The sequence below is a fragment of the Melanotaenia boesemani genome, chromosome 13 (assembly GCF_017639745.1).
Source record: "Melanotaenia boesemani isolate fMelBoe1 chromosome 13, fMelBoe1.pri, whole genome shotgun sequence".
Lineage (NCBI taxonomy): Eukaryota > Metazoa > Chordata > Actinopteri > Atheriniformes > Melanotaeniidae > Melanotaenia > Melanotaenia boesemani.
Window position 1 is genome coordinate 11,985,525 of NC_055694.1, and position 64,533 is coordinate 12,050,057.

At 38.8% G+C, this 64,533-nt stretch overlaps 6 protein-coding genes across 10 annotated transcripts in view; 3 read left to right on the forward strand and 3 right to left on the reverse strand.

Moving 5' to 3' along the window:
* Positions 1-201: 201 nt before the first annotated feature.
* slmapb (sarcolemma associated protein b) lies at positions 202-12,185 on the reverse strand. 3 transcript variants are annotated; one of them, XM_042003321.1, is made up of 10 exons: positions 12,050-12,185; positions 7,281-7,340; positions 5,183-5,311; positions 4,999-5,073; positions 4,587-4,889; positions 3,934-4,204; positions 3,459-3,630; positions 1,582-1,716; positions 708-795; positions 202-317 (listed from the first exon to the last, which is right to left on the reverse strand). In XM_042003321.1, exons 2-9 carry the CDS (start codon positions 7,330-7,332, stop codon positions 712-714), a joined length of 1,221 nt encoding a protein of 406 aa, XP_041859255.1. In that variant the 5' UTR covers positions 7,333-7,340; positions 12,050-12,185; the 3' UTR covers positions 202-317; positions 708-711. The 3 variants fall into 3 exon arrangements, with proteins under 3 accessions (XP_041859255.1, XP_041859253.1, XP_041859254.1); XM_042003319.1 differs by lacking the exon at positions 12,050-12,185 and adding an exon at positions 11,927-11,993; XM_042003320.1 differs by lacking the exon at positions 12,050-12,185 and adding an exon at positions 7,604-7,799.
* Positions 12,156-17,315, forward strand: LOC121651274 (ceramide synthase 5-like). Its single transcript, XM_042003323.1, has 10 exons — positions 12,156-12,331; positions 13,280-13,382; positions 13,603-13,733; positions 15,072-15,129; positions 15,287-15,337; positions 15,457-15,549; positions 16,005-16,133; positions 16,402-16,508; positions 16,598-16,754; positions 17,172-17,315. Exons 1-10 carry the CDS (start codon positions 12,156-12,158, stop codon positions 17,313-17,315), a joined length of 1,149 nt encoding a protein of 382 aa, XP_041859257.1.
* A 58-nt stretch (positions 17,316-17,373) lies between these two features.
* On the reverse strand, positions 17,374-24,174 carry si:ch73-233m11.2 (NACHT, LRR and PYD domains-containing protein 12). Of its 2 annotated transcripts, XM_042003317.1 has the most exons (10): positions 23,881-24,174; positions 23,368-23,429; positions 20,201-21,788; positions 19,951-20,106; positions 19,663-19,836; positions 19,384-19,557; positions 19,087-19,260; positions 18,805-18,978; positions 18,538-18,705; positions 17,374-18,442 (listed from the first exon to the last, which is right to left on the reverse strand). In XM_042003317.1, exons 3-10 carry the CDS (start codon positions 21,775-21,777, stop codon positions 18,373-18,375), a joined length of 2,667 nt encoding a protein of 888 aa, XP_041859251.1. In that variant the 5' UTR covers positions 21,778-21,788; positions 23,368-23,429; positions 23,881-24,174; the 3' UTR covers positions 17,374-18,372. The 2 variants fall into 2 exon arrangements, with proteins under 2 accessions (XP_041859251.1, XP_041859252.1); XM_042003318.1 differs by lacking the exon at positions 23,368-23,429.
* Positions 24,175-24,942: 768 nt separating this feature from the next.
* Positions 24,943-28,799, reverse strand: LOC121651273 (keratin, type II cytoskeletal 8-like). Its single transcript, XM_042003322.1, has 9 exons — positions 28,486-28,799; positions 28,099-28,307; positions 27,928-27,988; positions 27,690-27,785; positions 27,435-27,599; positions 26,972-27,097; positions 26,373-26,593; positions 25,289-25,335; positions 24,943-25,188 (listed from the first exon to the last, which is right to left on the reverse strand). The coding sequence occupies exons 1-9, from the start codon at positions 28,738-28,740 to the stop codon at positions 25,103-25,105; spliced, it is 1,266 nt and encodes a 421-aa protein (XP_041859256.1). The 5' UTR covers positions 28,741-28,799; the 3' UTR covers positions 24,943-25,102.
* A 5,299-nt stretch (positions 28,800-34,098) lies between these two features.
* abtb1 (ankyrin repeat and BTB (POZ) domain containing 1) lies at positions 34,099-43,302 on the forward strand. Of its 2 annotated transcripts, XM_042004586.1 has the most exons (13): positions 34,099-34,327; positions 34,563-34,621; positions 34,932-34,994; positions 35,075-35,130; positions 35,246-35,390; positions 35,522-35,681; positions 35,791-35,836; positions 39,196-39,312; positions 39,433-39,545; positions 39,628-39,726; positions 39,827-39,994; positions 40,695-40,895; positions 42,205-43,302. In XM_042004586.1, exons 5-13 carry the CDS (start codon positions 35,356-35,358, stop codon positions 42,409-42,411), a joined length of 1,146 nt encoding a protein of 381 aa, XP_041860520.1. In that variant the 5' UTR covers positions 34,099-34,327; positions 34,563-34,621; positions 34,932-34,994; positions 35,075-35,130; positions 35,246-35,355; the 3' UTR covers positions 42,412-43,302. The 2 variants fall into 2 exon arrangements, with proteins under 2 accessions (XP_041860520.1, XP_041860519.1); XM_042004585.1 differs by lacking the exon at positions 34,563-34,621.
* Positions 43,303-61,024: 17,722 nt separating this feature from the next.
* LOC121651642 (sodium- and chloride-dependent taurine transporter-like) overlaps positions 61,025-64,533 on the forward strand; it is a 15,997-nt gene continuing 12,488 nt past the window's right edge. Inside the window, exons 1-3 of the mRNA XM_042003994.1 lie at positions 61,025-61,217; positions 63,024-63,253; positions 63,349-63,483. Of these exons, the coding sequence (XP_041859928.1) occupies positions 61,207-61,217; positions 63,024-63,253; positions 63,349-63,483 (376 nt within the window). The 5' untranslated portion in view covers positions 61,025-61,206. The remainder of the gene's footprint in view (positions 61,218-63,023; positions 63,254-63,348; positions 63,484-64,533) is intronic.

A 64,533-nucleotide genomic window follows, 5' to 3' on the forward strand; every position in this document is an offset into this window, starting at 1 on the left:
TTCAGATAACAGATTTACAAACCTACGGTTTTGCACACAAACTGACATTCGTTTGTTAACGTCTCTGCCTCTAAAATAGAGCATCTTAAGAATTAAACAGTTAAATATGAGCCCTCCCAATTAATAGTGCAGATATGATAGAGGGGGCCAGTTTCGACATCTGGTGACAAATATGGGATTACTTGTGTGTGAGTGTGTGTATGTGTGTGTGTGTGTGTGTGTGTTTGATCAAGTTGCCCTCAGGTCCTAAAGAACACAGCAGCAGTCACAGCTGTTAGAGCCACAGCAATCGCAGGCCCCCATATCATCCAGGGTTTCTGAAATAAATGGCAACAGAGAAAGAAAATTTGAGTGTCGCCAGAAAAACACACTCATTCAAGGATCGCCGAAGCTTTGACAGAGGGAGCTTGCAACTGAGATCAAGATAAAGTACAGAGAATGAAAGTAACAAGAAGCGCTTTCAGATAAAAAGGCATTATCAAAGCCCACTGAGAGGAACAGTTGTTAAGCATTAGCCATTCAGACAGGACAAACAGATGTCAGATGTTGGAACTGCATGATTAGAGAGGTTAGCTTTCTGAGACAACATATTTTTTGGGAGTGTCCCCTGAGGAAGGCATTCTGGGAAATGAGGAAAACCTGATTAAGTCATGCAGACACTGATGAAAATGAAAGATGTAGGCCGATTTGACAGGAGTAATGTGTACCTTGCTACCACAATGCGCCGAAGCACCAAAACAGCAAAGCCAGGATAAGGCCGATGACTATGGCTTGAACAGGCAGCAATAGGGAAGTCTATGGAAGGGAAGGGATATTATAGTAATCAACTGCAATAGGACATAATTTGGTTGGGCGTAGCTTTATTAATAGGTCACTCAGTAAGTAGCCTGTGCCTGTAATTGGTGTTTATACAAATCTTCAAGTAACAAACTGGTGTCTGTGTCCAACAGTGCCTTCACACATACAGACAGAAAGCAGATGTTAATCTAGGATGGAAAAATTCTCCATTACTTGGCCTCTTCCTAGCTGTTGCTTGCATTGCATCAAGGGTCTTTGGAATAAACATGACCATTTCTGCCAGCTTTCCATAAAGTGTGCCTGGATATTTGTATAGGTACAGAAGGCAAATCCCATTTTAAATCGCAATGAATTGTAGCTGTGTCTGGTCCAGCTTTCTGAATCTGTATGTGTGAACAGCCCATAAATACAACAGTAAAAACTATAGATGAGTAGAGGGGAGTAGGACTGGTGAAAAACTAAATAACTGTAATAATAATGAATGTTGAATCTTAGAAAAGATTCACATGTTATTGTTGGAGATATGTCACAAAATAAACAGAATTTTATACAGTGCTAATGAAAATCTGGAAGCAAAGCTCAAGCTCCCAAAATCAAAAAAGTTTAGTATGTTGTTTTTTTCTGAGAAACTACAAAGTTTTGTCCCTTTTTTTAAAAAAAATGAAGAAAAAAGAAAAGATTATAATTCCTATACCTCTTAAAATATCATATATTAGTGAGATGCAGTTATAAAACATGTGGAAAAAGATGCCTTCCTCTGACATCTGACAGGTCAACACTCACCTTTGATCCTTTCTCTTGTAAGTCCTTCATGTTGGATTTGAACTCCTCAAGTTGATCTGTAAGCGATTGTTTTTCCTGTTCAGCCATCTCGTATTTTTCCTTCAGGTCTGACAGCTCCATCTGAGCCTCCTCATACTGCATGAAGAAAATTATGAGATTTATTTTCAAGAAAACTCTAATATCCTTATCATGTTAGTGTCGCTGCAAATCTTGTCAAACTATCACAAACTCTTTTTCCAATTTATATTATATATATATAAAACTTATATATATATAAATTTATATAATCTGACCTGAACAAAGAGGCACTACTGGATTTTCTTTCCGTTTAGCTATCAGGACAGAGAGATTCAAGTACTTGATGTAAAGAGCATTGTAAGAACTCTGTTTCCTTTTCCATTCAGCAACTGAGGGCGAATGATCACATTGGGATGAATGACATGTGGTTAAGGCTGACTTCATCTCTGTTTTCTTCCATCCAACAATGCCACTGCTGTGTTAGGGTTACAAAAGTAGATGATCCCTATACAGCCAGATAATTCTGACCGGAACCATACAGAAGTGCCAATGCCAGCAGACAACATGTGAGATGTTTGCAGTGTTTTTTTTTGTTTTGTTTTTTTAACGTTTACTGTGTGCTTTGGGAAGAAACTAAGATCACCATTATCTAATTTCCTGATATCCTGTGACTACTCATTTGTGAATTTTAACTTCTTAAGGAAACTTAACTTATTATGACAAGGTGAAACTAATCATATCTTTACAAAAATAAATCACAAACGCATCGTAAACACATGTCAATCTAAAAAGCAGTCAGTAACCCAGAGCATCAGATACAATCTCTTTGTTGTGGCTGCATCAGATACAATCTCTTTGCTGTGGCTCAAATTTGTCAGACTTGCATGTAGATCTCTTGGTTCTGCTTTTAGGAATTTTATCTTTGAAGATTGTCATTTTTAGGGGAAAACCCATCAGTTATCATTTGCTCTGATACTAAGCAGCAGTACTCAACTATGGTGCTGCTGTTCATCATGTTACAAAATATTAAAAGAAACATTTAACTCCAACGCTTTTCAATTAGTCGCTGTCATGGTCACATAAAATCACAACTACAAGCAGAAAAGGGTAAACTTGAGCTGAAAATATGCCATGATTTCAAAACACATCGATTTAGCAGACTTGATCATTGGGTTTGTACCTATATGGTCCACATATGTGGATGCAGCTTGACCATGGAAGTTGATGAAGAGCCATCATAGCCAGTGTGTGCTTGGATTTAAATTTTTTATTGAAATATAAAACAAATAACCATTCTAGCTAAATATTAAATGATCTGGCAGGCATCATTCATCATGTTTAAAATGAGTCAATCTACAACTGAGAAATTGGAAAAGTATATATTTTCATTCTTAAAGGACACGTTTCATAGAAGTCTTCTGTATTCATTTAGCTTTTGCTTCAGATTATATTTTCTTAATACAGAGTAATTTGATTTTATCAATCTCTCTATATAAGTATGAATTTACTTCCTTTCAAAAGAACGTTTCTCCCCTTTGCTGAGAGTGCATGATGAAAATGTCATTAATACTGTAAGACCATGTCAACACTAGCTTGGTAAAAAAGCATGGTCAGCAGCCCTCCAGATGCAGCTGCAGTTCCCCAGCAGTTAAAATCCTGGTTATCTGAGCAGAACAAATCCTGTCTTCAGATTTCATTCACAGATCAAGGTGTATTTGGATGTGTAAGGAGAGAAAAGAACCAGACCTGACATCTAAAACAACACTAACAATTACAGTATCTTTTATGGGTGAGTATTCCCAGGACTGATCAAATTTGAGTAAAAGGCATCCAGTTCAGATTGATCTCTAAGAATGTACCTCTTTCTGAAGGGCCTTGCTGCGGCTGTCTGCCTCATCCAGCTGGGTTTGCAGCTTGGTGTTATCCTGCTCATGCTGGAGCTGCAAGGCCATCAGCTTCTTCTCCAACTCCTGCTGGGACAGCTCAAGAGCTCTGAGGCTGTTGTTCAGCTCAGAGTTCTGGCCTCGAACACTACAAACAAGCAGAATAAAACAAAAAATCTTTGCTCAAAGGAATCAGGATCAGAAATGCTTTATTAATCCCAGAGGGAAGCTGATGCATTATGGTGCTCCTTAGAAAAAGGTTAAATGCAGCTTAACACACAGAAAAGAAAGAAAGAAAGAAATAAAAACAAGAGGGCAAAAGATGAAGAATGAAAGGATGAAAAGTGTGTGGTATACAGTCATGCTAGAGCTGAATCAAGGCAGAGGGACTTAGGAAACACAAATGTGAGGATAAAGCTGCGCCCAGGGTGATGTAAATCAGTGCACTGACCTGACAAGGTCTTTCTCCAGCTGCTGCTGCTTCTGCAGCACTGCCTCTTTCTCACTGCGCAGTGCTGCACATTCACTCTGCAGGTTGGCTTTCTCTTTCTGGTGACTCTTGAGGAGTTCCTCCTTCTCCGCCCTAAGAGAGGCACATTCACTTTGCAGACTGCTCTTTTCCTTCTGGTGCTTATTCATCATGTCCTGTTTCTCAGATCGCAGGACAGAACACTCCTTCTGAAGGCCGTTACACTCCACCTGCATGGACTGCAGCTCACTAGCTGCAAGGTGAAAAAAAAAAAAGTTTTATATAATGATGTTTTCTTTGAGCAGATGCTCTACTCTTAATTAGCTTGTAGATAGAATTTAAAAGCAACAAAAACATTTCTATTTTTGGAAATATTTTTTTAGCCTATGAATATGAAGACATCTCTTTTTGTTAAAAGCAAAACACAAATCTAAAGTTATGCAGCTAATAACCATCAAATTAAGAAATACTATGAAATACTACGCCCCAGCTCGCTAATATGTCAGATGTGTTCATCAAGACAAATACTTCCTTTCATGCCTGTCTGAGCTAAACAATTACTATAATGAAAACACAATGTTAATAACATTCCAAGCTATTATCATAGCTTGGAATTTATTGGTACCGTGTAGTACCTTGTATTTCTGCTGTTTTCTGCCACTGATTGCTCTGCTGCTGTAAGTCACGCTGTAGGTTGTCAATCTCACGCTCATATTTGTTGGCAGTCTGACGCCACTTGTCCAGATCCTTTGAGGCAGTTGCCAGGTTAGACTGGATAGCAGTGACGTCACGCTCCCGCTCAGCAGTGGCTGCTTCCAGGGCACGTTTCAGGGACTTCACTTCATCTCGTGCGCTCTGTAGTTCATCGAGTGAACTGGAGGAGCCATCTAATTGCTCTCTGAGAACACCCATCTCATCTTGGAGCTGATGCAGCTGGCCTGTCCACACCAAGGTCAGTGTTTAGATAAGCAGTGGTGACATTTACTAAATCTGCTACTTTGGCTACAAAGACAGAAAATTTTCCAATTCCCAAACTGAAAAATGTACCTTGAAGATGTTTTATCTGTTTTGCAGATTTCTCAGCTTGCTGTTTATTTTCTTTCCTCTCTTCCTCCAGCACACCTTCAAAATACAAATGCAATTATACCATTAATTTGGAAGAGAATAAACATGGGTATGTATATATGGTGAAATGGAGTGGTCGCTGTGAATCTGAGATGATCTAACTTACCTTGTAGTTCCATGCACTTACGTTTCTCTGTACTAGCTAGCTCCTGGGCCTCTCGAAGTTCATCATTTAGGCGCTGAATAGTTTTTTCAGAGTCACCAGATGATCCCATGTTTGATCTGGTCAGGTTATCTAATAAAAAAGAAGAAAAAAAAACATAGAAAATATAAATGAAAACCCCATTCATACGATTTGCTCTCCAAACATGAATGTGCAGCAGTGAGAGCAGAGCCCCTTATCAAACCACATACTGTGATGCTGGAACGTGAGGTATGATATGACACATCAGGCTAATGATGGAAACTGAGTCAGTTACCATAAAAATACAAGGATAACAGAAAATTCCAACATGTTAAATCTGCCACAGTCCCAAATATTTAACCAGGGCTTCTGAGTGATTTCCCAAGATATTGAAATGGCCTATTACATAAACTAATTGCTCACCCAGAAATAGACACAACTGCAGTTATCTGCATTTTATTTTCAAGCTTTCACACTAAATTGTCGATCACTTCAGCTACACATGAGTCACGGGCACATTGGCCATTAATAGTATGTAGCTGTAAACAGTACACAAAGGGAACAGGCTTGCCAGCGTTGTCAAGGGTTTGTTGTTGTCTCCTGGAGATGGAAACAAACTCCACAAATACCTATGCTTTGCAAATGCTCAGTGAATATCTTGATCCCCTAATCTATCATAGCTAGGAAAAGAGATGATCTCATCTCAGACCAAGCATGTGCTACAGACCAAATGCAAGAGGCAGGACAGGTCAAGCATGAGCACCATAAATGGACACAACCCAGCATTTGGGATTGCAAAGAAATGCTGCAGTTGTTGAAATTTTGAAGTCACTGACTGTAGTTCACATGGTTGAATAATCACACAACCCATACATTTCTAGTGATGTTATCAGATGCTGATGATAGATAAAGATAAAATAAATGAGCTTGAAAGAAGGGCTAGGAGCTGGTGGCACCCTCTGACTCAAGCACATGACCACCCTGCTGTGTGCCAGACAAAGAATGAGAGGGCAGTGCTCTGCCCAGTATGTGCTTGCATGCTCCTTCATGTATGCATATGTATGAGTGAGAGCCAGAATGTGAGTGGGCTCTGTGTACTGAAAGTACATTGTTTGTGTTCACTTTGTCTGAAAAAGGAACGCTCTCTGAAGATGTCAGGGGGCTTAAAGGATATTTCATAAGAGGGTGCAGCACGTTATCTTTAGAGGCATTAGTTATAATAGCCATTGTGTCATTTAGTGTAACAGAATGCCAAAGAAGTAATGGGATTAGTCAATGAGTAAAAACACCACACAGACTAGAGGGGAATATTGAGCGTTACACTGTCTTAAGTGACGGCAGAACAAGAAATGTAGGAGAAAGTCTTTTTTTAGCTCATGTGCTGAAGGCTAAAGGCATCATGGTCCATGCTTCCCCGCTGTCTGTTTCTTTTTCAAATGGACGTGTAAGCAAACCGAATCAGAGGGGTTAGCACCACTCACTAAATGCTGACAATATCCTCTTTGAAACTGATGATCACACTCCCAGGAGTGATATTCAATTTCAACTACAAAATGTTCTGTATTTGACTGATTCTGAGAAATATTCTGTGTGAAATGACACTGAGGACACTGTTTGCCTTGTGCTCTTTGAGGATTGCAAATTCATTCAGCATGCAAAAATTGATTCACTCACCAATGTGGTTGCAGATTTTGACATGAATGCCCCTGTTGATTTTTAGATTCTTTGTACTGAATTATCACAGCCTGATCCACTGCATTCTCCTTTAATTAGTCATCAAAATGTCAGAGCTAATGAACATTAAAGTCTTCGGTGCAGAGAGACTCCATCCTATAATAAGCTGTTGGGAGGAGAGAGCTCAGCCTCTAAAAACAAGGCCATCCACAGCACTGTAAGCTCTAAAAACAACTGTCCTCGTAGGTCCAAGCACTGATCTCAGCAGTGACTCATGCTTTTTCTCCTACCTAAACACTATCATTTAACAAGACATTCTTTTAGGCACAATAAAAATCATTCCCAAGTCATTCATTTAAATGATTTCTATTCATACTTAAAGAAAGATACAACAAAGCTGGGTTACCTTTAATCAATGATACGTTGTTGAGAGGATCACTCAGTTCTCTCTGATCCATTTGTTTATCTGGAAAAAAAAGTACATATAATTTAAATATAAATATATAGATTAAAATCAAACAAATATATAAACAGGTAAAACAGAATCACTATCATTGTTAGAGATTTGAGATAACTTATGATATGGTAAACAAAAAACTGCATGCTCATCCATGAACACACAAGCACCTTTAAAAGGGACAGCTACACACAGAAATTTCATTTGAGGACTAGATTACAGAAAATCTACTCACAATAAGCTTAAGAATAGAACTAGGCAGAAAACATTACCTTAATGTGATCCAGCAGCTACAGTAAGCTATGTGTTGAGGCTACAGCAGTCCCTGACATGAAGAACTCTTCCCCAACTATCACATTTTTTCAGATGTGAAATGGAACAGTCCAAGCTGTGAAGGGGGGCACTAATGGGATGGCATACACTGTGTACCAGACCTTTTGTTATTGATGAACTTAAACCTAAGACAATAAAAAAAAACTGTTTAAGTAAACAGAAAAACACCTAAAATGTGATCCAAATCTTGGAATGGGGCTAAAAGAAAAGACCATTCTTAAACACAGGACCCCCCTCACTTTGTGGCTGAAGTCCTCAGCCCCTCCACACTAGGTCATGTATTTGTGTAGGGCATCTCGGAGGCTGCAGCTGCATACTTACACAGAGATGTTTTGTTCAGGGTGCTGAGCTGCTCTAGATGGTTGGTACTGATGTAAAAATCTACAGGATTACACTGAGTTGGACCACCGCTGTAAAGAGTGGGTGTAATGTATGCATAGCATCCATCTTGTCATGATGCTCTGTTAGCCATGTGTTTATCTATCAGTTAATTTAGATTTAAATATAAACCATTAAAAAATTCTTTAAATACTACATAAAATAAATATATTAAAATTTATTTGTATAATACTAAATATTGACCTTTGGGAACGGCTCTCTACATGATTCTGAGGGTGAAGTAGTGGTGCAGCTATTGTAGGGAAAAATATAATCCAAGCTAAATCAAATCAATTTTATTTATGAAGTGCTTTTAATGCAGAAACTAATGCAAAGTGTTTTACATTATAGAAACATTTTATGCATAATAAAAAGATGTCATTAATGTTTCTTAACTAAAAGTAGGTATAAAATGTTAAAAGATATTTGGTTTGATGCTTGATGCTGCTGTGAGGACACAATACCTTTGGGATCCATTTACACCGAAAGCCTGCCCACCAATGACCACAGAGGGCTCTACCACAGGGACCACCCAGACTAGGGCAGGCCAGGGTCCACATCACAACCATAGGGCTGTAGTGCAGGTCCCCCAGCCACCCAGACAAGGGTGATCACCGTGGCAACAACCCTGAGCAGGCAAAGCTACCAGTGTGGAGGATTCCCATGAAGAAATCACTGGAGTTAAATTAAAAACAAGATCACATAAACCTAAAAATACTAAGAACATATGAGAGTGACAAGAATAAAAATAATGGTCCGAAAAGGAGAAAATATCCAGTGAGTCTGGACCAAAATGCTGATGTCACAGGTCAGATGAGAATAAGTATACTGGTTCGAGATGACAAAAAGGCCACAGTAACTCAAATAATCAATTCAAGGAATGCAGATTAGGACACAGAATGTCACAAAAAGTACAACCTTGAAGCTGATGGGCTACAGCAGTAGAAGACCAGCCACTCCTGCCAGCAAAGAACAGGAATGCGAGGCTACAATTCCCAAAGCCGTGCTAAAATTTGACTTTATGTTTCTCTCCATTGCAGCTGTGATATATGGTAAGGTCAGCCAGAATTTGGTGTAAACAACATGAAACCACTGATCCATCCTGCCTTGTATGGTTCAATGGTTAAGACTACTGGTGGTGTAATGGCATGGAGGATATTTTTGACACACTTTGGGCCCTTTTGGATCTACTGGGCATTATTAACACAGCAGCCTACCTGATTATTGTTGCTGCTCATCTTAATGGCCACAGTTAACCCATTTTCAGGTGGCTACTTTCAGCAGCATAATGCACCATGTCACAAAGCTTAAATCATCTCCAACTGGTTTCTTGAACATGATAATGAGATCATCCACCACAGTCACCAGATCTCAGTCCAACAGAGTGTCTTTGGGATGCAGTGAAACAAGAAAAACAAGAGATTCTTATCGTGGATGCACAGCTGAACAAATTTGCAGCAACTGTGTGATGCTTTCAAGTCAACATGAAAACAAAACCTCTGAGGAATGCTTTCAACACCTTCATGAATCTATGCCATGTGGAAGTACAAGTAAAGTGTCTCTAATAAAGTGGCTGTTGAGTGTACTTTGAGTTTACAGTGAAACATTTATCAGGTTTGCAGTTATGTGAACATTTTCCGTTTCATTTTGTAACATGAATGCTAGTTTCGGGGCTGGACTGATTTCCCTGCAATGCAAAACCTGTTTAATTGATGCATTTCTGTTCTTTTTCTTTATAAAAAAAAGGGTATCAGTTATGGGAGACTGCTTTTCATATTAATGATTATGAGATATACATATACTGTTTTATTAAAAATTACTTCACTAGTTATAAAGAGAAAAACTTGAATGTCTCATCAATCTAAAATCATGTTTGCCTGAGAGAGTTCACATCAGTCTCGCACCTTGTAACTCGCATTTGTGAAACAAATACCTGTACAATTTTAATATGCAAATTTATGTGTAGTTGAAAGAAAATGTTTGCAGAAGTTAAGAAGCTGTTGCAGCCGGCTGACTGACAGAAAACACAGCCCCATCAAGAGGTCTGTGAGGTAAAACCATAAAAGAGATTATAAAATTCCTTTCAGACGGTTGTTCAACAACGTTCAGGATGAGTTTAAAAATCAGATGTGCACCTGCAACTCTGGATAGGCGACTATGGAGTGGAGAACAAAACTACCTTCGCGTTTCTAGGAACCCACATTAGCAGTAAAGTATAATGGAGTACAAACACTGCCGCTGCTGTGACAAAGGCCAAGCAAAGACTGCATTTCCTTTGGTCACTGAGCAAAAACCACATTTCTGCCAGTTTGAGAAGACTTAACCACTGCTCAGTGGAGAGTGTACTGATCTACTCCATCCTGGCATGATTTGGAAACTGCTCTCCACAGCGTGGTCAACACAGCACATAAAAAAACACTAGAGTCTCTCCCCCCGAAAGACATTTACAGGCCACACAGCAAGGCCTGCAGAAGTATCAGTGTCAACACTTGCCCTTTCCATCATTTCTTGACATTGCTACCCTCTGACAGGTATTACAGGTTCCTAAAGTGCTGCACCGGTAAGCAAGGAACAGCTTCAGCTGTCCAAGAACTTAATTCTCAGTACCTTATTCCAGTGCACTCATCTCAATCACCACTGTTTTTATAGCCTTTGGACTTAATTTTATGTTAAATGCTTTTATAATATCGTTATGCATTGTATTTTGTTTTATATATATATATATTTTTTCCAAATACCAAAATCATCCTTCATCTGGATGTGTACGAGTGTGGTGAAAGCATCTCTAGGAAAGCTGTTTTAAATTTTGTTGTACTGTTTCCAGTTCAATAACAATAAAACTTTAATTAATTCATTAAAAAATAAATAATAAATAAATAGGTAGTAATGACTGTCAACATTTGTGACCAAACTACAAGAATCTGGCCTAAGAAAATGGAATTTGCACCCAGAAAAGTCAAATATAAACCATGGATGTGGATGACTGAATGAAATTAAAAATCACAAATCGTTACTGGGTGTGAAAATTATGCTGGAAGTTTCCAAAATTATTGATGATATGGGGTTACATATAAGGTAAATGACCAGGGAAGATGGCAGTCATTACCTCAACACTAATTGTACAAGTGGCAACTGAAATTTGGGAAGCTTTTCTCATTCAATCGAAAGGAAAGGCATATCTCTTTAGGGAGCACAATTCAACTTAATGGCATGGCCAGGAACAGTCTAGATCTCAATCTGAGCTGAAATATATCAATTTATAGTAAAAACTGAAAGGGGGGTAAACCCACAGAAGAACATAGAAATGGAAAAATCTATGACAAAATTCCATCTTGCAAAGGTGATCTTTGTCAGAAAGTTGGACCTGACAGATAAAAGGTGTTTTCATTAGTCAAGTCTTCACACAGAATTCAAGCTTGAGGTATTGTTTTTTTTTTTTTGTTTTTTTTTTGGTATGCTTTATTATTATTATTATTGTTATTATTATTATGCCCTGCCAGGGTACTGCAGATGTAAATTAGATTAGCTATTACATCAAGTGGCAATGTTGGATTTGTACATGGTCATAAATAAATAAATAAAACTAAACTAAACTAAACTAAACTAAACTAAACTAAAATAACGAACGCCAGAGGAACTGAAACAAATAGTCATCAACTGGTTGCGAATAACTGAATAACTTACTTAACTATTTACTTACCACCTCAAAATGAACACTGAAGTTAATAATTGGCTGTTACGGCTAACGAGGCTAAGCTAATCAAATTACGTTAGACGCTAATTACAAGTGTCAGCGTATGTGGTCAGCTAACGTTAGCTGCTGTTGACACATCCGTAAAATCATGATTCAACAATTATAAAGAGGCAGTCTCAGAGAAAAATACATTGTACCCAAGCTTTACATGAAATATGTTGAAACACTGGTGGGTGTTTCCTGTCTGACAGCTGCATCTAAACTAGAAGTCTGTTCAGTTTACCCATAGGAGTTTAGCAGAAGTGATGCGTACTCAGTGCAGCGCTGAAGTGCAGTGAGAGATCCGGATTTCACGGCCAACTGACTTTTCAGGTTTACCTAACTTCCCACTGCTGATCTCGTTAGCTTTCTGCTCCCCGATGACTTCTTCTATCTCGGCTTGGATTTGGAGTGAGAGGTTTTGGCTTCCAGAAAATGTGTCCTGGGCAGACCTGGTGCGTCCACCGCCTGGAGTGGAGTACCCCAGACTGGAGGACATGCTATATGCCCTGCCTCTGTCTGTGGGTGTTTTACTACTGAGACTGCTTTTTGAGAGGTAAGTGAGAGCCCCGTTGTTCTTCAGTGTATTGGTATAACGTCAGTTTAACCTTTATTGGACTGCCTGCCCTGTGGAAGTACACAGGCTGCTGTGGTTCATTAAGACTGAGTGAAGCATAACTATCAAAATGTAAATATTACTCCACAAAAGTTGTTAAATTCAGGAATCTTGATAAACGAGTCCTTGTGAACACAAAGGATTTGAAATCATTCAGATACTACTGTTATATTTTCTACAGCATAATGGCCGATTACAATCCCTCTCTTTTTAATGAACAAATCCTGTATATTTCTATGAGTCGCTGTGGTCTTTTATATTTTAGTGAATGTAGCTACTGGAAACATAGTTTGATACACACTAGTCTGTTGTAGGAGGATTATAAACAGATTTCTGGGTTCTGCTGATGTAGATTTAGCAAGCCCTAACTATCTGATTTACAGGTAAAGTGACTAATGAAGGGGTAAGTCAAAGTTCTATTCATTTTGTGCTGCTTTTCATTTATTGCTGTTGCAGGCTCTGGAAACTTTTCCAGTGTTGCCATGTTGACAAGGTATAAATGAATTCTAGTATAAACACTGGTCAGCTAAACCAGATAATCTTGTGACATTCATTAGTGTTTTGGGTAGAGTCGTCCCTCCCATACAAAATTTTTTCCAAACTCACATGACAGGTCATCACGCTCTGTTTAGACTAGGTGATACATTCTTAAGGACTTCTAACGCTTCCACATCTCTCTCCTGTAGCCTCTATTATGCTCTCTTTCCCTTCCTCCAAGACAAACTCCCTCACTTATGTCAAACAAGTTTGTAGCCAAACTGTGAAAGCCTAGCAGTTCATGTAAGTTACTGTAGTATTAAACCTTTCTCTATGACTGTCATTGACTCTTTTAATACCACACCATGTCTGTGTTCCCACCCTCTCTTGTGCTCCTCTATGTGTACACAGGCTAGTGGCCAAGCCCTGTGCCCACATACTTCAGATTCAGACGGGAGTGACTCGGCAAGCTCAGCCCAATGCTGTCCTGGAGAGGCTGTATCAGTCCAAAGCGGTACATTAGCCTGTGTTTGTTCTGTATTTCATTACATGCTCTGGTGCACGCTGCAGCATGATGTTATTGGATTTGTACACACCATCACAGGCTTAATAATGTGTTTGGTAAATGCCACTTGTCGTGCATCCAAAGTGTCAATTTGTGTGGTGGTTTTTTACAAGCAGAGACTTTGGAAAAAGCAAGTCATTTGATGATTGTCCAATACTGTCTTTCTTAGTGTCCAGACACAAGGCAACTGGAGGGGCTCTCTAAGCAGCTGGACTGGGATGAACGGAAAATACAGAGGTGGTTTCGTGTCCGTAGAAACCAAGACAGACCCAGCGTGCAGACAAAGTTCTGTGAGAGCATGTACGTTAATACAAAAGTTCTACTTCACTGTCATGTAGTGTAGATAGCATAAAGGAGTGCACATTTACCAGCACTGCAATGTATGCAGGTGCTTTTAGTTCAAACAACTTTAGGAGGATTTCTCAAGGAATTGAGAACTGGGGAGTCCTCAGATGGACTAAATACCTTCAAGGGCTTTTACTATGGATGCATTCACACCACATGTAGGAGCATTGAAATGAGGTAGCAGCTAGCTAACTGTTGGTAGATTATTCAAAATCACTTTGACCTTAAAGAATATTTTATATTTTTCATATTATATATTATATGTCTTCATATTCTATATTTTTAAGACTAATGTGACATTTTAAAGGAAATCCAATCGTTTTTTCTGCAATCATAATAGCTGGATTTGAATTAATCCGTTAATAAAGGGGTGTCCAGCTTTGGTCCTCAAGGGCCGCTATCCTGCAGGTTTTAGATGTCTCCCTGCTCTAACACACCTGATTCAAAGGCTTTCCTCAACAGCATGTTGTCAAGTGCTGCCCGAGCATATTGACCCATTTATCTGATTCAGATGTGCTGCACCAGAAAACACCCCAAAATCTGCAGTACAGCGGCCCTTAAGGACCGACTTTGGAGACCCCTACAATGCAACATATGCATTTTTTTTTTACCTTTTTTAAGGTAAAAATATGATGTGACAGGAGCAATGCTTAATTTGGTTTGAATTTTGAAAGAGTTACTATTTAATGCCTCAAGTGTTTGTCATAAGATAAGATCTGCAGATTGCGATCAGTCAAGGAAGCAGGAATAAGCATTTCAAACACACTGCAGTGCTGATGCAAATGAGAAAATGTTCCTCATGCCACTCTTACATCTATACTAGTCTTTCAGTTGTCCACTACTGTCCGATATCTAAACAATTACAATGAATATTTGCCCCCCACCAATTTAACCAAATTCCTTCATTTTGCAGGAAAAAATAAATCTTTTCTTTTGCAATCAAGAAAGAAATCATCTAGCTATTCAAATGACACCCAAATAACTCACTGGCATAGCCAAGTGTTACTTGGCAAGATGGTCTTGAATCAAAATTTCAAATGCTTTGGGGAGGATTGTCAAGAAAGTTAGTACTGATGTCCCCATAGTAAGAAGTGTAATCAATTTAGAGATCACTTTTCCTATGGCTCGATTGTCACATCAGAATAGAAATAAGCCAGCACATACATAGAAATATCATCAGTCTAGATGGTGCTGAATATGAAATGTTTGCATTGTTTTGGCAGGAACATATATGTACAGATTCACATAGACATTTCTCTAAATTTCTGGTTATTACAATTTCTGTCCATTCAGGTGGCGATTCACCTTTTACTTGGTGATTTTTGTCTATGCCATTTCCCATTTGTGGGTGGTAAGTTGAGCTACCATATTACATGCTTTTGTAAAAACAGTAATATTGTAGAACTCCAGTTGTTTTGTAGAACTTTGGCTTTTAATCACAGATTCAAATCTATCAACTCTTTGTATATTTGTTTATAATTAATCTGCACGTGTTTGATCCATCTTAGTCACCTTGGATGTGGGATACAAGACAGTGTTGGTATAACTACCCTTTTCAGGTTAGTATCATATTTTTGGGTGTTACTCTTATCAGTCCAGCACCTACAACATAACACTGTCAGGTCACTGTGATTACTTTTTTTGTCAATGATGTCTGTGCTTCATTCTCTCCACAAAGCCTCTGAGTCCTGGACAGTACACTTACTACATTGCTGAGCTGGCTTTCTATTTGTCTCTGATGCTTTCCCAGTTCACAGACATTAAACGTAAGGTGAGTCAACAACAGCTCTTAATCTACGCTGCTTACTCAATAGTCCCACCTCTAACCTGTCTGAGACTGAGTATCAGTATCAGAGTAATTCCTTTATCTGTTTCGTGTGATTTTGTAGATGAGATTACCTTAGCTGCAAGATGGTTTAAAATATTTTGCAGCATTTCAATGGGATTTAAATCCTGGCTTGACTTACTTGTGCCATAACCTGTTTAGTCTTTTTAAACCATTCCTTGGTGTTTAATTTGTTGGGATAAATACGATTTAACAGCTCATTACCTGCCATCCTAGTCTTTACACAAGGTTTTTTGGGTTGTTGTAGAAAACAGAGGGTTAGTATTGTCTGGTTGTAGTTGGTTTTTGTATACTTTCATTTACATTGCAAATGACTTGAGCATTGTAATTATCCTTGTCTAGTCTTTCTCTGTCATCTCCCTTCATTTCACCCATAACAGGATTTTATCATCATGCTTGTCCACCACCTGGCTACTATTTTGCTCATCACCTTCTCCTATGGCAACAACATGCTAAGAGCTGGTACCTTGGTCATGTGTGTGCATGATGCCTCTGACATCTTCCTTGAGGTGAATAAAAATTTTGACCTTTTTGTTTCTTTAATTCTGGCCTAATATGCTAGAGAAAAAATCTAAAGAGAGTTCAGAGTAAAAGCTAGAAACATATAAATTTAAAAAAAAAGTTCTTTAATAGTATTTTACATTTTGCTTATCACAGAAAAACACATTTATTACAGACATTACTGTGACAAAATTTCGATGCTGTATACTGCAACACTGATATTTTGATTTGTTATATTACTGTTGTGAATCATTGATGTCTTATGTGTTCCCCAAGGCAGCTAAGCTGGCTAATTATGCAAAATACCAGAAGCTATGTGACAGCATGTTTGTGGTGTTCAGCATAAGCTTTTTCCTCACACGACTAGTCATCTTTCCATTCTGGTGAGAGTCTAAAAAACATACTTTCAGACATTCAGACTTTAGCCATTTTTTATTAAACACATTTGTAAAATTGCATGCATTTGTCATAGGATTGTCTACAGTGTTCTGTTTGAGAGCTGGGAGATTATTGGGCCATATCGGGCATGGTGGCTGTTAAATGGGTTGCTTCTGGTCCTGCAGACTCTTCACATCATCTGGTTCTACCTCATCACTCGCATTGCTATTAAAGCCATTTTCAAGGGGAAGGTTAGTCTGGTTTTCTGTGGTATGTAGAACAGATTTTAACCATGCATCTTAAAGGCTGCTGTTTGTTAGCTGGTTCACAGCTTTACTTGAGAATTAAATACTTTTTTTGTACCATAAAAATGGAGATTTATGTCACAGTCTCATTGTGTTTAAGCTAAAAATGTCATATTTTTCATGCTTTCTTTTGACTAAATACCTGCAAAAATAATATAACCATAATTTTCAACTTTGTTCTCATTATCACTAATCAGTGGAAATTAGCACGCTAATCTGAGATGTTATGTATATAATTTAAGATTTTAGTACAGTTACAGTCTCATAGAGCAGCTAGCATGGATGTAGACTTTTTTGTCTTAATGATAAAGGTCATCGTGGGTCTTAATGTTGGTCAGTAAACTGTTTGTTTTTGTGTTACAGGTGACAAAGGACGATCGCAGTGACATAGAGAGCAGTTCAGAGGAGGAGGTTTACTCTGGTAGCGATAAAAATCCCAGCCAGACCCCAAAACTAAAGGACAGCAGCCACACTGGTGTTCGTAATGGAGAAATGCATGACCACTGAGGATCCTTCTTACAGTGACCTCCTGAAAATATGTTTCTTTTTTGGTGTTTTTTTTCCCCCCACACAAATCCACTGAGATGTTTAAATGGAGGCAGAATTTAGAAGGACAATTCCATATGTGGCATACAGATTGAGCTGTGCTTTATTGAATTAGTTTTTCAATTTACAAGTTTACAAGGGTGGACAGAAATGTTTGTGTGTGGGTGTGTGGGTGGGGGGTTTACAGAGACTGTAAAACTGCTTACAATGCTACAACCAATGCATGTAAATAAGATTTTTTTGAGGAAATTTGTAATATTTTTCACTGATTAAAACAAATCACTGCATTATATATTAAATACATGACATCTCTTGTGCTTATGATTTGGGATTTTAAACATCCCAAAAACTTATTGATAAAAGATTTAAATGGAGTGTTTAATATAGCCTTTACAATGTAAATTATGAATTTGCCTGTGGAAAAAGTGGCACAGCAACAGTTTTAGTTAGTTGACCTGAGATTTATATTCGTAAGTAGTAACTTTCAGGGAAGAGTGACTCAGACTACTAAACAATTTTATCCACAAAAAGGGAAAAACTTATTTAAAGGTCATTGGAGCCAATCATTTATTTATTTTCCATACGTGTATTTATCAATATCAGTAACATTTAAGTCACCAGCTTAATTTTCTGTGAATTCCCCTGATGTTTGTAGAAGAGTTTGCACCTATGTGGGTATGGATGGGTGATCTTGGGGATGTCCTGCAGTGTCTGCTTCCAAGAAGCTGGGAATAGATGTGTTGCTGCAAGGTCAGGCATCCAAAGATCAGGCTTGCTGTGCCACATCCTGCAGATGCTCTAAGGAATTGGCTGCTTGAGCTGCTCAGGAGCAGCTCAGGTGCCTGGTCTATTTAGGTCAGTGGTACATATCTAAGTAACATCCACAGGATCCAAAACATGTCAGAATCCAAGGTTGTGCATTTAAACATTGCATTATAATAAGAAAATCAATTTTATGGTTATGTTAAGTTATTTTTAATGTTATAGCTGGATCAGTCCTGCAGTAGTTTGAGACTCCTCAGTATATTATTTTATTACACTCCTCCAGCATGTTAAAAACATCCTCACTGAATTCATTATACCTTAGGCTGAAAAAGATGGAAACACAAACAGTTGTTAGATTCTTGTAAAAACATTAAATCCATGCATTAATGCAGTTTATAATTAGGCAAATAATGCTTACACCAGCTCTTCCATGATGTGGCTTTCCTTTATGACTTGGACAATCACTGGGACGGAGGCATCAGTCAGTGTGTTGTTTCTCATCTCCAGCCTCTTCAGAGTCTTACTGGCCCTCACAGCTGCACACATGTCTTCAACACATGCATCTGTCAAGCCGGTCATTTCAACACTGCAATACAGCGCATGCAAAGAAAAATTCAATTAAATTAAAAGCACTATGATGTGTTGATTAAATGGTACAAGAATTTTTCCCCTTACGTCGACTTACTCTAATTCCTCCAACATGCAGCTTGGTTGTGCAACAGCATCCCAAAGATGTTTAACCCCTTGATTTCCCCCATCATTAAGACCCACACTCAAGGACTTGAGTTGACAAGTCCCATTTCTCAGCAATGAGCCCAGTTCCTTGAAGACTGTTGGAGTTAACTTGCATCTGGTCAAACTGTTAGGTGGAGCAGACAATATACCAGTTGTCTAAATTCCTCTTACTATTTGAGAAGGGTGCTAATTTGCCACCAAAAAGTCAAGACCATTGGTGAAAGTGGCCTACTTGACACTTTGCATGAGACAGCCGGGTCGACTCAGGCCTTGGCAGAGCAGAAGTCCCCCTTCCTGGCCCAACTCGTTACATGACAGATCCAGCTCTAACAGAGAGCAGTGGTCTGACATCAAGACCTCCTTCAGAGATGAGCAGCTTGCAGCTGTCAGGCTACATTCAAACAATCTGAGATAAAAGATAAAAAAACACGGATGTCAGTGATAATCCTATTCACACAATCACTGCAGGTTTTGTATGCATAAAAACTAAAGGGACACAGACTGTAGCTTTATGTTGAAACAGACTTACCTAATGCTCTGAAGTTGACACAGTGGGTGTTGCAAAGCTTTGCACAAAACCTCTAGTCCACTGTCACCAATCTCGTCACTTGCCAGGTTTACTTTTCTCAGCTGTGATTGGCCAGAACACAAAGCTGCTGCAAAAGCATCCATGGATGTCGCGGTCAGGTCGCACGTTTGCAGGCTTTAAATAAACAAGTCCAGTTCAATCACAAACCTTTGCGAAAGTAACTCAACAGCAAGTAGAAAAAATTGTTTTAATATAAAATTTTATTATTCAAGTACATACTAGAGATCTTGAAGTCTGCAGTGAGGACTGTGCATGGCTTTGCACAACTTTGTGAAGCCAAGATCACCGATTCCATCAAACCTGATTTGCAGTGTGTGTAGCTGAGAGTTTTCTGAGGTCAGCACAGAAGCCACACTGTCACAGCTGGCCCTTGTCAGCTTGCACATTTCAAGACTAAAAAAGAAATGCAGATAATATAAACATTTTTTTTCTGTCAGAAATACATTTGAACCAAAAGGCAAAGATAAAAAAAAAAAAATAACCATTATTATTATTAGTTACACTTACATTAATTTGTGCAGCTTGCTTTCTTTGAGTCCCCCACAGAGAATGTTGAAATCTTCATCGCAGACGTTGGAATTGGAGAGACACAGCTCCCTGAGGACTCCCCTGCTGAAAGCTGAAGCCAGATGATGGACAGCTCCTGTACTGATCTGTGATAAGCTAGGGATCACAACAAATCAATCTCTCACATCATACTCAGCATGTAAAGAGAATAACACAAATTTTTATCATGATTTCTCTAAAGCTGACTTACGTTATCTGCTGTGACAAACTCAGAGTTGGAGCCAGGACTTCTGCCTTCTCCTCTGTAAAGTTTCTTGTATGCTTCAGATTTAACCTCTCCACTTCACCAAGGCATGTGAAAATATAATTCACAGCTACACAGTCCTGGAGGCTCAAGTCACTGTGACTGATGCCTGGTATTGATGAAGAAATCACGATCTCCTTTACCAAATTCTCATTCTGAGCTTGATGCAGTAGGTGGAGCCATCTGTGGTGCTCATCTTGGTGGCACCATTTAAGTTTCTCCTTCAAGCTGCTTCTAAACCACCGTTCATAATCCTTCATCTGATCAGGATTAAATTTTCCCAGCAGGGCCTCCAAAGATCTGTACTGGAGTGGCTCTGAGAGCCCAGATAAGAAAAAGTCTAGGAACTTTGCGTTGCCTTCATGTTTTTCCAGCAACGTCTTCACATCCCCAAATGTGGACTGGTCCAAAAAAAACACAAGAGCCAAAATGAACTCTTGCATTAGTTGGGAATGAAAGGAGACGGTACACTGGCCCGACTCAAGTTCACTATTTACTCGCAGGAAAACATTAACTGAGGTAAGAAACTGTTGTAAACCAAAGGAATCAATGTGCTCTTTGGTGCAGCTTGAATGTTGGTTAAGTAAGCAGTGAGAGGCCATCCTACCGAGGGCCAACACTAGTGCCCTGTTGGCAGAGTTACTCAGAGAGAGCATTTGAATCAAGTGGACCAAAATACTAACAAAAAGCTGGGAAACAGTGGTAGGAAGTTTTTCACCAGAATCAATGAGGACCTTGTAAATAGAACAAACTGTCCAACAAAATCTTGGAGAAGTACAGAAATCATAAAAGCCTAAGGTCTTATTCATGTGTTGTAGTGCTTTGCTGGCAGCAGCATGGTCAGTAAAAAAGCTGTTACAGTAAGCTTCACGTTGGGGTTTCAGAAACCCCAAAACTTCCACCTGAGTACCACTAAAAAACTTCAGATTTTCTGTCGGCCTGGACGCCACCACGAAGGCAGCTCCTTTCAGCAGGGATCCCTGAAGCAAACTGGCCACTAAACAGGGTACTGATGTTGTCTGGCTTGGGTCAGAAATGAGGGCATAAATGGAGGGGTCCAGGCTGTGCTTGTACTCATCCAGGCCATCAAAAACAAACAAAACCTCATCAGATTTCTCTATAGCAAGTGGAATGGACTCAGGAGAGATGAGATGATGATTGTGTTGCATAAAAGTCTCCAGAGAGAAAACACCTTTAAGAGAATTTATCTCCCTGAACTGAAAGTTGAAAACATGCAAAAAGTTTTGAAGATGTTCTCCTTTTGTCCAGTCCAGGATAAGCTTCTGCAGAGCAGTGGTTTTACCTGAGCCCTCTGGACCTATGAGAGCAACACTTCTGACCTCACCAGACAGAGCGATGCGAATAACATGATCAATGGAGGCCAAGCTGTTGTCCTGAGCTTCAGCAGTAAGTGCAGGTATATACTTATTGTTGTTAATCACACTGGCAGGCAGTTCTCCACCTAGAAACGTTGGCACACCCTTTGACTTCAGGATGTGAGCCTGCACAGCAGCTTTGTCCATTGTGTTTATCACTGAAGAAAGAAAAATTATAGTACACAGTTAAAAGCATTTACTTCCAGTTGGACAGGACAGGCAACATGTAAAGCTTGTATGCAAATAAACTACTTTTCAACCTTGAGCGTTGTCTCTTCAAATCTTTACAACAGAACAACACACAGTCTTTTCTTAAAACACTAATGTTTAAACTAAAGTTAGTTATTAAGTGTTATTGGAAGTAAAACAAAACTGTTGTAAAAAGTATGCTGGATGCAGATAGATGTCTGTATTACTGCAGGCTTGCACCCACAATGGGAAAGCAAAAGGGACACTCCTACAAGGGTTAATTAGAGATCAAATATTGGTAGCTAAAAACAGAAAGTGTTCTGGATTTTGAACCCTGATCTGTGTCTTGCAGACAACTCCATGCCTCCCCAAAATGTAATTAAGGAATATATATGTATATATAACTGATTCAAAGTGAGACTGTTTTTTTATTGTATTTACTTGAGAAATTAGGTTTTAAGTTGCTTAAAGGTGTGTTACATAGACTTACTTAGGTAGACAACTTTATTAATCCCACCAGGGGCACTTAGTTTTAGCAGCACAACATACAACAAAGAACAATAAAAAAGAGCTCTGTGATCAATAATATTAAATAAAGAAACAAATAAATAAATGTAAAAGACATTTTTAAAAAAAACATTTTTACAGAGAATTTAAAAGACGAATAGCAGTTGGGATTTTGCATAATGGTTTGTTTTACAAAAAGGTAAAACATAACGACGACCTGAGGGCAACAAGGAAAACTCATATTTTAAAACATGACCAGATGAAGACATGATCCCCTTAGCTGTCTGGACAATCTGATTATTGCAGAATGAAGCCAGGTCCCTCTGCTGCACGCCTATAATTTTAGAACAAATGTTCACAATACTATTGAGACTGTTCTTGTCTTTGATAGTGAGGCAGTTACACCAGCAGATAAATGAGAAACACAAAAGGTTCTCAATAAAAGCCTGATAGGACCTACACATGATGATGGGACTGACTGAAAACAAGTTCAGTTTCCTCAAGAGGTAGATTCTTTGTCTGTTTCAGAAAAGCTGCTGCATTATCATCAAATTTAAGCTGGCTGTCAAAGAAAGTACCATGGTACTTATAAGAGGAAACGATTTTAACGTCTTTGTTATGAATATTACTTTGAGTGGAAAGAACTTTTCTATGTCTAAAACCAAAAACGAGTTCCTTTGTTTTTGTGACATTTATCTCCAAGATGGCCTATTTTTCAAGTGCATCCATTTGACAGCTTACAGTATACAGGCAGTATACTTCGACAGTATACAGAAAATTGTTTACTGCTAGAGTATAGTTGGGTCTCACTAAACTTTAAAGGTAATTTCCAGGAATTACTTCTATAACTATTTAATTTCATATAACACTTTGATTCATTTATTGTCACTTGATTTCATTCTTTTATTTTTATTCATTCGTTTTCCCGTATTATTTTCTTTACTCTTTTTTCCAATATATTTACTTATTCTTTTCCAGATTTGTTCTTTTCTTGTCACTTCACCATTCTATACTGAGTGCATGTGGTTTACGAAGAATTACCTGGATAACACCAAACGGTAGATGGCAGCAAAACACTTTAGATGGTTCTAGCATGCCCGAACCTGAAGAAGAAGAAGAAGAAGAAAGAATAAAGCTAACCTACAGTTAGCTTGCTAATAAACGCTGACTAATTGTCTACGATGGAAAGGCTAATGTTAGCCGAGTATTGTTTACAGGCCAGCGTCGCCGAAATGAAGCACTTTTTACTTATGGTTGGTGGTGCAAAATGCCCATTTTCTTATTCGTCAAAGACAGCCAACCGTGGTCATTTGTATGCTGTAACGCTACTTCACAGTGTGACTTTAAATCGCATCATGTAAATGAGCCGCAAATAAATCTAGGTATAATACAAACATTGTGTAATTTCATTTCTGTTTTGGGGAAAACATGAGAGAAGTTGAACATTTTCAGAGTTGATCGGTATGATCTTAGACATGGTGTCATGAACTGAAAGTAGGTCGGTAGGAGATAAAAAGCAAAAATATTAAAAAAAAAAAAATTTGATAAACTAACCAAAGTCGCTGTAGAGCAGGATATCCAAAGAGCACGGAGAAAAAAAATCAAGAATAAACCTGGAACAAGACTTGATAACGACTCGGTAACCAAAGTCAAGTCTGACACGAAATGAAAATGTACAACGCTAAGTGGGAATCCCGAAGAAAGACGAAGAGACTCAAAGTAACACAGGTAGTTAAAAAACAAAGAAAATCCTTAACGAGAAAATCCAGATTTTCAAAGAATCGATGGTAAATATTGGTGGGTATGTTTTGATACTAGCAGAAGAAACTTTCATCAATGGTATGTCCCGATCTGTAGTTTCAGGAAATGAGCACGTGATAACAGCCATGCATTTCTTTTCCCTGGTTAAGTGTAGCCTGCAGAGGTCAACCTTGCCTCAAGGATGGAGACATGCTGTTTTCAGATTATCAGGAAAACATGCTGAATTCTGTATACATGTAGTCTTAGTATATGTATATAGAATCCGTTTTTTTTTTTTACTCCTGGAGTACAATTGGATCCCATTTAAATGTTGGTTTTACTTAATATATTACACCAAAAAGTACAGAAGTGCATCCACTTCTTTTCCATCCATGGATAACTTTGAATGTGCTATTAGGCCGAGGCAGAGTGCGTCCTGGACAGCTCACCAGTCCATAACAGAGCAACAACCGCTCACACTCACTTCAAGGGCGAGTTAGAATAAACAGTAAACTTAACATGACCTGTATGAGGAACCTACCTGGAGTTCCTGGAGAGAACCCATATCTGCACAAGGAGAACATGCAAACTCCACACAGAAATGCCCTGGTTAAGATTTGAACCAGGCCCTTTCTCCCTGTGACTTCACAGTCTTTCAGGGTAATCTTGTCAGATACACTGTAACTTCTAATTTCATTCATTCATTCATTCATTCATTCATTCATTCATTCATTCATTCATTCATTCATTCATTCATTCATGGATTTATTTATAATTGCTGAGTTTTTTAAACATTGTGATGATGGTTATACAAAGCTCTTAGATAAAAGAACTGATGTGTTAAGATATTATTATTAAAAGGAAAAGTAGACAAACATTGGTTACAGATTTATTTCCAACACAGCAAATTGTAATATATAGAGGGAAAACAAACAAACAGCCTTACATGTTTAACATTTGTGCTGTTAGCTAATACAGTAGCAGGTCAAAGGTAAAATGTAAAGGCTGGTCTGAGTACTGCAACATGTTTTCTCCTTTAGCTGTAAGACCTGTTATGGGTCTCCACTGTCTTGATGAGAACAGGGCCCGACCTTTTCAGTTGATGGCTGTTAACCATGGCAGCTGTTGAAAAGAATATGCTACAATAAGTTAAATACACATAGACAAGACAGGGTGTCACTATCTCCCCAGTGGTGGAGTCATTTTCCAGTCAAATACTCACTTTTGGTGGGGGCTGTCTGGATGTTAACAACAGAGACCTGGCCAAGTCTGTCAATGAAAAATCATGAAACACACTGTAAGCACTGATGTCATAGTAAAGTACTGTGACTTGGATGGTTGTTGAAGAAGAACTCAAATGACTTTTAGGGGAGTATTACTGTAGAATGTGAGAAGATATATTAAGTCATTTGCAGCATGTATGCGGTGTGTGAAAAAACAGTCCATTGTGTCGGTGGTGGTAATATCTACTGACGCAAAATGCAATTGGCTAAATTTGCTCCAATTACCCATAAACTACAGTGATCACAAAGAAAGAGATCAATCTGCAACACTGCAGGAATGTCAAGGCATTTCACTAAAGCCCAGAAAAGTACAAGTCAAGTTAGCTATACCAATGTTGATAACATTTAATTTAGTTGTATTTGCACACAACAAATTCATTAACATAGAAATAGATATGAGTTGGATAATACTATGTATGAAGCAATGAGAAATTCTGGAAATGTCAACTTCTATATTAAAGGGAAAAGGGGAAAACAACAAACATAACTATTGTATTTGTTTTGCTTGTCAAAGTTTAATTTTTGAATAACATTATTGTCGCACTTTGTGATTGTTAAAAAGCACTCAATTAGATGAGCCCTAAGACATGGTGGCAGTAATGAGCACTTTGTAATTAAATGCATCACAATGAAGGGAAAAAGGTTTGCAAGGCACATAAAACAGAGTATGTGCTCATTCATGTTTTCTTATGTATGTATGTTTTTTTAAAAATATATATGGTTCTTAAATAATTTCCTTGTCTTTGATGCTCAAGGTCAGCTCTTTAAGGTTGTATGTGCTGGTTCATGAATAATAATGCTTCCACCTTGCTGTTGGGTGGGAGCATAATATCTTTTTTGTTTGTTTGTTTGTTTGTTTTTTAGATTTGTGAGAATGTTAAAAGCTACCACATGAAATAGTTAAATTAAAGCTTCTGAAATTTTGTGCCAATATCACTTCAGGGCTTTTGTTCACGCATATTTATCATGCGGCAAAATGAAGGAATCTTACTGAAAAGCTGGAGATCTGCTAATAAAACTCACCTCTCCTCCTCGCCCTCCAGCAGTTTCCTGTAGGTTGAGATCTCTATGTCAAGGGCTAGCTTGAGATTCATGAGCTCCTGGTACTCCTTGAGCTGCCAAGCCATGTCCTGCTTGGCCTTCTGCAGAGCCTGCTCCAGCTCCTTGATGAGGCTCTTGGCATCAAGTACAGCTCGTTCCCCACATTGTTCCGCCTCAGCAATGTTACCCTCAATGTTTGCTCGCTGCACAAAAGCAAAAATGTATGAAAATTTAAGCTTGTAAGCCACATAATCTGACTGATAGCCTGATAAACAGTTTGCTTCAACCTGTAAAACTTACATAATTTATTGTTTTGATCCTGTTTTAAATTGCCTTTCCCAAGCAGTGATCAGCAACTAGCTTTGTAGTTGTTTTCTGCCTGAGGATAAATAGTAAATTTGTTTTGGATCTTTCTAACAGGTGAACAGGTGGTTTATAACAGGTGGTTTTTAACCTCTACTGTTGCTTAAAGCTTTCCTGCAATGTTTGGTGTATAGTCTTTTGGATTTATTATTTAATAGCAATTAAATAACAAATTGTCAGCCGTGTTCCCCTTGACCAATCATAAATCTTCCACTCACCTGCATACTTAAAGTTTCAATCTCATGTTGTATGCGGTTGATTGTTCGTTTGAGCTCAGCTATTTCCCCCTTGGTGGCATGCAGCTCACTGTCATACTTGTTTGCCTCAGAAGCCATCTGGTTAAACTGGTGTAGATGGGGAAGAAACCAGAGAACAAAGACAAAGAAACCAGTAATCATCAGTTTGGTAAAGCTGGCTCTGGTTGAAAAGATCAGGTTCATCATCTACATTTTTGTTAAGCTATTAACACCCACGGATTGGAACAGAAACCTGTTTTACTAATAGGTCCATTAGGCCTAAAAGCAAGCTGGACAAAGCTGGACCAGCCCATCATTATGCAACATAACGCTGCTTATCTTTACTCAGGTGTGAAGTTTTGTAGTCCAACACTCCATATTATACACAAAATGTAGCAGCATTGCTTGCTTTTTTGTTTTAAACAATAGATAATCTATTTCTCACCTTTATCTTGTACCAGTTTTCAGTATCTTTACGGCTGCGGGAAGCGATCTCCTCATACTGAGCCCTAACATCAGACAAAATCTGATCCATGTTCAGCCCACGGGAGTTGTCCATCTGCACCACCACAGAGGTGTCCTTCAGGTTCTCTTGTAACTCACGCAGCTCCTTTTATAAAACAACACATACAAAATAGTAAGAGGAGAAAGTACACAATACAACAGATTTGGAAAAGATTGACGAAGAGTTCTTATGTACCGCATCATACAGAGCCTTGAGGAAGTTTATTTCATCACTGATAGCAACCACCCTGTCACTGAGGTCCACCTTGGACAGGTATCCTGTGTCCACATCCTGGAAGCACAAAGGAAAAGTCATCATTTCATGGCAAATGACTCAATATACAACTAAATACTTTAGCAACCAAAGTGGAGAAATTCAAAGTTGCAAACAGGTATTACTTTTTTCTTGGTGTAATTAGGGTAATGTTGTTTACCTTTTTGAGCAGGACAAACTCATTTTCTGCATCATCCCTTCTGTTGACTTCTTCCTCATACCTGAAACACCCACAAACATCACATTACTCATGCAGTGCAGTCTTATCATTGTGTGCGTATAATTTTCATATGCCTAAACGGAAACTCCATTTCAGTTACAAATGTCTCACTTTGTCTTGTAGTCATCCACTTGTTTGTGCATGGCAATGCACTTCACATCAAGTCTGTTTTTGTCATCAGTGTGAAGCTCCAGCTGCCTTTGTAGGTTAGCAATGTAGGCTTTCAGCATGGGCTCAGTGTTAGCGGGAGCAGAAGTCTGTTCCTGCAGCAGCTTCCACTTGGTTTCCAGCATTTTGTTCTGCTGCTCCAGGTTTCGCACCTGAAACACAAATACCAAGAAGGTCAAACATTGTTTAGAGATCACAGATGTTTCTGAGCCTAATCATCAGTTCAAAGACCAACAAAATAGCATGTTTTGGCTTGCCTGGATTATCTAAATAACACCAATTGAAAGCTTTTACCTGTTAAACATGAAGTTGAGTTAACTTTATTCATACCTTGTCAATGAATGAGGCAAAGCGGTTGTTGAGACTCTTGATCTGTTCTTTCTCCTTGGTGCGAACAGCATGAACAGTGGGGTCGATGTCTGTCTTCAGTGGAGTGAGCAGGCTTGTGTTGAAGGTGACAGCTGTAATAGGAGCCCCATGATTAGGGGTGCCGATTCTGGGGATGGAGTATGATCCTAAAGACTTAGTGCTGAAGTCTTCTGAGGACATGTGAAGTCGGTGCTGGGTGTTGCTCCTAAGACTCATGGTGCTGCTGTCTAGAGATCGCACTGCTGTAGAGGATGGAGAGTTCAGGTGGTGGTTGAGTTCTGCTTTGCATATCTTATCTGTTTTGGCCCCTTTATAAGGCAGAACTGGGTGTGGCATGATAGTGATGTTATGTGAATGTGGGTTAACCAGTTTGCCACATACCAGCTGTTCTCCCACCTACCCCCTGTGTTAAGATACATTCCTCGAGCTGTCACACTGGAATCTAATCTTGCTCTAAGGCTGCGGGCGTACTGCTTTTAGCAAATTACAACTCTTTTCTAGAGGTAGGTATTGAGGTGAGCTGAGTTATTTCAGCACCATAATTCAAGAAGTCATTACGACACCAAATATTTGTTGACAAAAAGAACAAAAAAAATTTTTTAATGAGATTTCACTAATACTATAGAAGCAGGAAAGCCTAATTTACTTCAAACATCTGGAGTTTCAAATCTTAGTCAGACTGAGTCAGAAGGACATCAAATTCATCATCTGATGTGATGAGATAATGTTTTGAAAAGTCACTAAAGAAATCCTTATCAGCTTTCATCCACACCCTTCTGTTAGGACATCCTCAAAAGAATAGCTAAATAGAAACCCATGACAGGTATTTGGACACTATCAGCATCAGCATGGGAGGGTCCTCATAACAGAGTTGCTCCTATATGTAATGAAGTGTGTTAAATGTGAAACATGCTGTGTGTGTGCACGTGAGTATTTCTATCCTTCCAGGGCGATCAACAAAAATAGGCTGGGAGAGAGATTTGTTAGATCATTGGTCTAAACAGAATAATCTTCTCATCCATCCATAAAGGACATGTAATTCCACCAGACACTCGACCTGCCTCAGAGTGTCCTCCCAGTTGGACATGTTCTCCAAAGGGAGGCAGCCAGGAGGCATTCAGATGCCTGAATCACTTTAGCTTACTACTTTAGATGCGGAGGAGCAGCAACTCTACTCCAAGGCCCTATTTTCTACGGCTGAGCTCAGCCATCCTCCAAAAGAAATTAATTTCAACTGCTTGTATCTGCTATCTCATGTCTTTCCATCACTACTCAAATCCAGTGACCATAGGTGAGGCTTGGAACTTAAATGGACCAGTAGATTGAAAGCTTCACCTTTTGGATAATCCTCATCTTTATCACAACAGACCAGTGCAAGTAAGTAAGTAAATATTTATTTATAAAGCACATTTCAGGATAATAATCACAACATGCTAAACAATGAAACACAAAACACAAAATAACACCTTCGTTACTGCTGTTGAAGCCCAAATCCACCCGGCCATCTATTGCTCCACCCTACTGTTACTCATGAACAAGGTCTGAACAACAGTCTTAAACTCCTCCACTTGTGGCAAACAACCTTTCCCAACTTGGCAAGCACATTCCACACTTTATGGCCTCAGATTTGGAAGGCTTGACTTTCATCCAGACCACTTAATACCTCTAAATAATGTAGGGATAAATTGGACCTACATTAATACCCTCCTCCCTTTGTGAGGCTGACAGGCCAATCATTTCTCTTACTTAAAAAAAACAAAAACAAAAAAGAACAACTCAAGCCAGGTACAAATTAATTTTGAAGGCTTATGATCTCTGTGTGCCACTGAAGATGTGTCATCTGCAATACATCCATATGTTATCAGAGTAATTCAAATCGGTTAAAGGAGCTATGAGAGTTTGTCTGCTATGTGTGTATTTTTTCATCAACTTTGGACATAACTACTGATGTGGAAATTTTGATTGTGTTTTAATAATTGTTTTATTTTTATGCCTTCATAAAAAACTCTCTCTTAATCAAGAAAAAAACATAAACAAATCTGGTTTTGCCTTTTTATAAATATAAATTTCACAAACACATGCACACACACATATTCTCATCCACATTCATACCACTCTTTATGTGTATCCCAAAACAACAAGACCATTTTTATGGTTTTCAGCTATTTTTATTGCCATGCACTTTGCAAGGTAAGAAAAGTAGAAATCCATTGAAACTGTATGTATTTAATCTCTGCTACACGTGGAATTGGGCTGCACGGTAGTGCGGTGGAACCTCTGTCTCACAGCAAGAAGGTTGCTGGTTTGAGCCTCCGCTGGGGGAAGGTTCGAACTGGAGTTTGTGTGGAGTTTGCATGTTCTTCCCATGTATGCTTGAGTTCTCTCCGGGTTCTCCTCCCACCATTCAAATACATGCATGTTAGATTAATTGGTCACTTTAAATTTTCCCTAGGAGTGAGTGTGTGCATGAATAGTTGTTGTCTCTCTGTGTTGGCCCTGTGATGGACTGGTGATCTGTCCAGGGTGTACCCTGCCTCTCACCTGTTAAATGCTTCCCACCAGCTTCCCAGTGACCCTTAATGGACAAAGGGGCAAAAATAATGAATGAATACACCTGGAATTATAAACATAATAATTAAATAAATAAATAGCCTTGTAAATTTTCATAGAATTAACCTTTAAACTGAACGAGATATTGAACCGAATTTGATTTTGGATGGTTGATGTGTTATCTGCGGTATGTCTGAATCTATACAGTCTGTGGACACACTGGTTTTTTCCAAGTGGATGAGAAAAAAGCAAGTGGATGTGATGTATAGTGACAAAAAGAGTGGGCAGCTAGTTTGTCGCTCCGTCAGTATCTTTTGTCTTCATCCACACATGTTAAAGCTATGTCTGAGTGAGGGTTATTAAAGAACACTAAAAGTGAGCAGAGCTGTTTCTGTGAAGTCCTTAAGGATCTAGAGCTGGTCCAAGTTCATGCCACATTACATGATTCAGTGAGAGTTGGAGCTGTACAAGGTCTTCCTGGTGATCAGAGACAAATGGAAAACTGACATGAGAAGCATCGCCATGGATTCATATTTACAACCAGACAGACATCTTTTATATGTGGTCATATATAACAAGAATAGCTGCTATTACAGCAGACGACATTAGTTGTAAATTATAATGGAAATATGTTGTAAATGTCCTTTTTTTGGTGTGTTTCTCTGCTTTCTTGTATTTCAATGAAGCAATATAGTTGGTTTTGATTTTCTCTTAAATGTAATGATCCTAGGGAACTTTAAAGCACGTGGTGTATATGTCACACATAAGGAAATAGAAGGGATCCATATTTGCAGTCACAACAATTTCCACTGGCTGACTGCTGATGATGTGAACACCACTGCACAAACAACCAATGATCACACCAATGACCAAAAACTAGGCAAAGATTTGTTACAGGATGATGTTTCTCAAGCAAGAGGATCTAAATATTATTGCTTTATATCATGATGATGATTTTTTTCCTGCAGGATTGCTGTGTATGGAGAGGATATGTTGGCCGCCACTCTGCCAAACTCAACCCAGCCATTCAATTTCCACAAAGAGTTTCTAATGACACAAGAAACTGTGAGTTATGCTTCTTATACAAAGTGATGAAGCATCTTTTTTTAGATTAAAAAAAAAAAAAAAGAAAAACTTGAGAGTGAGCGATTACTGTTGAGGTAGAATTGCTCAGTGTTCCTCCTGTCCTGATGACAGGGACTTACCAACAATGTGGGAATGCTGCAATCTAGTTGGCGTCAGTTGACATAGCTGTTACAGGTAGAAGCTGTAATTTACTCAGTCTAGTCACTGGTAGACAATGAATGAATTGCTTGATCAGCTGACTTTTTACGGAGTGTTTTCTTCTTTTGAGATGAACAGTACAGTGTTTCCTTTTTGGTTTTCTTTTGTTTTGGGAGGGTTTGATTTGGGAGAGTCATTTACAAAAATGAATTAGAAGAGGGCCTGTTTTAAAAGCAGTTGCCACTACATTACATGCCACTACACTATAGTTCAGTGATTCTTAACCTTTCTGAACCATGACCTACAAGACAACATACATTGGTGTTCATGACCCCCTCTCCCTGGACTATCTTGCGATTTGCTGAAAGCTGTTGAGTAATAACTTAGTTATTTATGCATTAATTCATTAAAAAATGACACTTTTTTTATTTATTTATTTATTTTTGCATCAACACACTATTTTGACAGCCATAATTAAAACATCTATTTATTTGAAAATGTTGTATTTTTTTTACAATGATTTGGTGATCCCCTGAAATAACCCCCAGCTTGAGAAAGATTGCTTTAATTAGGGGCAGGCTACACTATAGCCTCTAATTTCAATTAGGATTTAGTTAATACTTTTGCATCTTCATAAAACACTTTAACAACCTGCTCCAGAGTACATCAGTGAACATTTACCACCATGTTTTCCAACAGATCTCTTGGGTTTTCTGATTTAGGCCTGCGAGGTCTACATCTGCTGGCCTAGATCTCTGACTTTGAAACAGTCTTCATCGGGGGAAAGCAGAATGCTTAATTCAATTATTTAAATGTCTGATCTCTTTTTAAGGTGTTTCTGTATTTGATGCACTCAGCCAAGGTGTTGTTTTACATTGTTTAATTATCCTTCTTAATTTACCTTTTTCTAGTTTTATTTTGAAAAATTTATTTTTGTAACCCATGTTTTGAAAAGTGTTACCAAAAAAGGAACTTATTTATTTACTTTAGCATGTGTTGTTGTGCTTTCTTCTTCTTCTTCTTCTTCTTCTTCTTCTTCTTCTTCTTCTTCTTCTTCTTCTTCTTCTTCTTCTTCAGGGAGTTAGCAAAATGATGTGTTAAATCTGCAGAGGGAAACCCTACTACTGCAGCCGAAAAAGCTTCAAGAGATTTGCTTCTTAAAATATAAGATTGTCACACTGCAACAGAAAAGTGACTGGAGGATTCCTAATAATATATATATATATATGTATATATATATATATATATATATATATATATATACATATATATAGTGATCACTATCCTATGTATGTATGTAATCTAATTTGTAAAATTAAAAGAAACATATATCAGCATGGGACTGTGTAAAAAGTTCGTTTTTTAACCAGTAGAAATGGGGTCCTTTCGAGATTTTCTTTCATTAGACAATGAAATGGAACTACGAAATAGATATGAAACAAGACTACAAACACCAAATTTCAATAGCAATGGTGATCGTATTTCTACAAAAATGTAAGTGCAGTAAAATGTCTTTCAAACATAAAGATCGAAAATAACATGACTTATGTTGCATTGAAGTTACCAAAATTAGCTCGGATATTCCGATTTCATAGCATTTAATAGACTGGCACACTATTAGGGCTGCTATTTGGATGGTCGGTTTACTACTTGTAAAAAAAACAGTTTTTGTCACGTATCATATATAAATATGAAGAAGAATTGCTAAACCCACATTTGCCATCGTTTTAGGTTTCACTTCTAATTCTTACATGAGGTGCATAAACGCAATCTAGTCACGTGACTTCTGGACCATTTTGACCAAAACATAGAGCACCCGTAGGTTGTCAACAACTGTTCAGAAGGTGTGTGAGACTGCAAACTTTCTCAGCATCCACCGAGCAGCCTTTGAAGTTTCATCAAACCATCACTCACCTGTCCGGTAGACAGGCCGTCTCAATGCATTACAGAGGACCGAAAACACCGAGGCGACCATGGATGTGTACGATTTATTTAGTAGTTGCAGAAAGGGCGACATTTGTAGAGTCAGGTAACCAGTGACTCTGTTGACGTTATTTTTCTTTAGCTAAGTCCTGTTCTGAAAACATTTACGCAATATAGCTGCAGTTAATATCATTAACTAACAAAAAAATTTGCCTTTATTTGCTCTGCAGTTTCGTTGCTTGACGCTAAGCTCATTGTTTTGCATATTAACGTAGAGCAGAAGCCGTGTGGCTAACATTAGCTCTGATGACCCAGCTTGTAACTTTAGCTAACATTTGTAGGTCAGCTTCCCGGTTTCCAGATGTAACGAAGCTGTCAGTGTCAGATGCCCAAAAAGATGGTACGTTTATATTTTCTGTACAGTGGCAAAGTCCAAATATTCACCAAACAACGGTACAATAAAGCTCTGCAGAATGCCCTATTTTAAGGTTCAAATGTATAATATAAAAGTTGCAGTTAACATAACAACAGGGGATGTGAATAAATTAAATATGCCCTGTGCAAAGCTATATTTAGTCTACTCTGCATGTTGAAACCAGGAGTTTGTCTTGCATTTGTTTGTCTACTGAAAAGGACTGACTTTGTTTTGCTTGGTTCGTCTACTGTGCGAGCATTTCACTGTAACCACCATTTTTCTTTCTTTCTGTAAGATACCTTGTTGAGCAACGAGACGTGGACCTCAATGTGAGAGATAAGTGGGACAGCACCCCTTTGTAAGTACAAGGTTTTGGAGTTAATCTTAACACTACATCCTTACTGCAAATACATGAAACATAAACACTTTGTCCATCAGGTATTATGCCTGCCTTTGTGGTCATGAGGAGCTGGTCCAGTACCTGTTGGCTAGTGGTAAGGCAGAAATTTGTTTTTGGTTTGAATAACACTTATAATAAAGAGGGGGGAAGAAAAACGTCTTTTTTTCTAATGTTTTTAAAGTTTTTTTTTTTTTTTGCTTGACTTCCAGGTGCCAAGTGTGAAGCCAACACTTTTGATGGGGAGAGATGTGTGTACGGCTCTCTGAATGACTCCATCCGACGCCTGCTCAAAGATTATAAGTGCGTCAGCGTCCGTGCTATGCAGCGGAATGATTTTAACTACTTTCTGCACTTGTAAGTTCCCTAGCTATTTCAGTTCTTAGGAGTACAAAACAAAATGACAAACCGTATACCATCTTTACTGTTTGTAAAGGGAAAATGCAGTCTTTTCATCTAAAAAGTGTTTTTTTGCATTATACCTTCAGGTTACTTGAGCAGGGTCAGCACAGTGATGTCAAGTTCCTGGTTCACGGGCAAACATTTCCAGCCCATCGATGCATTCTCAGCGCACGCTCAGAGTACTTCACTGAAATGTTTGAGACTAAATGGAAAGGAAAGAACCTTATCACTCTCAAGCACCCTTTGGTAAATAAAAATGTTTACTGGCTTATTTATTCTGGACTCTCTACTCTGACTTTATATTGTCCAGTAGAATACCGGTTATACCAGTACAAATAAATAATGTTGATTTCAGATCAATCCTGCCGCCTTTGGAGCCATCCTGCAGTATTTCTACACAGGTGAGTGTGTGTCCGAGCTGTAAAAATAAATGTTTTCAAACTTTTACGCTCAAGAATAAGAAAAAAGAAAACCTTTATTTGTCCCTCAGTGGGGAAATTGCTTTGTTGCAACAGTACAGGTGCAGTAAGCAGAAGCATGCCGGTGATAGGAAAAAGAACACACACACACACACAATAAGTAATGATATGTACAGTATATGGTCTGACAGGGTGAGTATGTTCAGTATATTAATATGTACATAAACATGTATATAAAATAGGGCTGTCAAAAAATTAGTTAACAGCTTTAATTAATTTATGTAATTAATTGCATTAAAATAAGGCAGGAACACTGACCAGGAAAAAAAAGTGTTAAAAGTGAAGAAAAACATGTAAAACAAACAGCCAGTGATCTGTTTTATCAGCAGGCATTTACTTTGGTTGATGCGGCTGTAGGACTTTTATCACTGCCGCACAAACACTTACACTTCAATGATAAAAGGAAAAACCTGTTTTTATCCAGATCATCAATTTTATCAGAGTTTCTTCATCAATGTTGCTTGTTTAACTTTAATCGTCTCATCTGGTGGTTTTATGGCAGATATTATCACCATGGAGACGGTTGGTGAGATTATGATATATGAATTCTGTATTATGATCTAGAACATGGTAGAGATGATTTAGAACAACATATAGAAGAACATTACATGCTGCATTTACTGACCCGTGGACATCTGACGTTTACCCAAGGGAAGGTCCGTTAACAGTAAATTTTGTAGCATTGGTTCGTTCTATTGATACAATTCAGTAAAATCGGGCAAATTTCAGGTATATTAAAAACTTGCGAATGGTGATTATTTCGAAATGATTTGAAATTTGTGATTAATTTGAAAGCTGTGATTAATCATGATTAATTCATTTAAAAGCTGTAATTAATCTGATTACAAATTTTAATAATTTGACAGCACTAATATGAATATGTAAACACAGTTTGCATGTGTTCATTGTGAAGTCTGACAGCTGCAGGGAGGATAGACCTGTGGTATCTTTCCTTTGCACAGCGAGGATGGATCAGTCTGTCACTGAAGCTGCTCTCCAGAGCAGACAGGGCGTCCTGCAGGGGGTGGGACTCATGGCCCAGCATGGATGTCAGTTTTGCCAGGACCCTTTTGTCACCTACCTTGTGCACTGAGTCCAGAGAACAGCTCAGGACAGAGCTGGACTTCCTGATGGCTTTGTCCAGCTTCTTCCACTCCCTTGCTGTGATGCTGTTGCTATAGCAGACTACACTGTATGGGATGGCTGATGCTACCACAGAGTCATAGAAGGTCCTCAGGAATTCCTTCTTCACTCCGAAAGACCAAAGTCTCCTCAGAAGACAGAGCCTGTTCTGACCCTTCCTGTACAGTGTGTCCATGTTGTGAGTCCAGTCCAGTTTATTGTTTATGTGAACACCCAGGTACTTACAAGAGTCCACTCTCTCAGTGTCTGTTCACTGGATGTTCGCTGGTGAAGGGAAAGCAGACTGGCATCTACGAAAATCCCCCACTATCTAGGTTGTTTTCCCTCTTTTGATTAGGAAGTGGTTTTGCTGACACCAGTCCACAAAGTTATGCGTCAGTCATCTGTGCTCCACATCGTCGTCCTTAGTAATCAGCCCAACAATCACAGTCATCTGAAAACTTCTACAGAACGCAGCTGTCCGTGTTGTGTCTGAAGTCTGCAGTGTCCAGCAGTGTCCAGCTCTGGAGAGCAGAGAAACGGGGCCAAGAGGTTCCCCTCGGGGACACCTGCGTTGCAGGTCAGACACACAGTCCCAGGCTCTTACAAACTAGGGCCGATTTGTGAGAAGTGCAGAATCCAGTCTGCTACATAAAGGTCCACCTCTCTCCAGTTTGGCTTTCAGGAGCATCAGCTGGATGGTGTTGAAGGCACTGGAGAAATAAAAAAGCATGATTCTCACAGTGCTGCTGGGCCTCTCCAGGCGAGCCAGGGCATGGTGTAGCAAGAAGATAACAGCGTCTTCCACTCTGACACCAGGTAGGTAGGCGAACTGCAGTGGATCCATGGAGGGTCCCACCATGGAGCAGAGATGTCCCAGGATGAGTCTGTCCAGTGTCTTCATCAGATGAGACGTGAGAGCCACCGGCTTGTAGCTGCTGAATTCTCTGGCGTGAGATGTCTTTGGCACTGGTACCACACATTAAGGCTCAGATTGAAGACATGCTCCATAACTCCACACAGTTTATCTGCACAGGACTTAAGAAGCCTGGAGCTGATGCCGTCTGGTCCAGCAGCTTTTTTCCTTGATCCTCCTCAGCTCCTTTCTCACCTGGGCTGCTGTAAAGGAGAGGGGTGGGCAGGGGGGGCATTCAGTTCTTTTCTGAAGCTGTTCAGTGACCAGCACTCAGAACTATTTCCAGTTGTTCATATAAATATGTCTTAACTGTTCAGACTTATTCTTGAAAAAGCAGTTAATTAGTTGCATATGTAGTTAGTAGAAAAGATTACCCATATGAAATCAGTAAAAAAAAAGTCTGTTGTCTCACCAATTAAGAGGCAGAAGCCCCTTTATTCTGAAATACAGATTTCTTTTTTGTAGTCACAATTTTAAATAAATTGACACAGTATTCTGCTCAATTGATAACCTAGTCTTGCAGTTTTTAAGAAAAAAGTCTAAATGTTCGTGTTTCATGAAATTTGGCCTGGGTTTATGTAATGTTGCTGACAAAGAAGTGGTGCATGGAACAAACACTACTGCCCCAGTTCTCCCCTCGGCTAAAGAACCAGTGGCTGCTGTTGGTTGCACCTTCTGGATTTAAGGTACTTGGTTAGTTTTTCTGTGAAACCCCATTTTGTTTGTGATATTTTTGCCATCAGCTAAATAAACAGTTTGATTTACGTAAACAAGCTTCAGACTTGAGGAAAGCTTTAACTAACATGAATCTAAAACAATGATTTGCATAAAGACATCAGATACAAAGAACGTTTGTCATTTCTAATTTACAGAGAAGTGAAGAAGTTTGGGCATAAAAACGGTGAAATAGAGGAGTGATACTTGCAGACTAAAGATATCTTTTGAACTCAAAGAAAAATTTAAATTAATCTGGGAATTTGGTGGCAAGTGTGGGTTGCAAACATGGATTTCTCAAATGCACCTTTTAATGGGGAATTTGAGTGAGCTGGTATAGGAGGCCAACTTTATTGAAGCAAAAAGAAAAATGGTTCTGAGATGAGATTTACCAAACCAGCACAGTGAATGCGATTATGTGATTTTATCCTGAATTCTACTTTCCCAATCTTTGTGATGTTTGTGAAAATACAATTTGAAAACAAAAGGTGTGAATATAACTTTCCATTCATTTTTACACATGTCACAGGACGAATGGATATTGATATAAGTCTTGTGGAGGACAGCAGGCGACTCGCTAAGCAGTGCAAAATGACTGATCTGATAGAAGAGCTGGAAAATAAATGTAAACAGGTGTATGAATTTGGTAAGCCAGAACTGTTTCACATATAACAAATTTTTATCTGTAATTCTCTAAGCTTTTTTCTGGAGCTTCTGTTGATCTGATGATTGATCAGTGTCGTCTCTTTGTACTTTCATTCTGAAGTGTCCAACAAGCCGGGAATCTGTGTGAAAGTTCTCAGCCTGGAGCCTCAGACCTGTCAGCTCCAGGAGGAGATGGCTCAGTTAGCAGACTGTGCACTACCCACCGAACTAAGAGTAAGCAATTGATAGCAGTGAAATATTTAATGTCAATACACCGTAGCTGCTGTTCTGTACAATAACTGTTGATTCTCCTCAGGTTGGATTTGGTGAACTTCCCTTTAACAGAGTCGACCGTTTCCCTACTTATCCTGACATCTGCTTCAGAGTAGATGGCTATGATTTCTTGTGTCATAAGGTAAAAAGCTCACACAGCATTCCTCAGACACACACTACACAAAAGTCTCCACCCTAACACATCAAGATAATGTGCATATTGTGTCTGTGTGTGTATCCAGGCGTTTTTCTGTGGACGTAGTGATTATTTTAAAGCGTTACTGGAGGACCACTTCAGTGAGGGAGAGCAGCTGCAGTCCCAGCCCAGCACCCCAGTGATAACTTTACACAACATCTCCCATGAAATCTTCATCCACATCATGTATTACATCTACACTGATGACACAGAGGTTTGTGCACAGTTTGGAGTCAGACTTGTGTTTGTGGTATATTAAATTTAAAACCTCATATTTAGCCTCAGCTAATCATTATTTTGAATTTCTAGCTAGAACTTCTAGTAATCTGATTCAATATTTAGATTCTTATGAGAGCTAATTTTGGCTGTAGCAGCCAGCAAAAATACCTTTCATTGCACCAAACAAGTCACAGACTAGTTTTAGATGCAGTGTGGTGAACATTGTGGCATATTTAGCAGCCAAAGAAACAGACATACATGTCAGAAGGTGGGAAACAAAATTGTACTACATGAAAAAGCAAGTTTTGCTCTCGCAACATATTTCAAATGAAGGCAAATGTTTTCAGTGGTTCTGTAATTCAGCCAGTATTCTTGACATATGAATTAAATTGATATTTTGAGATGATCTTGTGTTTACAGCCAACTTAGAATTTGAATAATATGGAACACATTTCCTCTGATTTCCTTAGTTGTCACTGTGTTCACATCCTCAAACATGGCTAACCAAACTCTCCTTGCCAGTGGAAAAATTGCCACCAAAACAATTATTTAAAAAGCAAAGGAAAAAAAGTAATCATCAGAGACTGATTTGGTTTCCTGCTGACATTTTAAAACTCCCTTTACAACACCGCTAACGCTTCCTGAATGCTCGTCATTATGGTTTAATGCCTGATGGGTTCCTCTCTCCCGTCCAGCTGACGATGGAGAACGTGTTTGACGTGCTGTGCGTGGCTGACATGTATCTTCTGCCGGGGCTGAAGCGACTCTGTGGGAAGACGCTTGCGAAGACTATTTGTGAGGACAACGTCCTGCACTTGTGGAAGACCGCCAAGCTCTTCCGGCTCTCCCGGCTGGAAGATCAGTGTACAGAGTTCATGGCCAAGATCATCGAGCGGGTGAGTTGAAAGTAGCGTGAGCTTAAATATGGTTGAAAGAGATGAGATGTTGCAGCTGGTGGCTCCTTTTGGTTCCTTACCATACATTTGCAGGTATTAACATTGGTATTCTGGGTTCAGTTGGCGCCTTAAAGAATCTGAGACTTTACTGTAATAAAATAGTTTAACATTTTGGGAAATACAATGACTCTGTTTCTTATCAATGAGAGAAGTTGGGATTCAGTTTTTATAATTATACCTTCAGCACGAAGGGGGGTAGTTTTACTTACATTTGTAGGACACAGAATTTCGGATCTACCGCTGTCTCTACATTGGTATTTTAAAGTATTACCTTAGACTAATATGTTTAAACTTGTAACCAGCATCACAAATAAAACTAACCAATCCCAGCTACAGTGGACCAGGAATTCTTGTCGTCTTCAGAGTGAAATTACAGATAGCTTCAACAACTTCACCCCCACCATCAGAGAGGCATGACTCACAGCAAGATAAAGTCGAGAAAACATTCTAAATATAGCACACACTTTAACTGATAATGATTTTTAAAAGGACTTGAAGACATCTGTTCACTGCAGCTGGTTAGGGTTTTAACCTGCAAACAGGAGGCCACGTAGGCCATCATTAACAGGAAGTAATAAGGACTTTATGCTGCTTTGAGTTTATTTAACAGACTAAACAAAAAGCAATATTGCCTTAAAAGTAAATGCATAACTGACTGTATATATAGGACTTAAAAATTTGCAGACCTTGGTTATTGAATGAAACCAAACCATTTCTTAAAGATTGTTCACAAGATCCCTTTTTTTAATAAAAGTGCAAGAATATGAATATTGTAAAATTATAAACAGGAACACAAGAGAGAAAGGAAATGCAGATAACTGCATGAAATATTTGCTTTCATTATTGGTATTTTTCTTAATCTTGAAAGTACACAACTAGCTTTTTTCTGACTCGGCCTTGATAACAGAAGGCTTATTAAATGTCAGCTTCCACAGTCATATGATCTTGTTTTATCTGCTGTTTTAGTTTAGTTAAGTTAGCGTAGTATTTGGGTCTTAAAGCTAGAAGCGCTACATTTTCACAATGTAACAGCAGTTTCTTTATGGGGATCCTAAACTCTGGGAGTCAAGCCTGCTTGGTCTGCCCTCTTTGTGTTGCCTTTGCATGAAAAGCGCTTTATAAATAAAATTTGATTTGATTTGATTTGATTTGATGTTATGCGGATGTTCTGGATATTCTGGTTAGTCCTGTTCAGTCCCCCCTTAAGATGAATTCACGTCTGCGTACCTGTCACGCCCATCTATCACAGCTGGTGGAGCAGGCCGAGTTTGCCGAGATGATCAAAGAGGACGCTGCATCGCTGGAGGAGCGGCACGAGACAGATTCTGTTCCTTTAGTGGACGACATCCGCTACCATATTGCCAGCAACGTGCAGACGTACAGCGCGATCGAGGAGGCCAATCAGAAGCTGGAGGCTTTGGAGGAGCTACTCTCCAGCATTAACATTGACTGTTGAGGGAGTCAGCTAGTTTTCAGTTGCAGCTTCTGTGGAGATGTTAAGGTGGACTTTTGAGGGAGCTGTGGTGCGATAAAAGAGATGAAAAGATAAAACAAAATATGCACGTGTATGTTTCTAATGTTTATTTTATTTGCAGTGTATGTCACAAAGTATACTATATTTGAAGGGAGCTAGTACTGATGTTACCTGGGTGTAATTAGAGCAGTTTAAAGCTTCTTAAAATAGTGGCATACTGAATGTGAGGAAAAAAGTATTTGATGTAAGGGTATATGTGTTAAGTTCTTCAAGATGGATTGTGAGAAATGTGTTTTTTTTTTCATATTTACAACAGAATATGTTTGCATTGCACATGCATGAATTTATTTTAACCATTAATTGCAGCTACTAGACTTAAGACTGGTTGATTTTCCTTCTCTTTTTAAATGTAGTTGTCCCTGAATATGATCATATATCATGTGGAGCTTGATCCAGTTTTATTTTTGATTTTTAAAAAAAGCCAACTTAGTCAATGCCATGATCTACACCCACACTTAAAAACGACATGTTACAGAATGTTGATGTTCGCTTTATTTGCTCGGAAAGTATTCTGTTCTTCAAACTTCAATCTTGATTCAAATATACTTATTTTATATTTGACTGGATTTTTGCAACTGTGGTTCACCTCATTGTAAGAGTGACATTCCTCCAGTGTGAATTCTAACACTTAACACCCTCTAACGTATGCATTTTGTTTAAACCTTAAATTCTAAATATTTTTGTCCAGCAAACGTATTTGCCTCCCGTGTGTACTGGAACATGAAGTCGTTTGCTGTGTTGTCCATCTCTTATCTCCCACTGTTGATGAACATTTGCCCCAAATCTAACTAATTAAACCTTGTATTGCAAGTACAAGTAGTGTTTCATTCACTAAACTAGCTAAAGTTTAATCTTGTTCTAAGTCATTGTGCTTTCTTTAAATTGAAATGCTTTGACTAATACTTGTTTTAGAGGTGCCACTAGCTCCAGGAATGACATTTTGGGTCCAAATTTGTTAAATACTTGAGTTCATGACATTCCCATTAGCTGTAGCTGCAGGGAAGCACTTCACGGATCCTGCAATAGATATAACTTAATAAAATAATCAAGGTCTCACATGTTTCTACATAATGCCTTTCAGGTGTTCAGCTGAAAATATGACACATTTTATCTTAAGGCATAATTTCTTACAATGGACTGAAAAAAAAAGGCAGAAATGTCTATTTTTCAGTATGGAACATGGTTTCATCTCTGCTAATGTATAATATTTCTCAGCAATTAAACACTTCTTGCATGAATGCATATTTTCACAGCCTGGCCTATAAGGAGGACAAAAGTGAAGATCCACTCATTTCAATAGTGAAAATTAACAAAAAAATCCCACTTCAAGATAATTTGTGTGTGAAAATCAGTGGGTGAGTGGTGCAGGATGTACATGGGGGATGAAAGTACTCTTAAGTGTGTATGGTATATAAAGAAACCCATCTTTAACACAGCTTCCTGTGATAGGAGGATGGAGTACGGGGTAAGTGTTTTAGGCAGCTAGGGCCCAGATGTTCCAGCAATCAGCTGATAAGCCATTATTACACAGCTAAAGAAAGCTAATTAATCATTTTTACAAAAGTGAAGACAAGAGTCATCAAAATATTTTGCAATTGTACTCTTGATAATTAATTTATTTGATTATACAGTCAATAAATGTACCTAAATTTACTGTTGCCACTCTAAGTGATATAAAAGATTTTAAATAAATATGTTAATATAATGGATAAATATTGGAACCCCACAAACATTAGAATATTAGCATACTCACACTACCGATAAGCCAAAGTCTTTGCCTTTATGTGAGAAAGTTTTCAATCATGGCAAATTTTCTGGTAGTCATTCACTCTGAGAGAAAGAAAATAGTAGAGTAATTTTCTTTAACTGCTGCATAAAGTGTATTTGTTTAATCAGAGAAACTAATTTCAGAAAGCGGCTGAAGATGGCGCCATTTCTCATTTTATCTTCAAACCCAGCCGGCTGTTGCTGCTTTTCCTTTATCAGAGAATGGCTGTTTCTCAAACCTTTTCATGCATTAAAAACAAATTGTTCTCGAATGCAGGGCCCTGAACTCGTGTGAACACTTTTTAATGGAGCTTTTACCGTGTTCATGCATGACAAGTTCACAACAGCAATTGGGGGGGGGAAAAAAGAAAAAAAAAAAAAGGTTGCACAACATGTTAGCAATAATTTAGCTGTGTGTGTACATATTGGTCAGTGTGCTTGCTCTGTATTTTCTAATTGGTATCCAAGTGAGGTCCATCACTTTCATTTTAAAAAGTGAAAACAAAACTATTTGTCACCTCAATGGAGCTCTGAGGTTTCGGCTAAAATCTCAGCAGTGGAGAGCTGCTGTAGTTAACTCTGTGTCCATCCTTTAGAAAACAAAACTCTTGGCTTCCTGCCCAGCCTGCTAAAGGCTTACATGCTGAAAAAGAAAGAGTAAACAACCTATTTAGTTATTACCTCAGTGAAATTCCTTTACAAATGGTTTTTAGGTGTAACCAAGCAACTTGACGTGGTTTAAATTTGGGGTTGGGGAAAGTAGTTTATTACTGTTTTCTTCAGACAAATAAATATATTTCTTACATTTTATTAACTTCCCCTGGAGAATGTGTTTGTTGTTCACATTTAACATCCTTAGAACTGAATGGCTTCAAGTCAGAGCATAAGGGAGAGGCCTGGAAGATGTGAACTTAGAGCTAGTTGAAAACGTCACTTAAACAGTTTTCACACATCCGTTTCAGCCCTGAGATGCTCTGTTGGGCATTTGTGAGAACCCAAATCTTTCTTAAATAGATTTTCCAGCTTCTTTCCCAAAGATCACCAAGTGAGACTAAATGTGAATGTAGCAAATAATCTTCCAGAGCGTTTATTGCATGTGCGAATAAGTTTCTACTTGATCATTTCCACTCCCCTGTCGCTATGCGGATATGTTTAAATGCCAATTTAAAACCGTCATCAAGAATTTTTTCTGGCAGTCTCAACATGCTGTTAAAAGCTGTTAAGATGTTAAAATTTCCACCAGATCTTGAATCATACACTGCATCATCTAACCTCCTCCCTCTTTCACATTTCTACCTGTGAGTCAGGTCTCAAGCATTTGCCGTGAGACTCATACATTTGAGTGAATTCTCACCCTCTCAAGCGAATCCTCCTATTTCTCACGCTGAAACATACAATGTCGGCTAATCGAGAGGTTCGGGAGGATTCAGTGGGCCTCGTTACTCTTCGGTCGGTGAAACAACTAAATAAATAAGTGGCAACGGGCCTACGATATGATCTATCTGAGAAGAATAAATAGTAGTGATGTGCGGATCAACAGTAAAATATCTAAGCATCCTCTATCAACATGTATATAACTAAACTTCCAGGATAGTTAGGAACTACGTCTTCATAGGCATGTTTGAAAAAGACGCAGCGTGATTCATCTACTGCTCAGTGTCTGACACGCAGCGATGAGTGGAGATATTTCAGCTCTACAAACAGCAACGATGCGCAGTTTGATGTGTGTTTGAAGACAACAAACTTCATTAAACATCAGAGAATCTAACATAACACAGAAGCAGAAGTGATGAGGCAAAAAATTAGAGGAGGACAGGTGCTGCTAGGGAGGACAGAGTCCTTTGCAGCTGCAGGCAGGTAGGTACTATCAGGTACTATCAGATGGAAAAAATGTAGAGCTGGTGGATTCTGTACTATGTGTAGCAATGTCACTGGCTTTTGGTGAAGTGGTTTACGTCTGCCTGAGCTAGATTTAAGTTTTTGTGGTGATGTTTAAAAAAAGGCGTTCCCTACAATCTTAAAACTAAACCTTCTTGTTTTGATCAGGTGTGCAGTAATAAATATCAGCCACTCGACATTGCTGACAGCTTAGGTTATTCGGGATCTATCTGTTGAGCCTCATAAAAAAGACTTTCGTGATCAATATGTTATGCCTACAGAGACTGAGGGCAGGGGCGTTGCTAGACATAGGGCTCTACAGGGGCACAGGCCCCCATTAATACATTTATGAATTTTATAGAATTAAAAGTGTTGCTTCCCTTTGCTAGTCTGACTGTTACTGTTGCTTCCAAACAACCTCTACTGAAACAATAAATAATAATAATAATAATAATAATAATAATAATAATACCTTTAAATCCAAAACCATGGTCCTCAGCCTGAAAAGGGTGGAATGCCTTCTCCAGGTTTGCAATAGAGTCCTGCCCCAAGTGGAGGAGTTCACGTATTTCGGGGTCTTGTTCACGAGTGAGGGAAGGATGGAGTGGGAGATGACAGGCGGATCGGTGCGGCGTCTGCAGTGACGTGGACTCTGCATCGGTCTGTCGTGGTGAAGAAGGAGCTGAGCCAATAGGGAAAGCTCTCGATTTACCAGTCGATCTACGTTCCCACCCTCACCTATGGTCACGAGCTGTGGGTAGTGACCGAAAGAACAAGATTGCGAATACAAGTGGCCGAAATGAGTTTTCTCCGCAGGGTGGCCAGGCTCTCCCTTATAGATAGGGTGAGAAGCTTGGTGATACGGGAGGGGCTCAGAGTAGAGTCGCTGCTCCTCTGCATTGAGAGGAGCCAGATAAGGTGGCTTGGGCATCTGGTTAGGATGCCTCTTGGACACCTCCCTGGTGAGGTGTTCCGGGCACGTCTCACCGGAAAGAGGCTGGACGCACTACATCTCTCGGCTGGCCTGGGAATGCCTCTTGATCCCTCCGGATGAGCTGGGGAATGTGGCCGGGTAGAGGAAAGTCTGGGTTTTCCTGCTTAGGCATCTGCCCCCGCTACCCCACTCCGGATAAGCGGCAGAAAATGGATGGATGGATGGATGGATAACAATAATAATAATAAAAATAATATTATATACATATATAATATAAATTTATATGGATTAAAGTTTTAAAATACTTCCAAGTGAATATCAGATATATCATTTTGAGCTCTTACATGAGTTTGGAGGTTTTCTTTAAAAAATCCAACATAAGATTCATATAGTTAGACTCATATTTATTTATATTTACAGAAATACATCATTATAAGTGAAATTTGTTGTAAAAGTGCTCCAACAAATATGTTTAAATAATTATGTTGAAATTTATTCTCCAGTAAATGTCACTGAGTCATGTTTGTATTGAAGCTGCTGTCTGACTGGGAACTGTCTGACTGGGAAAAGGATAAAATATCAACACAAAGCTGAACTGTTTTTACCGCAACGACTCAGTGTCAAATGATTAGCGGCAACAGCTTTGATGAATTTTTGATCGTAATTAATCAGTGTTGTACCTAAATGCAGTAGTGTTGGACTGGGGGTGGTTTTAAAATGTCTAATTATGATTATAAAAGTCAGTTTGCCTTAATGGAGGTGCAGACAGACTGAATTTTGCATTATAATAATGATGGATGTTCTTAGAGGCCTATCACCCTTCTTAAAGTAAGACAGGAAGTACAATACAAAACATGATTCATGTGTTTGTTGGTATATCCTAGCAAATGGCTTATTGCATAACAATCATATATACTGAACCTTAAAGCACCACTTTAACACTGTAACATCTGTATTGGCAAAGATTAACATCATGAACCACATGGTCCTCAGTCTCAGACCCAGCAGCAGCAGTAGGCCCATCACTTTCCATGTGCTGTAATCATTTTTGTACTGTTGACCATCTGTTAATTAAGGCCTCAAAAAAGCCAAAAGCCAGTCTGACATGGCACACAGATCTTGAGAAATTATTATTATTGTGAAATCCCCTGTGTCTTGTCTCAGAGTCCCTTCCTTTGTGTAGTTGAGTCGGTTCCTTTTTTATTTTAAAGATTCTGTTGGTACTTTGAAGACCTATTAGTAAACCTTTTTTTACATTTTGTTTCTCCTGGGTGCTATATTTTATGATTAAACCTGCATAAAATGAGTCTTATGCCTTGCTGCCATGTATGTGGCAAAATTTTGGGTGGTTCCACCAAATCTCACTCCAAGGATTATTGAAAAGTTGGCAGCTCTGCATACAGAGAACAAATCCTTTTGATTTTGGAGGTCTGACTGTAGCATTGCCGTCAACTTGATATTTCTGGAGAAGGTGAGAAAAATGTATTGACTGTAATTAAATTAATTTTAAGGAAACATGAAACATTCTCATCTCTACCTTGACTATAGTAATGGTGGTGGTTCTTAAACTTTTTCCACTAACGTATCATTGGCTAAAATGCAATTTTGCCCAGTATTCTACTTAGACCCAATAACCCTCCCATTATACCTGGTCAGTTCATGTTAAGTGTTAATTAGCAGATGTTAGCATTGCTAACAGCTTAACTGAGCTTCAGCTCAAAGCATGAATGTACATTTGTACAGAATCCTAAAGCTGCTAGAATGTCTTCGGTCTTGTTTTCTATTAAGGTTACATAATACGTATCTACTAGTGTAAGTCACTAGTTTACATTCATTTAATGTGACTCACACTCAAATCTCATGTCGACACAGCAGCAACAACACTGTTAAGCAATTAATCACTATTTTCCCTGTTCCCCTTTTCTAAGAAACTGTGGTCACAAGTTAAGACCTGTTACAGATTTAGAAAATGAATGGCATAAACACAGGCTTCGTTTCACCAGTGCCACAAATAATGCTTTTTAATTTATTATAACCTTTATTGCTTTGATATGGCACAAACCAAGCACTTGTAACTGTCATCCAAGTAATAAAACTCTTTTCAGAGCAAATGGCCCATGCAGTTTTCTTTGCTCTACTTATATTTCTGTCATGTGTTCTCACTATTCATTAAAAGAAGAAAGAACTTGAGAAGGATAACAAGGTTGAAATTGTGTGGCTCTTAAGTTATGCAACTGTTAGAAACTTTACTGTTACATCTGCAGCAAACTGCAAAGACAGAAGTCTGACAGACGAAAGGGAGAAACATGTCATAAGTTCAGTTTATTCTTTTAACAGTAAAAGCTATAATCTGTTGTTCTTACAACAAGATAGTCAAAAGAAAGTTTAGTTTTGGGGCAGTTTCCCTTTAAAATCTCTCAAATTATTTTTATTTTTTTGTCATTTCCTTCATCTCAGTTTAGCATTTTTTCCTGGTCAGATGTTACTTCAGGTGCTATGCAGATGACGTGTTCGGAACATGCAGTGTTGTATCTTTACTGCCATCTGGTCTCTTGTCTTTCCAACATGTTCGTCGCAATATGCTCCTATATGTGGCTCACATGTAGAATGTAATACATACTGGAGCAGATGGAGAGGGCTGCAGGTGGTCGAACATAAAGCTGCTAATAAGCACTGTGTTGCAAATAAGTTATGAAGCAGGCTAACTTGTTCAATCTTTTAAAAAAAGATTATTTTATAAGCAATTTTATGTATTTGTGCCACCATTTTTCAAAAGTCAGTAATGCAATATAGTATTAATTATCATCTACAAAAAGTGCTCTGAGCACAATATACTGGACCCAATCTATAATGAGACATTGTGAACGTTACACTGTTTAAAAATTATGGTTGCACATTATTTGAGTGTTGTAGTTGGTGGTGGCAAAGCAATATTTGTCACTTTTTAAAGTGCATTTGTTGTGCTTGAGAGTAATGGAAGGCCCAAATGCAGATGCAGAAGATAGACAGGTGAGGAGTTCATGCTCAAAATACTTCAAACAAGACCTCCTTGCAGCAAAGCCAAGCAGGCATTACTCAAACAAGCTAGAACAAATTTTGTTAAATAAAGGTGAGCTAAAGCTAAAGGTGGTCCAACAAAATGTATTATTCTGCTAAAATTTATTTATTTATTGATCAGGTTGTGTAAATGCTAACAGGAACTATTTTGCTAATTCTATTGCATGCTTAAAAAAATAGGACACTGGAATGATTCCCAGTTTCTCACAGACATTTAGATGAGAGAAAAAAAGTTTGTTTTATGTCAACAAAGGATCTTCTACCACAGGATGCACACTCCTTAATGTCATATGAGATGGCATGTCCATGATGCAACCCATGACTTCAACACAAACAGCAAGTTTAACTATGGTGTGTGTTTAAATGGTGTTAACTGTGACCCTGTTCTGTAAATATGCATAGATGTGACCTTGTCACTGCATGACACATTCTTCTAGGCTACATAACTCTGTGCCGCTGTCCCTTTCAATATCCTAATTTGCTATTAATTAGAGATTACCACCTGAGAGAGGGGGAGAGGGGTAAGCCCATACTTAGCAGAGACTGACCTGAAAAGCTTTGTCTCTGTCACGTTTTTACACCATCTTACATTTTAATGTGTTTTTATTTCAGCTGTAACACTAAAAAGATACTGTGATTATGACACAAACAGAGTAGCCTCTGGATGTATTATTATCTATTCTTTGTTGTTTCAATCTCAGTTTGGCATCACAATACATTAGAAATTACATATCATGGGCATGTTTAGGACTTGGGCCAGTTTAGTCTTGTCTAGCACAGCAATTATATAATGAACGGAAACAAACATTACACAAGCTCTGAATAAGGTCTCCTTGGAAGACTATGGTGAAATGATAACGGTTCAGCAGTCATTTTCTACACATTTTCACTGCTACGTCATGCCTAAGGATGCTTATAAAGTTTCATCAACACTGACTGCAGCTCAAGCTTATCAACCAGGAATTCCGTTTATCTCCCTGCATGTAGGCTGTGCCTGGAAGTGTGACAGTAAGATGCTTACACTTACAGTAGTAGCGGTTTAAAAGTTCCCATCCAAGCTGAAAGCCAGCCGAATACCTGCCGGCTTCCAGCCCAGTTCCATTCCAGTTCCAGCCAGCTGCCTTCCAACTTCCAGCCGCCAGAGAGGCCCCCTCCTTCTCCTGGGAGTGTCGATGTTTTAATCAAACTCCACCCATTCCTTGTAATATAGGGTAGACCCAGAAGATGGCGCTTCTCTCACAGACTTCTCATCGCCCGTAGTCTGTCAGATTTTATCTGAATTTACACTGACCGGCAGAGGCGCCACTCAAAGCACCTCTGATGGCCAGTCACAATTCATAAAAATGCATAAAACTTAATACATAATCATCGTTTGACGTGGAATGTGAAATTGTAACATGCTTGTGCGCTGCCAATTGTTTTATTCAGAAATGAATGCTAGTAGGTTAATAAAACCTTTCAAATACTGGATCACAGCCCCTAGCTCTATTCTCAATAGGATGTATTTATCATACTGATTAATCTTTTAATATTAGCATTATTAACATAGACAAATCAGATTTGGATCAAGCAACACAGAATCTGTTTGAGGTAGCTAGGAAGGGTTATTTTATTCTCATATTATTTATTTCACCTCCATAAGAAGACAGGGCGACAGATAAAAGCCCCACGCAGGATCGGAGATAATTTCTTCCACTTCAATGTGTCTAATCGCGGGGGGACATCCAACACTCGCTGTGCTGCGACTTCCTGCTCGCCGGGAATCCCGATTACGTCACCCCTCCAGGTGGGCTATTCCCCGACACGCTCTGATTACCATTCCAAAAGGTACTGTATGCAGCCCCCAACTTGAACATGCGCCTTCTTCAACATTCGCACTTGCTCCAGAAAATTACCATCTCTTAGGCTCCTCCACCACCACTTTGACTGTGGATTGATACGTAAATGAGCCGCAATGAGGCAGCTGAACAAGTGACCCAGTTTTGTGATTGTTGCACATTGGGTAAGAGTGGTCAAACGAGTCCAGTTTGTGTTGTCATGCTACCAGAAATTCAGTAGGCTAGTCGGTCCTAATGCAGTGAATTTCCATGTTAATGTTGCCAAATTCAATAGCATAGCAAGAGATGAAAAAAGAAACAACGATATTTCTTCAACATGTTAACCAAAATATTTACCTCTTAAAGCATAAACCAAGTATTTACAACAAGCAGTGTGCTTTTTAACGTTAACGTGTGCCATAGCCTACTGCACCGCTGTTCCTCCTTCCAAGTCTTCTTTTTTATTATATTGTTGTTTTATCATCTGAATATACTACAACAACACAGAGAAAATATATGAAAGTTTATTTTACGCTGGTATTTGCGCAGCAGAGTTTTCTGCCGCCGGATTTGTAGTCCAGGAACGGAGAACACAGCTGCTGCCAGGAAAGGTGGATTACATTTTGTTAAAGCACAGCAATCTCCGAGTAGCCTATTATAAATCTCAGTGGCAAAATAAAACACACTGGTCTGGTTTAGTCTTCACTCTGAAATGGTTCAGTCAGAGGAATATAAAGCTGTTTTAAAAATGTTGAGCAAGCTTAAAATAAACATTCATAGGCTATCTATGTGTTTTAGATTAACACAATGATAAAACAACAATAGGCTATAATAATGGAAAAGAAGCGGTGCAGCATGGCAATGATGCGTTAATGGCTCGGGTCGCGGGTTAAACATCAGTCTGGTTCGGATTTAAATGGAATAAATACATTGGTGACGAGTCAGGTTCGGGAGTCATTCTAACGGGTTAGGGCAGGTATGCGTAGCAAAACGGAACCGTGCAGGACTCTGCTCTAAGCAGTTCGGACTTGGTTGACCTGGAACCATTTGACAATAAAATCTGGAGCCATCCTGCAACGCGCTCGCTTAGGCGTCCAGTTAAACCGTGTTTATTCAACCAGTCCCTACTTCATTGCATTCATTCTTTCCTCATAGCCTACGTGCACATTTTTTTCAAGATTGTTTATGTCAGTTTTGTTTTGGAAAATGAAAAAGGAGTCTTTGCGCAGAACTTATAACATTATTCTAATCTTGCCACTTGCCTATTTTATTATTGTGTATTTTTGTAATAACATGTAAATTCACTGCATAGGAACCAACTAGTCTACTGAATTTTGTGTGACAACACTAACAGAACTGTTTTGACAATGCAACAATTACAAAACTGCGGCTCATTTACTTATCAATCCATAGTCAAAGTGGTGGTGGAGGAGCCTTGGAGATGGTAATTTTATGGAGCAAGTGCGAATGTTGAGGAATTTTGCCTTTGTTCAAGTTGTGGGCTGCATATATGCAGCCCACAACTTGGTATACCTTTCAGAATGATAATAAACAGAACAAGACACACCAAACCAGGAGCTAAGACCACGAAGTTCAGCATCATGCTTATCTATCTTTGGCGTTTTTACACCAACATTTTTATACACTGGATAATGATAATAATTATCGATTAAAGTCACGGATAAAACTGCTGTTGTTAAAACACACCCATCTCTTACAAAATCTAAAATGTAAAACAAAAAAAACAACAAACAAAAAATCTGAATCACTGTAGAAATATCTTTATTCATTGCTGATCATCTGGCCATTGAAGCGTTTTTATTTGGAATTGGGAACAAATATTTTCCACCCTGTTATATTCTGTTCCACTCTGTTATGTTCCATTCCACCCTGTTAGTAAGGTGTTTTTTAATTTTTTTTTTTTTTTACTAAAAACATTGAGGACTGTGAACCTTGTTGCACCATATTAGGAAGTGAGGAACATTAAATTGATTTTGCTTTTCTGTTCCCAGGTCAAAAGGAATGTAATTATCTCTCATTTGAAATACTTGATTATGCTTTCCTTCTTGCCTTTGTGGAAACAGAAACGTGATAATCTCTCACTTGAAAGCAAGCTGGGCGTACAATAGTGTGATGACGATGAAAACTCACATGACCAATGCTCAATAAAGGGTACATGAAAATGTGAGAAATGGTCAAAAGCACATATACCGTTTGTGGTGAGTGAAACTATACAGCACAGTCCACAAGGCTCTTTTCAAGCACACTCCTCCCCCCAAGGAGTATGCTTGAACAGCTAACGGCAGGTAATGGCTGTGTTTACAAATGTAAAGGTGCTAATTGTTGGCCATTGAATTGTTAATTTCAAACCGGGCAGCCTTTTGGTTGTACTCTGGGCATGGTAGAGGGATAAGAAATCTCTGGGTTTTCCAGTGTTAAACACTGGAAGCGTCGCCAGCGGTCTTTTGATGACCGCCAGTCACGCTACCATGCTTATAGTGTATTAAAAACTAAACGGCTGAACCTGGTATTTTAGGACTTTTATTAGATAGTTGTTGTCTATAGTTTTACCTGCTTACTTGTTTGGAAAAGTAAACACATCAATATTTACGAGCAGTTTAGCACGTCTAAACTTCCACAGAGCCGCTCAGGGAGACTCTTTCTCAGCCAAACTGTCGTATATCACGGCTATGGAGTTGTAATAAATGGCCGCCCTACTCTGCTTCTGATTGGCTGTAAGATCACAAACCCTGTGTGATGATAGGCTGCTGGTTCCTGTCATTCCTACCAGCCTTTGCGCATGTGCCTGCTTCAGACAGCGGGCAGGCAGCTGTCCCACCGCTGAGACACAGTTGTATGACGTTTTATCACGTTTTATCACTAGATCGCTATGAATAAAATCCAGGGACACTTCATTTCACAGTATAAACCATTTATTTACTTATCTACTTAGGATAATAGCACTTTGAGGCCTAATTCAGAATATAGGTTGGGCTGGGTCCGGACTTTTGTGATCCCTGCTTTACACATTATCAGTATTATGTTATTTTTACCTGCCGATATTACGTTATGATTTTGTCAATATTCAGTTATGCAGCAGCTGTATCAACCCCCACTGTGAATAACTTACGTTGCAGTCAAATGACCGCTGGCAGCGCTCCTCGGGATGTTTAGAAAGCTCGCTGCTAGTGACATTCACCACTTAGCCGACTTGAGGAGGTTGTGCTTTGCCTCATAACACCATTAGCTACACATGTCGGCTTTTTTGATACATTTATTTGACGCCATTTTCAAATCAAATCATTTTTTAAATGTTGGCAAAAATGCAACAAATGAGCGACACAGCTCATTATAAACTGTTTAGAGAGCAGCAAGATCAAATCACTGCTCCTCCCCGTGGACAAAAGAGGGATTGCAGCTGTTTTTTTACTTGGGCTGCTTAGGGGCAGAGCCTCGCTGACGACGTCATTGCGGGGGATTACATTACCCCCACAGACCTGTGAAGGATCGGCCAAGGATCAGTCAAGGACCAGTCAAGGACCATTCAAGAACCAGTCAAGGACCCATCATGGAAACAGGGGAACTTTTAAACCGCTACTACTGTAACATAGCCACAGTAATATGGGATTAAGTCTTTTGCTCTCTTGAAGCATTAGCAGCCAGGGGACAGACGAGCAAGCAAGCAGTGGTCGTATTAGTCAGCTTTGTTAAAGACAGCAGGCACTCTGACAAAGCTGAGTAAATATATCTGGCAACACGTCACAGAAACAATGCATTCTGGGCTGCAATAAAGACCACGTTTTTTTTCCTGGTGTCAACTCTCCGATGCAGATCAGATATATGTTGATTTCATCCCTCATGATGAGTCTGTCTTTCCCCTGTTTTTGTGTATAGTACATTACTAAGCTTCACCTGAGGTGAGCCACAAGGTTGCCAGTATAGAACATGGCAATCTCTGCAGAGATACCAACAGCGTCTGCATGTGAGACAGGATTATACTGTTAACATGTGACTGTTCTGCCCTTAGACAGACCTCTATAACAGACAGGCTAAATCTAACCAACACAACAAACAGTGTAACAAAGTAAACAGTGAATTTCTACAGATGCATAAAAACATGCTCTGAGAACTAAAATTTTGATCTGCTGAGGTTCAAAGCAACAAGTTCACTGTAGTTTAAGTTATTAGAATAAAAAGAAAATATATTTTGAAGCAATAATACATTTTTTTGGATTGGTATTAAGCAAAAGACTGTAATACCTTAACTGCAGCCACACACATCTAAGACTGTGTACACTGTGGTCTTGCATACAGCTCCAGTCAATCTTAAGTGGCCTATCACAGCGGACAGAAAAATGCTATGTTTTCATGTTATACTTTCATTTTCCTCATCTGACAGTTGGCCAGTGATATTTGGTACCCATCCCTCTTTAGTCCTAACTTTATCACAAGTAGCATTGAACTGATCAGGGTTACTGAAAACACTGTACCATAGATAGGAATATAAATCCCTCCTTCACTTCAAATCTCTGGGCTTCATGGTCTCTTCCTCTGTCTTCTGTTTGAGATTTTAGAGGCTAATGTTAATAACCGTTGTTATACAGGCATGAAAATGTCAGTATCCAGATGCTGCTGAAAACAAAGTATGCTCTGATCAGACATCGCTTACAGTAACTGGAAGAATGCAACCCTCAGGTCAGAGCATTGAAGATATAGATATAAATGACTCATTTTAAGCTAATAAAAACATACCAGCTATTTTGGTAAAGTGGTTAGATACCAATAGAAACTGTTTTTAATGGTGTGTTAAATTTTTATGTCATTGACCTTTGATTTTGTTTCACGTTGCACCTTTTATTTTTGTGACAGTATGGTTCTGCTACCACAGTCTTACATTTCTCACGATTCTGCATGGAATGACAAATGGGAACACGTAATTTTTTAACTTGGATGGGGTCTTTCTGTGTGGAGTTTGTGTGTTTACTCTGGTTTACTCCCAAGAAAATAGATATTAGAAAAATGTGCATAGTTGTTTGTTAGATTTGTTGCTGTTATGCCTGCAACCTGTCCAGAGTACACCCTACTGCTCACAGAGCATGGCCCCACGTTCCCTGCAACTCAGAACCAAACAAACCAAGTTTTTTCTTTTTCAAGAAAATGTTCAAGAAATTATTTCACATTTGCATCATAATTATAACTGTAATGCTTTCTTAGTGAACATGCCTTCTGTTGTACCTTGGTTTATGTTTGATAAAGTCCAGGGTTGTGTTAAGCAACACTACTTTAGATTCAAGGTTGGTTTTAGTCACAGAGTGCAGAAACTTGATTTTTTTTTTCTGTTTAAACAAGTGACTTTCCTGTTTCCTTGCCATTTCACCCTCAGGCATCAGAAGGCCATTGTTCAGCTGACAGATCTTTTGTTCTCTGTGGGATAAAACCATCACAGAAACTAAAGCAAACTCAGTAGCTCTGTAAAACACTGCTTTACAAGACTGGCATGAGAAGTTGCCTCAGAGCCTAATGAGGAACTAAGCATGTAAACAACAAAAAAAGTCCACAGCTTAGAAATAAGGAACAAAAGAATATGTTCTTTCCTGTAATGTGATTTAATGTTTTTTATTTGTCTTTTTCTTTTCTTAAATCATAAAATTGAACAAGAAACTTCTTTCCTCAGTTTCTGTTAGGACATATAAATAAAACAAAACCAGGGTTTGGTATTTGTAGGTATGAGTTAACATACCTGCACATTCTGTTTTTGAAAGAAAAATATAATAAAGTTGGTCTTTAACAACTGTGGAAATATTGCTTCTAACAGTACATGGACAATCTTTTAGGACACCAATCACAATTAACCATCCACCAAACATACGGTTGTGTTCAATATGTGAGTAATACACACCACTTTGATATATATGGTGATATATACACTTGTTCAAGACAATACTAATGCTAAACTATGGGAGCACTCTGCTTAGTGCTTGTTGTTGGTTTTTATCAGTGCTTCTCTTCTCACTGTTCTCCACTCTCTCCAACCAGTCAAGGCAGACAGCTACTCTCTGTGTCTGAGATTCTGTTTGACATTTTGTCTCATTAAAAAAGACTTTGTTTTATCTTCCACTGAGGCCAAGTGATACTTGTGGGTTTTTATGTAGCATACTCTTTACCAAGATCATGCTGTTTCCCACTATTTAAATGAATCTGAATTGGCAAAATCCACACATAACAGTTTCATAACTTGTAACAGGTGGTTAAAATCCACAATATATTAAAGTGAAGAATTCTGTTATAAACTAGAGCTCTATTATGAGCTCTGATAATGGTTGCTGCTTTTGTGCTCTGCATTTGTTTGGCAATAACAAACTTATTTGCTGTATGTGTGAAGGAACAACTGCAGGAAAAGTCCTGACCTGATTCCCTCTCCAGTGCTGATGAGTGAAAATGGTCCACTAACATTACCAGTGAAAGGACACCATGTTCTCTGAGAAGCAGCACTCATATATAATATTTTGTATTGATTTGCTATTCAAGACTGAAAATACCTGCAAAATCTGTCAATTGAATGGTCATTCAACTGACTTGCTTCTATAATAAACTGATAATAAAGGCAACCTGATTTTTGCAATTGTGAAAATAATTCTAGTCAGTAATATTTGGACGCTGCCGCAGATATGACTTATAAACCAACAGTGCAGTTAAATGAGTCATCAAGATACAACATGTGTAAATCATCAGAGTTATTATATTTTTCATATCACACAGCAAAAGTACTGGTGTAAATAATTTACAGAAAGGGTTGTAAAATATGTAACAGGAAGTTGGATTTATGCCACTGGATCACGATTATTACTTATTTAAGACAACTAAATGCACCAGTGTTTTTCCATTTATAATATCTAAAATATCTCTTATGAAATAGTTTGTCCACTCATTCTGTTGGGAACACAGACATAGATGAAAAAGACACAGAAGTGCAGATGCAATGCAGTCCATGAAAGCACTGATTGGAAAGTGAAGATATTAAGACATATTTATTTAGCATAAAGGCAGTAGTTAATTGGTTAACTATACGTAAATCTGACCGTTTCAGAATAGGATAAGTACTTAAATAGTTGAACAAATCAAATACTCAGTCGTGTGTGGCATAAAAACGTATGAGCCTGAGAGGAAGCGTGGGCGGTGAGGGGCACTGTCTCTTTAAGAAGCTGTAGCATGAAGAAGAAGCTGGTGATTTTCCACTCAAACTCATGAACGCGCGCATCAAATCACAAAAACACTGCGCTGTTAAAACAGATGAAACTGTTCAATTCAGACTTAATTATAGGTTTCAATACAAGGAACAGAAAGCTGCTAAATAAAAGTAAGAAAACAGGTAATTTAGTATCTTCTTTACACACAATTGAAAAAAATGAGGTGATATTTTAAAACAAGAGGTTTGGGATAGAAAAACAGACGCATATTATTTTTAAACCTTTATAACATTTGTATTTAAATGTAAGTAAAATATGTCGCTTTACTGCATGATAAAAAGACGGGTTTTCTCATACTTTAACGTTTTCATTTCCACCACATAAAAAGACACCCCACGTTTTTACTCTCAACAAAACTGAGGTAAATGTTTAAGCTGGGGGGGGGAATGAAAGAGTGCAGTTTTGGCCTTTGAACCCGGTTTCCGCGTTTGAGTCGAAGTGCCTCTTTTCTGTTTGATCACTTTGGTGGGCTACTGTGATGCGTTCAGGTACGTCCGGGCTTCACACTGGCACAATGCGAGCAAATTATATAAATGTTTATTGTTTCCTGCAGGTAACAGGTCTACCCTTACTTACCCACTTGACTGAATGAATGAATAGGTGAATGTTTTGCTCCCCTGTAGATAAGAGATGAAGTAGGTCTGATTAAGTAAGACGTTTACTAGCTCATATCTCATACTTAGTAGCACATGCTTAACCTACTTTTTCTCTGTGCTTTGTCCACTATATCCAGTGCATGACTGACTGGTTTGTAACCCCAATCCACCCTCTCAGCACATAAAGCCAAAAGATATTTATTTAGCCACAGGTGCTTAAAATACAATTCCCAGTATTAGTAACTGTGCTTATGTGACTTTCTCAGACACAAAATTATACAAAAAGCAATGGAAATGTTTGATTAATGATTCACTGAACTCAGACTAATAAATTTGCTTAACATAGTTAAAAAACTAAAACAAATCTAGCATTGTGATAACACTAATTTATGTACTTCGTTTTTTGTTTTTATTAAACATGTGCCCACTAGTCTAAATGACATCAGTCATAAAGCTTTAACTGAGCTTAAACAATAGAAGGTGAAACAAAGTCTAGTTTACTGATTCTGTCAGAGTAAAATGTCACAGTTTAGCTGAATAGTAGGCTACATCAATTTTTAGCACACCAAAACATGGATTATGAATTTACAAAGCTAATAGAAGTTAAAGGCGTTTGATGTTTGACTGACAGCTTGTCATTAGCTGTCATTTAACCTTGCCAATCCTACAAAGGAATCCCCCAGTTGTTAATTGACAGCTGCGTTCCAGCAGCATCTGTGCTGCCATTGTGAGCTCTGAGAGCAGTCACTGGGAACTTAACAAACCATGCACAAGCAGAGAAGATACATTACCATATTAGGGTTTGTTAGAAGCTGATACTGTGCTCGTTTACATTTCATAGATAATGAAGCAAACATTACAGGATTTATAAAAAAAAAAGTTCTGTACTAAAAATGGTTCTTGCATGCAGTTGGATGAAAATAGTTTCTTCAGTACTTTTGCTTTGAAGCTAATTATGAAACTGAGTTTTATATTTTAGTATTGTTTGAATATTTATAATAAGCAATAAAACCCCCAGTTCATCCTTTTGTAAGAAATCATAAATCAAGGTCCACCCTCAGTAAAGGCACAGCTCTGCCTTCTTCCTCCTCTGAAATGTCCTCTGTGTCTCCAACATGAATAAGAAGTGCGTGTGTGCTTGTTGCTTGTGTGACACTCACTCATCCCCCACCACTTGGCTGTGTGTATGTTTGTGGGCAGGCTGTAGTGAGAAGTGGAAATTTACAGTCTCCAACGTTGGTACCTGAGTTGTCTGTCACAGCTGAGCTACATCCAATCTCCACTTTGGATTTAATTGTCTTTAGCCAAGGGGCGGGCCCTGCTGTCAGCTCCACTTCTTGTGACCCGTGTCTGCATAAAGGCATTCAGTACAGAGGAATGGTGACAGCTGAGAGAGAAGGACACTATACATAGTCGCAGCCATGAAGGAAATGTAAGTTTTTCTGAATTGCTTAAAAAACTGATTTTCATGTGTTCAGTCAGATTTGTCTCTTTGGATAGATTTAGATATTAATAAAAACAGTGTTATGTATTTTATGCAGCTTAAATACATAAATAAAATAACTGCAAACAGGCTTTATTGTTGTCTTGAATGATTCATATAGTCGGGAGAAAGAAGCAGGGATTCATATTAATCACTGCTTGAAGCAAGTTGAGCTTGTTTTCCTTTGATACAGCGAAGGAATCTCTTCTGAAGTATATCTTGGATGAATCACGTGGCCAGTTTCCACTAATTCGTTACCTGGCAGCTTCCTAGAGCCAAGTTAGGCAGGTGAAGGCTCATACACTGAGCAGATGAGAGTAAAAGGTTTGAAAGGGATAGAGAGAGAGAGAAACAGGATGAGAAACAGAGTGTGCAAGGACTGATCCAGTTACGTAAGCAGGTTTGAGAATGGAAAGCAGTTTGAATTGACTTGTCAGGCACAACAGGAAGGGAGAAATCCTACAAAATGATGGGACACAGTGTGGACAGGGCACCAATTAAGTGAAGAGACACAAAGTTCCTAGTGGGAATGTGAGGTTAAGGTGCAGGTCAAGGCCCATTCCTGAGTGGTTTAGTTCTTTATCATAACTGCAGTAATTATTATTCTGTTTTTAACTTCAGTACTTTCTTAATATCATTTGTCAAAGTGTTCATAGAGCTTTCTTTGTCCATTCCGATTAATCCCTGTCACATTTCTTTTTGTCTGAACTGCTGTGTATTCACTAATTTTGTTGACTGAAAGAGTTAAAGGGAAGTATATGGCGTTTCTCTGCCAACTTCTTCTCTCTTTGAGAGGAACTTTAAACAACGGGAGACCCTTCTCTACCATTTTACAAATAACCTTCCACATTAAACCTCCTCATTGTCCTTTCTCTGATTTTTAATTTATGTCTGCTGAGAGTTTCTGTTATATTCAGTCTTGGCATGCCTTATACAGTTATTCCTGTGACATTAAGGTTTCTTTTCTCATCTTTGGCTCTTGAGTGGAAATAGGATATACTGGTCTGTAATAACAAATCCTGTCTTTCTTGGTAAGACAGTTTACAGTGTAAACACTCAAGTGAACTTAAGCTGTTGTAGCTTTCTGAGAACAGCCCCCACCTTTGAAGTGTAGAGAATACATGCTTCTTCCTGAATTTGGTTTAACCCAGCCTGAATCACTTATAACAGTGAAAATAAAATAAATAAAAAATAAAAATAAAAAAAATAATAATAACTAGGAAAAAAACTGTTGCCCCTCTTCAGGTTAGATCTTTAAGATCTTTATAATCTCTTCTTTTTCCTTCAGTCACAATGTGACCCCACTCTGAGCAGATCTGCCCTAAGATGCTGCTGGAAAAAAAGGACATTGATTTTAACATGCACAAGTTTGATTTGGATTCTGTTTTAGATTCTGTTTTAGGAAACATGTTAAATATTTTCCCAGTTTGATTGCTCCTTATTACTCAGAATAACAAATTAATGTATTTGCATTATATGACAACACTCCCCAACTCACTTCTGTTTTTTGTTTCAATGCAAATAAGCTTCCTAAACATTTCTTTAGTCTGAATGACCTCTATACATCAGTTGCTCAGATTAGCAAGATTAACAGCATTGTGCTGTATATCAGGTGCTCACGCAGCAAGCTGAAACACAGTCAGGACAAAGTATTATCTCACTAATGCTCCTCTGTGTCTGTGCGTTATCCCTCTCACCTCTGTCTGTCTCTCAACCTTACATGTTAATTTTCTTTTATTTTTTTGCTGTCAACAGCATGGCACAAAAAGAGAAGCTCCAATGCCTGAAGGACTTTCATAAGGACACCCTCAAGCCCTCACCAGGGAAGAGCCCTGGCACCCGACCTGAAGATGAAGCTGAAGGAAAGGCCCCTCAGAGGGAGAAGTGGGCTAGTAAGCTCGACTTTGTCCTGTCCGTGGCCGGCGGCTTTGTTGGATTAGGAAATGTGTGGCGCTTCCCTTATCTTTGTTATAAAAATGGTGGAGGTAAGCCAGAGAAACGCATCCCATTGTCAAATTAAAAACTGCAATCTAACAGGAAGACGTCTTACTCCAACATTTTTCCTATGTGCATCCCCAAGGTGCGTTTCTCATCCCTTACTTCATCTTCCTGTTTGGGGGTGGCCTACCTGTGTTCTTCCTGGAGGTTGCACTGGGGCAGTACACCTCTGAAGGAGGGATCACCTGCTGGGCCAAGCTCTGCCCCATTTTTACTGGTCAGTTGAAACACTTAAACATGCATTTCCACTCACAGAAAGATAAACTGAAGCTCTGCACCATGGCACAAATCTTCTCTGGCAACGCCACTTAATATTTAATGTTGTGTAAAAGCCTGATTTTCCTGTTTCAGTCCAGCATTCGTCTTTCTGCTCTGCAGAGATGTGCCCTCTTTGCCTCCTCAGGTGTAGTTAGTCTGATTTAGGTTGGGTCAAAAAGAATAAATAATGGTGCAAAGCTGACAATCTTGTTTATATCAATAAAGACTCACACATACTGTAATACACACACACATTTGTGTAAACATAGATAAATGACTACAAACACCACATACATGAACATGCGTCAAAGCAAAAAGTTGCCCTTTAGTTTCATTATGGTGAGTATAATGGAGTTCTTGGTTGCCATGGAAACACACTAAGGGGCAACAAAAAAACAAAACAAAAACATGAAGTTACTTATCTTTGTTTATGCCATGTGGATCCACTCGTTTTGTTTAGCTCATGGGAGAATAAAAAATACTGCATGTCCTTAGGAAAAGCATCATTACAGTCAGTAGACACTCCTGGGTCTCTCATTGCCTTCACATACCCCCATTTACATTTGAGTGACAGTTGTAGACAAGCACTGGGACACTGCCCCCGCAGCAGCTGCCACGACACCCTTACTCATGTTCACACAGGGGAAGTCACATGAAAAAGAGAGGAAACTTTGCAGCATCTCAACTCTATCAACTGCTAATGGACGTTGCCATTCAAAGAGCGCTGAGGCTTTCACCTGCCATCTGCAAGTCCACAAACTGGCTCATTACAGACCTCCCCTGTTTCCCAAACCTCACAGTGAATCCACCACTTTCCTCACAGGTCACCAGCACACAGTTAAATCTACACACACACACACACACACACACACTGTCACTGCACTGACTTCTCGGTCAGTTTGTGTATGGAATGTAGGAATGAGGAGGTGGGGGTGACGGAGATGATGAGTTTAAAAATACTCTGGAGTGGTAGAAGAGTACCAGGGATTTCTGTGTTTGAGTTTGTGTC

Excerpts from the sequence above, each read along its gene's own strand:
- abtb1 (XM_042004585.1), top strand. The coding sequence starts at position 34,272 with ATGGATGTGTACGATTTATTTAGTAGTTGCAGAAAGGGCGACATTTGT. Across the intron at positions 39,313-39,432 it reads TAAACAGGTGTATGAATTTG|TGTCCAACAAGCCGGGAATC; the intron begins GTAAGCCAGAAC and ends TTCATTCTGAAG. Across the intron at positions 39,995-40,694 it reads TCTACACTGATGACACAGAG|CTGACGATGGAGAACGTGTT; the intron begins GTTTGTGCACAG and ends TCTCCCGTCCAG.
- LOC121651273 (XM_042003322.1), bottom strand. The coding sequence starts at position 28,740 with ATGAGTCTTAGGAGCAACACCCAGCACCGACTTCACATGTCCTCAGAA. Across the intron at positions 28,308-28,485 it reads TTGCCTCATTCATTGACAAG|GTGCGAAACCTGGAGCAGCA; the intron begins GTATGAATAAAG and ends TTTGTGTTTCAG. Across the intron at positions 27,098-27,434 it reads AAAACTGGTACAAGATAAAG|TTTAACCAGATGGCTTCTGA; the intron begins GTGAGAAATAGA and ends CATCTACACCAG.
- si:ch73-233m11.2 (XM_042003318.1), bottom strand. The coding sequence starts at position 21,777 with ATGGACAAAGCTGCTGTGCAGGCTCACATCCTGAAGTCAAAGGGTGTG. Across the intron at positions 19,261-19,383 it reads TGTCAACTTCAGAGCATTAG|ATTGTTTGAATGTAGCCTGA; the intron begins GTAAGTCTGTTT and ends CTTTTATCTCAG. Across the intron at positions 18,706-18,804 it reads TGCATGTTGGAGGAATTAGA|TGTTGAAATGACCGGCTTGA; the intron begins GTAAGTCGACGT and ends GCTGTATTGCAG.
- slmapb (XM_042003319.1), bottom strand. The coding sequence starts at position 11,993 with ATGCAGCTGTCAGACAGGAAACACCCACCAGTGTTTCAACATATTTCA. Across the intron at positions 4,890-4,998 it reads ACAGATAAAACATCTTCAAG|GCCAGCTGCATCAGCTCCAA; the intron begins GTACATTTTTCA and ends TGGTGTGGACAG. Across the intron at positions 796-1,581 it reads TACAAGAGAAAGGATCAAAG|ACTTCCCTATTGCTGCCTGT; the intron begins GTGAGTGTTGAC and ends TCCCTTCCATAG.
- LOC121651274 (XM_042003323.1), top strand. The coding sequence starts at position 12,156 with ATGACTTCTTCTATCTCGGCTTGGATTTGGAGTGAGAGGTTTTGGCTT. Across the intron at positions 15,338-15,456 it reads GGTATAACTACCCTTTTCAG|CCTCTGAGTCCTGGACAGTA; the intron begins GTTAGTATCATA and ends CTCTCCACAAAG. Across the intron at positions 15,550-16,004 it reads TCACAGACATTAAACGTAAG|GATTTTATCATCATGCTTGT; the intron begins GTGAGTCAACAA and ends CACCCATAACAG.